At 52.9% G+C, this 52,791-nt stretch overlaps 1 protein-coding gene across 1 annotated transcript; it reads left to right on the plus strand.

Moving 5' to 3' along the window:
• Positions 1 to 8,133: 8,133 nt before the first annotated feature.
• Positions 8,134 to 50,261, plus strand: kn (EBF transcription factor knot). Its single transcript, XM_029112947.1, is given in 16 exon segments — positions 8,134 to 8,267; positions 11,529 to 11,585; positions 12,278 to 12,431; positions 14,169 to 14,232; positions 16,882 to 16,937; positions 22,544 to 22,617; positions 22,697 to 22,765; positions 42,839 to 42,920; positions 44,003 to 44,213; positions 46,199 to 46,267; positions 47,506 to 47,775; positions 47,866 to 48,123; positions 48,237 to 48,404; positions 48,539 to 48,609; positions 48,611 to 48,644; positions 50,182 to 50,261. Coding segments are annotated over 16 exon segments (1,851 nt in total).
• The last annotated feature ends 2,530 nt before the right edge of the window (positions 50,262 to 52,791 follow it).

Genomic DNA, 52,791 nt, shown 5'->3' on the forward strand with positions numbered 1-52,791 from the left:
CCTGGCCGTCATGCGACGAGAGCGAGGCTTGTCCTCGCTCTCGAACCTGGGTAAATACGAGAAATTCCGGCTGTGATGAGCACCGGTGAGCCGACTTTCCTGCTGAATCTGCTCGATGGCCGAAGCATTGCGCTGTCGACACTGCCGTTGCTGCTGCTGTTGGTGCTTCTGTCGGAGCAACACTACGAAAAAAGAGCGGCGAGTCTTGAGTGCTTTGTGGCGCCCGAGCCGTTCATCAAAGTCTCGACCAAAGAATAAATCTCGTCAATTACGTGCAGTAAATCTGTCCAGCTAGTTTTTTAGCTCTCGCCACAGGCAACAAGACCACTAACACTCAACGCTGACAAGTCCGTTGATGTCGTAGACTGGCACTGGGCTCGTCGCTGGTTTTCATCAGACGCTCGAATATGATGCCGACGATTGTATGATAATAATTGACTCTCGCTCTCATCTTTGGATTCCACCCCGGCGACTCAAAATTGAGACGTTCCCGCAAAAATCGAGACAAAAGGGAGACTTCGATTGCGTTCTATCCTGTAGCCTACTATGAAGTGGCACCTTCTCCTTTCGGGTTCTGCTAAGACAGACAGGCGGATGGGTCGTAGTCCCCATGACGGAAGTGTGCGAAGATCGTCCCAAGGTGAGAAAATTCTTTCGCGAACACAATAAACCATAAATCTTCGGTTGACTAATATGTCTAGTGATTCGCACTCCGAAAGTGCCGAGAGCGGCGAGCAGCAAGCCACATTGTATACATGTCAGTCAGTGTGCTTGGGAAGGATCTTAGCCTTATAACGGAAGCCGTTTCGCGTCCTCGGGGACCAGACGACGGGGTTAAATATGGAACTACGTCGTCTTCGCTACGATGACAGACAGCTTCGTTACGAATTCATATTTTCTTTTTGTGCCGGGGCTTAGGAACTCCACTTCAGGGTTAGTTAGTTAGCGACCGACCGACCGACCGGGGTAAGAAATGGTCAGATCTCAGTCAGTCGAACAGTCAGTCGGACATGGTTCAGAGTCATGGAGGAGTTGAAGCTCGAGGGGAGTCACGGAACCGGGAGCGAGGGGAATTCTCCAGTGGCGCTGGTCATCCGGGGAACTTCGCTGAACAACTCGGTCGTACCGAATCCCTATTTTTGCCCCGTCGCGAACGAAGGGGTGCGAATTGAACATGGGAAAATAGAATCGATCCTCTTGCCGGACTCTCGGTCGAGTCTCGACTCTGGCTCGGACTCCAGTTCTTGTAGAAATATTTGGGCGCATGAAAGTAGTGATAGCAAGGACCGCTTGTGGACGATGCATGTCCTTTCTCTGACGCTGTTGCCTCGGACGAGAAGGAGCGGGATATCGACCAGGCGTACCTGTCACCTGAGAGTGGTGAGAATTTCTTGAAATCGCGGCAAAAACAGGAGACTGCCCCTCGAGATTACCCCCAGATACCCGCTCGGCTCCCGGCAGTCCGACTGCCGTTGGTCCGTCTCTTTTTTTTCGAGGGTTACAGTCGCAAATTCTCATTTCGGCCAAGCTGTCAAAACTGACCTCCTTTGATGGGGACGCCTCCCGAGCTCCGGGCTAGCTATGCAGATCCCGAGGGTGCGATAGATTCGCTGGTCAGAGAAGAGGGCGTTTAAAATTTAACTGTAAACTCGCATGACCTACCTCTGATCGTGTTCTCGACACTCCAACCTCTGGCGCGACTTACTCTGCTGTGAATTCGTACTCGACTCTTTCCTCTGCTCATTGGAAGATATGGACATGGACAGCTTCCAGGGAGAAATTTTATGATTCATGGGAATAAATGGGAGAATAACTTTCGGACCGCTGAGCTCGAGCGATTCAACATGTGTTTTCGCGTTCCATTTCGCGATTCATGATCACAAAACATAGAATGGAATACTTCGGTAATTAATTCACAGGTGCCTGTTCCGGAGATGAGCCCTAGAGAATTCTTCATTTCGAGCTTTATCGACTTCGACAGAGGGAGTGTTTTGGAGAACAATTTTGGGGAATTCTCTCGGAGGTGTTTCACTGAGAAGCGTGGAGAGAGAACCCGCATCTGGCCGAGCTTCGAACGATTGGGATGTAACTAGAACCACAAGTAATTTGCACTAGGGTGAGACTCCGAGTTGTCTTCGAATCAACTTTTCTCACAGTTGCTTGCTTGTACTGCGAAGCATGCTCCGTCGGGACTAGAGTCCGTGGATTTCTCCGTCTGACAGTGCGATGCTATCGTCTTCGAGCTATGAATGAGATGCTAATTAGCGTTGATCCCGAATCGGTTGGGGCATTTTCTGTACCCAGTTCTTGCAGAGCCTCGGATCGATCAACGGAGCGCCGAGCGGACGACGCGGTCGAATTTCCCCTCCAAAAATTCACCATTCCGTAGCCAATGACGTCACGTTGTCTATGCAGTCAAGCTACTCGTTCATTCATGAACTTGTTGAACGAACTCCGAAACCGCGGAGAATGGAAGGTGTGCTTCATCTTGAAACGCAAAGCAACGGCCGCGGATTCCGCTCCTCTTCATTTTAAGTTCGATCACTCTGGGGAACGTGTCAAAATTGCTCAATCTTCTCTTTTTTTTCGCCCGGCTTCTCGCGGCCACACCCGTACCGCAGCCGTATATTCACCCACCTCAACGATAGCTCCGAAAGCCGAACGAAAAACTCGAATAGATGGAAAAGGTAGGGCGGCATGGAGGATGCCGTATATGGCTTCGAGTTCCCAGCCGTGAGGAGCATCGCAAGGGAACGCTCCATCAGCCGGCTGATTCAAATCTTGTTTAGATCCCGCAACACTGTCAACACTTTTCGTCAAATTTACGAAAGAGAGAATTTTGGATTCAGCGGAACTCATCCTGAATGAACCGGGCGGAGGGTCGACTCGCGGAAATCCATTTCACCCAGCCAGTCGAGTACCACGGTGTCGCATACAAAGCAGGCTTCAGTGATTGCTCCACAGCACAACGGAAACTCAGATCGTTACAAACAATTTGCGCGTCGAATGACGGCTCTAATTTCGAGCTCGAAGTAATTGCGGGGAGGGAGCGAGAAATCTGCGCCTCGATCAAGCATTCGCTTCAATCGAGGCCGGGACAGAACTTCCCGGCGAGGACGTCGTGGCCAATTGCGGAACATCGCCCTGATCTCATTTCCTCGAAGGAGAAGGAAGCCGTCGCGAGAGCTCTCCACTGGAAATTCCCGATCCATGGGCTGACCCGTCATTTGGAACAACCGCCAGAGAGAGGAGCTCGGAGTAGGTACCTAGTATGATGGCGACCTATAGATATCGGTTCCTCGGATTACTTGGCTGCCAAAAGCCACGAAGATCTGAGATTTTCGACTCCGAGAACTCAAATAAGAGATTTGCAGAGAGTGAGGGCAGCTCAGTGGGAAAGTTCGAGTTGTGAAGTTTAGTCTGTCCAGCTCTCAATTCTGATCTCACACACAACTTCAAGCCTTGACTCTCTATTTTAGCTTCGCTCTATCTCCCTCATCGCGTCCCGTCCGACGGGCAGTTGAGTCAATCCGCTTTGGAGTTCATTTGACACCGACTGGATAACGGCTGTAGCGACAGAGTAACTTTTGCTCTTTTCGAGCGTCCTGTCGGAGTTTACGATCCCAGCCGTGTCCGAGTCGCTCGAAGTTGGCGAAGTCTAGATCGAAACTCGCGAACTTGTTGGTTCCCTAGAGTCCACTTCGGAGACTCTCCATGGAGAGGCCAGCAGCCTCATCTGTCCCGGTCTCGATATGCAGCGCGTATAGGGTGCGCGGCTCCTGCAATTAAATGCCCGGAATGAACAGAGTCTCTCAAATGGAATCCAAAATCTTGAGACCTGTAACGAATCGAGTTGGCTGGGAGGCTTCACTCGAGAGAGTTACTATCTTCGACCGGCATGTTTGTAGATTTCAGTACACCGCTCTTCGCTCTTAGAGTTAGGCTTCAGCTCCCGGGAGCGAGCTCGGGTCGGGACCCGACAATATGCTAGAAGTCGAAAGAGCCTGATCAATATAGTTTCGTTCCGGAACTAGATAGAGTACATCGATCACGGGAATTAAAATCATTGGCATTTGAGTCAGGTTCACCAACGGTGGAGCAAAGGCGTGAGTTTCCTCGAGGCTCCGCGACGAGCTCCTCATACGATATGCAGATTGCTCGACCTGTCGACGACGTCACGATCATCACAGACATTTATGAAGTCAACCGATTTATGGAAATGAGGATGGACGTTTTAATGATGACGACCCATGCGCTGACAGGCCGCCCATGGTATGAGCGGCTCCCAGCGCTAATGTTATTACAGCGAGCGGCGAACATTGGAGGCACGGGTTGAAGAGACGGGCTATGCATAACGTGTCAGCCCATCCGAAAAGAACCCCAGTTATGGATTGACCAATCTATCGGCTGCTGTTTCTCTCAGCTGAAGATGAACCGTCGAAATCGCATTGGTACGAAAAAACAATTGTACGCATCGTTTGACAAGACCGAGGTTTCTCCGCACTATCGGTGAGGATCGAGCTTATTTGCGCCTGAGTCCGATATTTCGTTCCAGCTTCGTATGATCTCGATCATTAGTTCGAGCAGAGGCACGGGAGCCACTCGAACAAACATGCACGAGCTTCAACAGAAATATGGCGTGAAATTCGAGGGAGCCCTCGCTCAGCAACAATTTGGGTCGTCTGAGATTAGTTACGCTTGCAGGACGGATCATTTGCGTCTCTTCATTGTATCGGAGCCCGGAAACGCGGGCCGTAATTGGCCAGATTCTCGATACACACAGTGGACGAATTCGATTCGAGCGAGGCATCCGTTTCGAAACGCGAAGACTTATTCCCAGTTCGAGTCGACAGCTGACGCTATCCCGCGACAACTACTTAAGAAACATTTAGACATTTACGGCCATGTCTGACTCATGGAAGCATGGAAGCGCCAGAGGATAACGGATGTTCCTGGCGAACGAAAGAGTGGTAACGATGGGACGTCCACCTCTGCGCGACCCGCACACTGTGGACAAGGCCTAATTCCGACTTGTACTACCGCGACTGCCCCAGGATATCCACTTGAGAATTGCGAGGAAGGGGCTTGCGCTAGGTACAGAACCTCGTCCCAATCCGGTCCAGGAAGGCGAGTTCGTTAGATTCTCGAGGTTCTAGACATACATACGTGCAATGACCACCATTTACCTCTGGGTCGGTTATCGAAAACGGTTGCGATAATTTTCAATGAATCAATGAGCCGGCGCCGGGGGGGAATCCCGATAGAACGTTTGGCGCTCGTGCGAAGCCCTACATAATGCGACATCGAGTGTTTTGAGAGGGATTTCTCGTGCACAGAAGCAACCAGTCAGTAGGCCCAGACACCCGCACCGACAGACAAACAGAGGTAGGTAGTTCTGTGAACCTGTGTGCGATGTTGGACTGAGGAGGTGAGCTTGTTCCCTTTCCCCTGTTGAACGCGGGAAGACCTTCTGCATTGTGAACTCAGTCATACTTTTGGGCTCCGTCGCGAACTCTGAGAAGTACCTGATCGCCTCAAGACAGCTTTGGATACGAGAAATCTTTTTTTTGTGTTTACGTGACATCGGGCTGCTAGCATCGCATCATCGAGGTAGACCAGCCGTGCGAAGCCTGCCTGGGGATTGCAGTGAGTGTTCCGAGGTGCAAGGGGAATACAGTGCCGTTCGTGCAAACGCAGCCGTTTTGATAGTAGACGTAGTGTTTCTCACGAGTGAGAGTATCGGGGACCGTCTTCGGGAAACTGGAATGTCACGGAAAAACGTGACGTTGGCTGTTTGCAGATGAGCGCCTCTGATGATATCTCCACCGACATCTCCACGGACTGTTCTGATCAATCATCCCCTGGTGGTTTCATGCGGCCTGTCTACGGCGCAATGTACGCGGACTGTGCTGGATATCCACATGGGAGCCTGTACAGCCCGTATCCACTCCCGTTGCCGCATCTCAGAGGACATCAACTCAGAGGACTCTTTCGTGACGAGGTTTCATCGAATCTCTCTCAAACGAGCGATAACTTTTCCGAAGGGTAAGTCAATTCGATGATAATTTCTCCGAGACACGACCTGGTTCGGAAAAACTTAAGACATGACGTGACCGTTGCAAGACATGGGATCGATCACCTCTATGGAGATCTCTTGCAATGCTGACGCTTTCGAGCTTCGCTCCTAGAGAAGCATCAGACAAACAAGCGCGGAAGGTGTCCTCGGCCATCTGCAAGTTCCTCTCTCGGATCGACATGAATAATTCGAGCTCGAGGAGTAGCGTGCCATTCAATTCCGTCACGGATCCACATTTGGCGAGCTCTCTGGATCTGAGGTAGATTGGCGAGCATCTTCTCAAGAGGATCACGGAAGAAATTCATGACACGATCCGGAGCCACTTGACGCTCCGCGGACCTTCACGCCCGGGGACCTTCACGCCCGGGGACCTTCGACGTCCCTCACGTCGGACCAGTAATGGCAGGCGTCATAACCTAATCTGGTCGCAATGCTACTCCGGAGCTCTTCTCGCGCAATGCTTCTTTGAGGCACGGAAAAACGGGACTTGCTTCAATACCATTTCCCACACCTGAACTCGTCTGTGGTTACGGTGACCCTGTCGTCAGTCGTAATCGGATGTGAAATGTGAATGATTCCCCTCGTTTCCGCTGTCGATTGTCAACTTTCGGATCGAGTTCATTGTCCTCCTCCGTAGAGGCTGGACCGGACTCAGGGTCTGGAATCGATTCCGAGATCCGAATGCGCGGTGACAAGCGCCAATTATAGCGTCTGGAGAAATGTCCACAATCATATCACCTACTTATCATGTACTGCCCTGGATTGTCGACGCGTATTTCGGTTATTTCGAAGATCTCAACCGGGACCCGAGCCGCTAGACGGTGGACGTCCGAACTCAAACTGGGCGCATCTCGACCAAGGTTCCAAAAGGCTCCACCAGTAGGAGCCGCCAGTCGCGCACTCGGAATTGAAGTGTCTGAGCGCATGCGCGTTCGAGTTCGTTCGGCCATTGGCGGACGGCGAGGAGCTCCGCCTCGTTTATTGAAGACCTCACTTGAGGATGATTATAGAGGAGGAGCTTTATCCCTCGGGACATGTCGGCTCTCCGTTCTGTCGGGCAGGATCGCACACAAGTGAGTTGGCCTCTGTGGGACTGGCGGCTCCTCGAGGAGTTCGAGCTGTTCAGCCTCCCTGACTCCCCAGTGCCCACCGGTGCTAACACGACCAAAGCCTCTAAACAGAACTCGAGTCGAATCAACAGTTACTCGTTAGAAACGCCCCAAATCAGTTGCTGGCTTTTACGCGATTTCCGTCAACAGACAGAAGCATTAGTGAGCCACGCGGTGCGACAAACGTTGTCTCCGTCATCTCTCGTGCCGAAGCTGAATTTCGTCGTCGCCGTAGACGTCATTGCTATTCTGATGCCCGTTTCCCTCGTGTCCATTAGAAAAGAATTGTCCTTCGTCCTCGCGAAGAAAAACTTCGTTCGCCGTAGCCGCTGCAGCTCCTGCCACGCGCCGCTGACAGATTGACAAACCGCTCGAGAACCCGTGGTCTGAATCTCCGACTGCCGAAACACTACGGGGCAACTTCGTGGTGATTTTCGTCTGGAAGCGACGTCCGGAGTACGGGCGGTGCATCGTTCCTAGTCTCAGTCAGTGTGAATCCAAAACAAACGACTTCGTCTCGCCTTTGACACTGATGTCAGCTGATCCGATCGATCGCTGACCGATTGAAAGTGCGACCAGCACAACGGAGATAGCGTTTTATTTCGAATCCGCGAGAGAGCTTTTTCAAGAGTCGGAGAGCGCGCGCGCGAGCAGAAACTAGTCGGTCCGTCCGAAGCTCCCAGAAGTACTTGACTTGAAATCAAGAAGTAAGTCTGTCGAACTGAACGTGCCGAGCGAATCTTCGACGACAAGTGCGAGATTGTGGCGGGCAACTGCCGCCGCCTGACCGATTGTGACCGCCGGGGCTGAAGCAACCGGGTGTTCTCGGAAGCATTCCGAAAACCCTCCTGAACTGGTGTCTTGTGTAATAGTGTCGGTGTCGGCGGCCAGTGTGACTCTGGGGAAGTAGTTCGCACCAAAGACGGAAACAGCCGCATCAGCCAGGAGATGATGTTCGGTTTGCACCAAGATCCTGGCCTACAGCCTCGCGGGCCTATGGCCTCACTCAAAGAGGAACCTCTGGCCACGGCTCAACTCGGAAGAGGCTGGCCAATGCAACCCACCATGCTCGACCAAAGCAGGTAAGCGCGTGGAGTTTACGTCGTGAAGTAGGAACAGGTCGCTTAGTGACGAGGAAATGGGGGAAAGCCACGGATCGGTCCGTCGGTCATAGCGAGGTCGGCGAACGTAAACGAAGCCATGTGACCGTCCTCGAACCAAAACATACGCAGCATACTCTCCTCCTTGCCAAACGTATTCTGTCGTCGTACTCGCTGGTCCGCGCTGGCTCTCTAAGCAGACGCCTCCACCATGGACACTCGTTCGGTGGGCCGAGTGACAACACGATGTTATGTCCGAAAGTCGGACTCGTCGAATCATGCAGGCCGCATGAATACGAGGATAGATTATTATTTTCTTGCCGGAAACCTCACGGAGATGAATGGAAGGAAAATATCTTCAGTTCGCGGATCTCGATATCTTGGGGCGTTTCGTGATTATTGAGATAATCTCCGTCTATCCCTGCAGTGTCGTTTTCGCGAATTCACGTATTGGCTCGGTCTGAGACACTGCTTGCACAATCAGCCCGAACTCTTTATTGTAAGAGAATCGAATATTTTGGTATGTGACTTTACGCGGCATTTGTTCAAGGGAACGCGAGTCTCTCCGAAATTGTCGTGGTCCCTCGAACCTTCAAATTCACGGATGTTGCGATTTCGCTGTAGAATACTCTTTGACGCAAGTCTCACCCTGGACCCAGGAGCCTAGTCGGAGTAAACGAGTTGTTGGTTCAGAAACACCAGAGGGGAGAACGGAAAAGTGAGATCGGGGGCATTGGTAGGGGGAGTACATTCCGAGAGGGAGTGCTAAATGGGTGTGTGAATGCGAGACGCCCTTGGTGGACTTCACTTCATTAAGTCCATTACGCGCCCCGACTCGTTTGCAGTGAGAGGGATTCGGATAATTCGATTTCTTGTCCAGACGAGCGCGACAGCAGCCAAGGAGGGAGATCTAAACCGATGTTGGTGGAAAAAAAAGCTTCTAAGCTCGACATCTCATGCTCACTCCAAGCTCTCGAAAAGTAGACGAGCCCAGTAGAAGTTCGAGTTCTTTCGAAAATCCGGTCCTCGAAACGCCTCGACAGCGCGTCCCACGTTTTGCCTTGGGGAGAGCTGGGGGCCAGCATATTGCGACCGAACGCCGTTGTCATGGAGAAACTCCTAGCTCTTTTGAAGTACGGGAAAGCCGAAAATAGCTCCGGAAATCTCGGCACTCGTAGTCTGATCGGAGGGAATCCCATGCCCATCTCAACGGTAGAGAAGAGATGAATCGCGACAACATGTTGTCTTCGCTCTGGCCGCCGGACTGTTTCCCACGCCGACGAGGCATTCATGCAGAAGACAACCTCAGGGTGGCTGTCCTCAAAGTCGTGTTGCGGAATTCGGAGTCTCGCTCCCGAACGCATCCTCACCTCCGCTCTACGATTCGATGGATGCGCGCAGGCATGTGTTTGTGTCTATCTATGTATGACTTCGTTGTTCTCTTAACAACGCAGCTTTCCTGACCAATCGGTCTCTCGGGACAACTACGGAGGTCGATTCGAAGTCACCTGGAGATTTCTGGAGGCCTTTGTGGGTGGGGCGTCATAGCCCTATCGCATGGGCGACCTCACTCAAACATAACCGACTCACTCCGCTTCTGAGCGTCTCTCATAAGCAGGAGAAGTCCGAGAAGGAGAGAGCGATCCGATCTTTGCTGATGGGATCACCCACCTCATTCTCTTCTGGGACATCGCATGCATACGCAAGATGCACTCTTGTCCGTGAGCTTGGTTCTGCGCTCGAAATTTTTAAAGTCGAAGAACGCGTCCAGAAGTCCGATTCCTTGTTTTATTCCGTGCCCTGCCGGAAACGAGGTGTCAGAGCCTTCGAAGTCTCGCGACAAAGACAGGAGAAAAAATCTTATGAGGGATCACAGTCACACAGGAGGTGATTCCGCTGCAGAAAAGTTTGATCGACTGCGGAAAAAAGCAACTCCGAAAAAGAACGCTCCTTCGCCGTTTCTGAGTGCTGACGTCTGAAACTGCGCGACATCCCGACTCATCCGTCAGAGACTGAGTTTGCAGGCCTGCAGAACTGCTAGCTGCTAGCCAAGTGGACGACCAGTCAGTCAGTCAGTCAATACAAATAGTGGCCACTTCGCGAGCTTCGCGAAGGGGAGATCTGTTCGAAACGAAATTGGACACGATGCCGAGTGTGTGTTCTACACGGTATGTGCATTTGTGACATCATCACGTTGAACAAGACACAGCCGCCACCGAAGTCGCCGTCGTCGTTCCTACAGGCGCCGTCCGAACTCGGAGATTTGACGCCGGCCTGAAGTCCACCTAAACCACTCTGGCTCGCTCCATGACAGCTCTGAAGACTTTCCGACGGTAACTCTATCGAGGGAACTCCGGGAGAAATCACGGAGGAATTCACTGAGCGTTATAATTTCCGTGAGGCAAGACCGAAGGGCGGCCGTGATAATTCTCGTCCAGGCCGCTCGATAATGGCTGTCGACAGCTATACCGGATGGTTTCTCCATGAAGCGGCCGGTAATTCTGTCCATTGTGCGATTCGTTCTTCTGTCCGGAGCCGTTTCCGATGACGCGGGGACGCATCGAGTCACAAGAGAGAATCCCGACCGAGATCATCTTGACGCGCACCTTGAGCTCCGTGTTTCACCCGCCATTTCGCCTTCGCGAGCTGCTCGCTTGCCCTGCTGAGAGTATCCTAGGGAAGCTAAGAAGAATAAGGGCGCGGGGCAAGAGGGCAGCAGGAAGGGAAGCTAGCATGAATATGCATGGCCCCCATAAACACCGCCGCGCAAGACCGTGCTGCTGGTGTTGAGCTTGTGAGCACACAAACCTCGAATATATAGGGAAACAGAAAGAGAAGATACAGTATAGCCAACTCGCCTCATCGGTCGCCAACCCGTTGCATACAGCGTATCCTCGCGAAAGACTCCACTCTCTAATATGTATAGTCCCAATATTTGACCTCACAAACAAACATTGCGTAAGCCAATAAAGACAGGACGATCATTCTCATTCGTCGTCATTCGGCGTTCTCCTGCAAATTGTGATATCATGCACAATAATCGCTCAGCCGAATGAATACAAACGAGAGGAGCTCGAATAATGAAGAAAATCGGGGATTTTCTTGCATTCTCACGGACGTTCCGTAGTGATTCCGTTGCGTCGACGGCGTCGGTGATAGTCATGGGTAAAGGAACAATTTAAGTAGGAGGATTCGCAGGAATCGCGAGGACCCTCATTTGATTTGTATTTTTTCTCGTTGCAGGAACATGGAAACAGTTTGCACCGAATACTTGGTGCCAAGCCAGAGAATGCTTTTCAGGTGAGTTTCGTCGCTCCCCGCGAACGCTCCCCTCGCCACCATCCGTCCGCTCCGCCTGCCCCGACCGGGGTACCGGGTCGGCCTGCTTGCTCATGTGTCGTTTCGTTTCTCGTACCTAGCTTCCCGCGGCTGGCCGAGGCGTCAGGTCCCGCTCGGTTTCCTTTCTTAGGAAGAGACACCTCGGACCATTCTGAGCAGTTGTTCGTTCTTTGCTCTGTTCTTGCTCTTCTTCCGGCCAATCTCTTTCCCCCACAGCTCCGCGTCGTGTGTAGTAGTCCATTCTTCCTCTCTCGGGGGCTAAGCTGGCATTAAGGAGCATTACCCAAATCCTTGTCAACAGGTCGCGAACATAGCTGTCCGCCGGACATAACCGGACAATGTCTTCACTTGTGATTTTGTGTCTGTTGTTGAAAGCTTGTCCTTCTCTCCAAGCGTTCCGTTCGATCCCGTTCGCTATTTCCCCCCCGGTTTCCATGGCTAGCACCTTCTCTTTTCGACGGCCTCATTTCTGTTCTCTTGCCTCGTTAGTCAGGGCTTAGACCGCCGCCGCCGCGCCAACGGCGTCGGTGCGATGGCCGAAGCAAGTCCTCATGCTTTCTCCTCAGATATCTGAGCCCACAGTGAGCGAGTGTGAGTCGCGACTATAGATCGAAACAGAGAATAAAGCTAAATATTTCTACATACAGTTCCAGCGCGGGTTTGGGCCGGGCGCACTTCGAGAAGCAGCCCCCGTCGAATCTTCGCAAGTCGAACTTCTTCCATTTCGTCATCGCCCTTTACGACAAAGCTGGTCAACCGGTTGAAGTTGAGCGGACGACATTCATCGGCTTCGTCGAGAAACAACACGTGAGTGGAGAAAAAGTTTTATGGATAATTTTCTCAAAAATCTGAGAAAAACCCCAAATTAAGAACTTGATTATCTAATGGGTGAGCAGCGGTTGACAAAACCGAGCTCGAGTCTATCGCGTTCCATTTATGGGCGTTCATGGTCGTCGGCGAATACCCACACACATATAATTATCGGCTGAGCACATCGCCCGAGGGGAGCGCGGGGCAGAGTCTGCTGGCGGACTAGCTAGCTGGCAAAACAGCCAGCCAGCCGACCGGCCAGTGAGCCGGTTCAGCTAGCTTGACTTTCGGACCGCTGAGATGGCATGCCTGTTGGTAGCGTGACCCATCGAGTCACGCGTCTAGAGAGTGCAAATTGAGATGGATACTTCTGAGGTCACGAGCCCCATTCATAACCATCTGGTCGTTCTCAGAGCATATCACACCTTGAGTCGAATTCGGCCGGATATTGCTCCAGGATAACATACCGAGGAATCGGGAGCGATAGCCGGCCCTCGAGCGAGTCGATGTGACCTCGAGTTCCTGTTTGGATTTTATATGAATTCCGCGCAAGAATCCCATTCGGCGAGGGGATTCGAGGAGCTCTAGCCACGTCGTCGCGGCGATTGGCGCTCACATTTCGGGGGGGGGACGGTCCTTCTTTTTTATTATTTGCACACAAACAATCAGTCGACTGCGGTTCGGAAATTTCCCGTGAGAGATCATTCGAAGGCCGTCGCCTGCGACTAAATTAGATTATTCCGCTGCCCAGTCCCAGTAAGGGCAATCCACCTCCTACCTCATCGTATGGAGATTACTTCTCTGTGTGCACTGATGCTCTGGGGCAACAACCTGCTCCCGAAGCAGGTTAGATGACTGTTTGACGCGACCACATGCACGCTCCCGACACACGGAACGACGGACCCATTCGGGGAACTGGTCAACCAAATGACACGCACCGCAATCATGGGAACTGGCTCGGCCGCCTTTCACATCAGAGGATCATAAGTGAATTTTCGAAACAATGACACCCTGTGACGTGAAACTACGTGGATTTTCCTAAAATGATTCGATTCTCATAACATCCATCATCATCGTCATCAGCACCATCATCGGTCCATGATGAGTCATGCTGCCTTCGTTCGGGTGGTCTGTTCCTCCTTTCGATCTGGTATCGACACGGATCGAGACCTTTTCCTGGAGATGAGATGAGCCGCGTTTTCGCGGAATTAAACTTTTTAAAGGGCCGGTCGAATCGTTCACTTTATCGGAGAGTCACAATCAGAGTTGACTTCGTTGGCCACCTGTCGGACCGCGAGCCGTTCTGCATCGGTGCTTCGATACTCTGCATGTACGAACAGATGAGTGCTTCGGTTCTCAGTCGTCGGTCCACCCCACCGACGAGTGGGTGTTCGCGGATGAGTTCGTGTCGTAGTCAACGATGATTGCGCTGTGTACCTTTGTAAGGTCAATTCGTGAACGTGGTCAAGCTTCGTGATCGCCGGTGAGCAGGTTGCGTCACCGTGGTACAAGAGCTGTCGGCTGTGAATAACAGATGCCAGGACAAAAGCGTTCGCATGCATAATTGGAATCCAATGTAGACACCCGTACGTCGGCCGAATGGGGTAAACGTGTCGCGATGTCAAGAATCAATGACACCGTGAGGAGACGGAAAACATGAGTGCCTTCCCGAACGATTTCCTTCCGGCTCTCGCGCACCATTGCTCTGACGGAGAGTTCTTCTGATCATTACAGGAACCTGATGGACAAAAAACCAACAACGGAATCCAATACCAACTGCAGTTGCTTTACGCGAACGGTGAGTTGAGATTTTGATTTCTAATTTGTAATATAGCTAACGCGAGCCTGCCACTGCTCTCCGACGATCGGAACGTCGCGCAGACGAGAATGATAGCGGTGACGATGCACGGCCGGTCAGGGGGAAAATTACGGAATGAGCGGGTCTCGCTCCAGCCAATAAATAAACGAATAAATGGTCAGAGTGAACTGTGGAGCGCTGCCGGGCCATTACGCGCAGTACGAGGGGCGGCTGTCGAGGGGAACGAAGACAGCGGATCAGAGAAGAGGACAACGATGGCGACGGACGGACAAACGTACCGAGTGGACGGACGGACAGATGGGCCGCTCGTTGACTGTAACAGGAAGAGTTTGCACTGCTGCCACTGGTGCAGTCGGCTGTTGGCTGCGAAGGAAGCGAGGAGGAGAATGGCTCGTAAAGTATTCGCGGAATGAATGAATAATACATCAACATTTTATTTATATTGGCTCATGAATGGAATAGGAAGAACAACGGAGCGGGTCTGCCGTCTCCTCTTCCTCTTTTTCTTGACGTACTCGTTCACCACAGAATGGTTTCGACTCTTCGGCCACATGGTGCCCGTCTGAGGCGATTCAACCAAAAAAAATTCTTGGGGATGACCCGGTCGAACCGTTGGAAAATCCACGGGGAATGTCAACTACAAGAGAATTCGCGGTGAATCCATCTCGGATACCCATCTCTTAATCTGGGCTCGCGCTTTTCCCAGGAGTGAGAAGTCTCCGCGGCCGCGCCGCCGTAAAATTTGAGCCGACAAACGATTATTCTCCGACGCGAAATATTCTATGATTATTCGCCGAAGATTGAACCTGCGAACTGCTGCCGGGCTGTATATTGTACAGCGGGGCAATCCATCACATTGATATTCAGGAACCATATGCGTATAATGACGCGCGGAAGAGCTGCCGCAATTACTCAGTGGACCGATCGGCGGGTCGCTCGGTCGGCCAGCCATCCACGACACCAACCTGCCGGCAGACTACGGTGCGGCTCGCGTTTACCTTACGCCTCCGGGGCCCTGCTGTCGACGCCCTGGAGTGTGACCTGCACATAAATTGCACATTTGAGCTTTAATGTCACCGCCGGCCGTCATTTACAGCTAACTCATCTCATGCTGTCGTCGGCTCTGGCGCCAGTTTAGTTTATCCGGTCTCCACCATCTCGGGATGAATGAGCCGATCCGAAAAAATCGGAGCGAGCCGGGATCGACGACAGCGCGGTTGCGGCGTCCAGGCGCTTCGAGCTCGGGCTTGGAATTCAGCAGGATCCCGGTACTCCTGTCGATCCGGAGCGCCGTCTCATTCGGCGTTACTGGTACACACGATCTCGTAATCTTCGGATTATAGCTACAGTGGAGCTATTATGTGGCGTGGACATGCATCTGAATACGTACGCGGTTCCTCTGGGAGGGAGAATCGGGTCTTAGCAGCCACCCAGCTGAGCGGGAGGGGAAGCGGAATTCTCACAGCAGATGCGGGAGCTCCAGCGACCGCGCAGGGTGAGGAAGGCACCAATGCTGCTGCTGCTGCCGCTGCCGCCGTCGTCGCGAGAGCCATCTTCCAAATCCGCGGCGAGAAAATTTGCATAAACCCTTTGGCCTACCTAACCTGTCGAGCTGGCTTTCTCCCCGTTAGAGGAAACTTTAGATTTCCGCTAAATTGCTCCCGGGGACAACCCCGCTGCTGTCTGGGAACAGATTTGTTCTGTAATTATTTTTGCCACTTGGATTAGGAAAGATTCCTGATTGGCTCCGAGCTGCGCGCGCTCCGAGCATGAATCACTGCAGGGATTCGGGCGACGCACGTCGTCCCGTCCGGTCGAGCGCGTAAACAAAGCCGTCCCAGCGAGAGGTTCCTTCCTTGCGCGACGGCGGCCGTTGTGCCGCAACATGGAATAGCGTTCCTTCCGCAAAATGCGAGTGACCAACGACGCACGCAGACTTTTGAAACTCTTAACAGGGTGTGGTGGTGCTTGCGCCGCTGTGTGTCCGGGCTGGCTTGTTGCTCGAGGCGATTGTGAGCGTGGGACAGATGGTTGCCCCGGGCGAGAGTAGAAAAACCAACTCCACAACCAAAGAGAGCATGCGATCACTGGCTGGACGGCTCAGTCGCTGGCTCGCTCGCTCCCATATAGCACCCCTTCGGCGCAAGACTCTAGCCTGCGGTAAGGTTGTTCAGAGGAGCGAGGTGGATGATTCGAGTCTGATCTTCCAGTCCGGTCCTAGCGCTCTCTTAATAATGCTCTTGCCGAACTGGACACGATTTCAAAGCTTCTTCCAAAGGCAGAGTTTAGGCACTGCGGGGCGGGCTCCACATCGATGGTGTTTGCCAACGATCTACTGGTCGAAAGACTGCGTTTCCCTGACTGGACAAATTCGTCCCGCGGCAGAAAGCCCACGAGAAATTCGCCTACGAAGGAATTTGGAGGCGAGGACGAGAAAGACTCCTCGCTCGCGAGAAGGATTGAGAACTACCTATCTCGTTTTGCTTGCGCGCAGTTCAGAAAGACCGAATGGTCTGTCCACCAGCTGATATTCTCGATATGCTCCAATTTACGGAGTACATCTCAGACTTCAAAGCGGCGCTGGAGATTTTTCGAAAACGACTCACAATTAGAATGACTTCGTTTCAGGCGCCCGGCTAACGCAGGATCTCTTCGTCAGACTTATTGACTCCGTCACAAAACAGGTAAGTTACTCGACAAGGCCTTGCGATCGGTGTTTGAGTCAAGTCTCACACCGGTTACGCCCCTTCCGCGGGCGGAACGAATTTCTATTTGTAGCCGCCTATAATGTCTTTCGAATGGGAGTGAAAGGATGTATCCGAGACAATGAGCTCTGAATCGTCGCTGTATCGGTGTGTCCCTCGCACTCGCCAGTAATATGAAATCATTTGTTGCCGGCGAGCATTTCGTGTTTTTTCATTCCGTATTTGTGCTCTCCGGCCGCTCGCTCGCTTGCTTGCTTGCTTGCTCGCTCGGTCACCGGGCTTGCGAGAGAGACTGGTACAAAGTTGAAATCATTTCTCATGAGAGTCGGTTGCGAGTTTTGACATCAGCCGTTGGGTCCCGTTACAAAAATTCATCCGAGCTGTCATTGCATCGAAGTTACATTCACGATCCATTCCAAACGATGTAACAATACTTGCAATTACAAATGACACTACGCTCTCTCGCCGAATCCGGGATGGGAGGTATGTTTTTTTTTACGAGTCGACCTGAGGACGACGACGACGACGAGGAGTGTATATAGGCTGCCGTGTGCTCACATAGATAGATGCTCGCTCGCCCGCTCGCCTGCCGGAGCGAGTGAGTGCATACCAGCAGCCAGTCTGGCTCTCCACTGCAGTATTGGCCTCCCGGTGTGGTCTCTCAGAGTGTCGAAGTCATCACCCCTTAATGAGGACTCCCCGGCACTTGAGTTAGTTAGCCATGGCTTGACACTCGCTCCGCATCTCACTCTCTCTTCCTTTCTCGCTCGAATGCTCGCTCGCTCGAGTCGTTTTCCGTCTATGTGTCTCTACTCGAACACTTACTGGAAGGGAATTTGGGGAGAATTTTATTCGGAGCAGAACTCGGTTGACGAGACGCCCTATGTGGGGTGGATCCCCTTGAGCTACTCGAGAGCTTCTTCCTGTTGATTCCTGTAAGCATGACAGATGAGGTGCGTTGGAGAATCTGTACTCCTCCGATTGAGTGCTATGCGCCCCTGCGGCCCTCAGAATTCGAGAATACGCTGGATATCCGGAAAAGGGGGAAATAGAGTTATTCCCGTAAGAAACGGGGGACTCGCTACCGCGATCTCCGACTTGAGCATGATCGCACCCTATCGAGGGGTCTCATTCATTTTCTGGAGGGATTCGCCCCACGTCCCTTTCAATAAGTGAAGTCATCCGAGCAGATTGCTGCCCCGCTGCAATGGAACCGCGTGGAAGAGGTGAAATCATACATTGTTGCGAAGGGGTCGTCGGGCGCGAATCGAATGCAATGTCCACAGTGAACCACGACATCGACGAGCACTCCTTTATGAGCTAATCAGGCATGAAATACAACAGGCAAGCTCGCTCTGCAATTCGGTTCGGTGCTCGAGTATCGCTCCCCAGTGGAGGGGACCTTCGAGCGCGACGAGATACGCCGGAGATACCTCGTCAGGGAGATTTTTCGGGCTGTTCTGACGTTTCCTAGAGTGGGCGCAAAAGCTTCCGAGTCGCTCCGGGTTTCCCGGACGCCCCGTACACGAAAGGGATGATGTGTCCAGCCGAGGATTTGACCGAGTGACTGTAGGCCGGGCGAAGCTTCTCTTGAGCTCGTGCCGCCCGTCCGAGGAGGGAAACGCGAGGACAAGGAGGCGGTTGCGCTCATGGCTGCCCGGTTAAGGTACTTACCGCGCGGCCAGAACCGGCAATCGTCGATTGGAGGGTTCGAGCACGATGAGGTGGGGAACGAAAGACAGGGTGTTGTCCTCTTTTCGGAAGTTGCCTTTATGATCCTAGGTGAACAACAGCTTCGAGCGCAACGCCCTCGACATCGGACAAATTTACTGCTTTTTGCTGTTTCGTCGCTTGCGTACTTTATCTCCGATGGCCTCTCAGGCTCCCGGCTGATCTATCTGTTCTGCTCCTTTTTCTCGGACCTCGGATGGGCATCAAACATTTTTTCCGCGAGTCACAATGATTTTTTATACAATTGTTTTTTAGTCTCTCGGCCCTTTGGGTCAGCCCACACTCCACGCTCCGTGAATGGACATAAATATTTATTCGAAAGGATATCGAGAGGAGCGATGGAGTTTTATTCAGTGCGGAGCGACATCCTGGAACGACGAGACGAGGAAGCCCGAGCCCCTCGGGAGGGGCGTTCCCTGTCGACCATGGGACATCGAATGAGCTTTTACTACGGGATCCTCGTCATTGACATTGATTCAGGAGTGAACCCGTTCGGTCGGAGGGTGTTTCCTTGAATTAAGAGCGTTTGTTGTCGCTAAAAAGAAGAGAACGAGAACCACATTACCGCCACTTTTGTCGACTCTCCATCTCTCCGTGTATGGATAGATGGACGCGAGTGTGTGCGCGAGATTCTCCATGAGTTTGCAAGTGAGGGTTCATGGACTTACGAGTGTCACCCTTCGGGTCGCACCTGCAAGCGACTGACTGAGTGTCTCTGTAGCCTTCGTACAACATACACCCCGTGTCGGTGTCTAACAAGCCTGGTCGAGGGTCTCCTCGACACTCTCACAAATCCAGAGCCTGCCGACCGACCGACCGACTGACTGGGTGACTGTCTGTACTGCAAGCGCTGGTAGTCTATTCTGTTGTAGTTGTTGTTGTTGTTGCCGCTGGTGTAGTTCGATGTGGGCGGTGTGGGCAATGTAGGTGCCGCTCGGCGGGGAGCGGAACCAAATGAACATTTGATAGCCGTATCCACCTTTCTTGCGAGGGGACAGCTTTCAAGCTGAGATTGGATTTCGATGGTCATATTCTTCTGAAGTGCTTGCTGCGACCGAGGAGGCATCGGGAGTCGATCGACTGTCCGAGGGAGGGGCACGTCTCCGTGTTGCTCTGCGTCTTTTTATTTTTCCTCTCGGCGCGGACCGCATTAGTCGTCCGGAGTTCAGAGCCTCCGGACGACCCGGGCCGGTATCTGAACCGCGCGGATTTCGGCCGCGCAAGAGGTCAATTTCTCGCAGTGAAAAAGCATGACCGCTTGAGCCACTCCATTCGACGTCTGCTTTCGAAGCTCGGGAGCGATCCTGTCAGATTTAAGCGGCGAGGAAACCGGTTCATTTTGCAGTAGGCGTGGTCCTAGGCATCTTTTGTCTCATCGCAAACATCACTGGACTCGCTGCTTATTCTGACGACCCCAGTGTTGTAGGTGTCCGCGGTCGTTCGCTCGCTCGCGTACTCGCTCATTCGGCCAGTCGATCGGTCGGAAACATAAAGCTTGTCAGCTCAAGAGCGGACTCATTCCAACTCGCTGGATCGTAGCGGCGGCGGTGGCGACGACGACGACAACGCAGAAGCTGGAGCAGATGGTGTGCACGCGAACAGCACTCCGAATCGTGCAGTTGTAAATTTGTCCCATTTTCAGAGCTTGTCAATGCACTGGTGCAATTGAAAATTGCAGCTCGTCTGCGCGATATCGAGTTCGACTTTATTTGACGAGAGGAACCGCCGCGCCGCTGCTAACCCTCTTGGAGCTGTGTCAATCGGAGCTCTGATTCGATGCTCCGAGAGATCCGGTAAAGAGCAAACCGACGAACGAAACGATCGCCAGGAGTTCATAAAGTAGTGGCGCACAATGCGGTGTTGATTTTTGATTAGCTCATTCTGAACAAAACAACAACGACGACGATGACATGCGAGGCCGCCCGTTGATCGGATGAGAATGGCGATAGACTTCTATGAGCCTATCGGCCTGCTCCTTCCGATATTCATGGAGTCTGAAAGCCGATTGACAGGGACGCCAGACGTAATTGACGGAGCATAGAATTTCCGGAATTCCGATGTTTTTGGCAAGGAAGTGCACGGGCGAGGAGGTACTCCAGGAGTGGTCGACTCGACCGCTCGAAGAATTCCAATTCAGGAATGGCGAATTCGCTCGGTGTCCGAGGGTGATTTTTTCTAACTAGTGACCGGCGTTTGCGTTCTCGCAATGCTCACCTAAGTGGGCTCGATCTCGACCTCTGAGTCACATTGAGCCCCTACCGGAGGAGAATAAGTAGAGCCGCCGGACGGACCGACAGATTGCAGGGGCATCGAGGAGCCAGGGCAATCGGGGGACAGATTTCAGCTTCATCTATCCATCGTGTGGTGCCGGTGGTCGGATCGGTGGTCGGGTCGTTGTGTCGTTCTTCCTCGTTTATCATCGATCTCCTCCGTCTTCTTCGTTGGTCGCAGGATCGGCAGCAACCAATCCACTTGAAGCTCATTTCAGATGAAAAACAGCGAGAGCGCCAGCAAAATAAGATGACAATACATTGCCAAATGATTTTCGACATGTTCTCTATTGTGATAAATGATTGATTCTCTCTCATCAAGACGGTCCTTCCCTTGGTCCTGGTTCTTTCCCGTTTCGATTGTTCCTTCGTTGGCGAACCTTCCGGTGGAAGAAGTTCTCTTGAGGGAGCTCACCGCTAGGTTCCTGTCGCAGAACGGTAACTCCAGACGCCTTTTGACACTATGTACATCCAGGAATCATGACACGGTCAATCATATAAACGAACACAAGCCTAAACCGGTCCATTGGCTAGTTGGCACCGATTCGCGGGAAATCACCACATCACGGGATGCAGGTCTCAGAAATCGACCGATAAGATGGTCCAGCGTCTCGCCGTTCGGGTATTAAGTCCGGATAGGGCTCCATATTCGTTCGATTCATGTGAAGACTTCTCTTCTCGCGAGATTTTTGGCAAGGATTCCTCCACGGGCTTTTACGAGGGTCTCGCAAGTTTCACCGCCGAACTTTCCGCGGAAAATGCCGAATCTCGACTGCTGACGAATGGAGCAGCTCCCATCGAACCTTTGCTCGATCGTCTGCGGTGATATCTTCGAAAACGTTCACGATAGCAACACCTCTCGGGGGAGCCGATTCGTCAAGGATACCCTCAATCCGAGTCGGAGGAGCTCAATCCTAATAGGAGTCGGTTATATTCGAGATCGCCAGAGCCCAGAGAACTAATGGGTCACGACATGCTCGCGGACCATGAAGACGATGGTTATTGACCCAATGTCCGAAACATTCACTTCGACTAGCCGGTCTTGGAAACCCTCCGAGTCAGCATTTCTTTTCGGCGTGTGATTCGCGTTCGGCTGCTTTTTCGAAAGCTTTCATGCTCCGAGAACCCAGTCGTTCCAATCAATGCTCTTCGACGTCACTCGGAATATTTGTCCGGCTCTCTAATGGTCAGCTGATGCTGTGGTGAGCCTGTTGGTTCAGGGAGAACACCCACCGTATACCCACCCCGCTCCACCTAGGTCGTCTGCAAATGGACCCGCTCAAGTATAATCAGATATTTGCTCACTGCTGCTTCTTCCTCTTCATGTTCGTTTTGAGCGCTCCGTATTAAGACCAATTGATACCGACCGTTCTTGAGACGGGGAACGGACTCGGGTCTTCCTCGGCGACTGACATTCACAAGCAGTCGCACAAAAAAAATCGAGGCATTCACGGCCGATTGAGCGATAAAAATCAAAGATCCATCTGGAGCCTCGGCAGAGTTCGTTGGAAAATATTTGTTTTCGCTACCGGAATCTAAGACTCGAAGTTCGGAGTTCGCTTCATATTCGCTCTTTTTTCGCAGGCGATTGTGTACGAGGGTCAGGACAAGAACCCTGAGATGTGTCGGGTGCTACTGACGCACGAAATTATGTGCAGGTGAGTGGAGTCGGAACTTAAAACCTTGAGGAAGCACATTTGATCACTTGTTGCTACATTCAGCAATCGATTCTTTCAGTCGGTGTTGTGATAAAAAGAGCTGCGGCAACAGAAATGAAACCCCTTCGGACCCCGTGATCATTGACAGGTGAGTTGCGGATTCTGTATGTTTTGCAAGGTCGTCATATTCATCTCGAGACCCGTTGCTTCACTGGTTTCGTCTCGAAACGAATCCATACTTTCATTCATGTATTCTTCGCTATGTCGGAGAACTTCCCGAGAAATCCGAGAATGGGACGAAGAGTGCGCTTCGTGGGAGAGACCATGTCTTCTCCATCCACGAAACCATCCACATTAGCTCTCGAAAAGGTGGTCGGACGAGGTTTCTTCCAACGAAATCGTCTGAATTTACCCGCCGTCGTTGTTTGCCCGATTCTCTGGATGCTTGTCCCGAAGAGGCTGCCAGCAAACCCACGACTCGGCCGGCCCTCACGGATGCTCAGCAATTGAGATAAATAAGCTTCGAGCTGCGAGTTTATTTAGGCGTAAATATCTCATTCGGAGGCCTGGTCGTTCCTCCAGAAAACTAGTGACATAGGTGAGGCTCGAGAGCGACCGGCCGGTAGGTCGGCGGAGTGCCGTGTGAGCGGCTTCCTCGAGGGTTGCTTCCATATGGACATAAGGACACGTGAGCGGGTGGGCACGTGCGAGGCGGGCGCCCACGACTAGCTGACATTCTATCAGTCCGACGAATGATCAGCTATCGGACTCGAGTGAGCCATTGCGTAGGTGTTTGTCCGACGACGCGGCAGAAGATGCCGCGCACCGATTCCTGGCCCGACCTGGGGACGTTGTCCTCGTTGTTGTCCTTGATGTTGTTGTTGTTGCTGCTGCTGCTGCTCCTTCCCCTCTCGTGCTCGCTGTTGTCTCGAGACAGGACAACGCTTTACCGCTTTCGGTGGGGGAGGGAATGAGTTTGTAACATCTCGAATCGGAGTTCCCGCCGCAACTCTGTCGTAGCTCCTTCCTGTTTGCGGAAATCCCGATTTGAATATGTGACCCAGCCGCGTGGCAGATTGAACTTTTCCTTTCCGGTAGCGCTCGTCGAGCCGAGCGCAGTGACTGCCGCTACTCGAGAGGTTGGAACCCTGGCATGGGATCAGTCGAGTGTAGCTATCAGCTTTGAGCAGCTTCTTTAGCTGCCGTGGAACAATCCTCTGGCTGCTAACAGACGGGGTTATCTATAGATAGGTCAAAAGCCTGCAGAGCGATCTGTCTGCGTGGCCGTCTGCGTGAATCGAGCGTACCCGAACGAAGCGAAACGATGTTCATTTTACAACGACCGGGGAAACGACGGCCCGAGCCTCGCACGGCTTGGAACTCGAGCTGCCCGGAATCGATCTGTTCGCGTTTCGGGGAGTTTGGAGAGACGAACGAACTTGAAACCATCTGCCGTCGTCCTGAACTCGTCAACTTACGGATTGAACGAGCTTGCCACCATTTGGCGGTCACGTGCCCGGCATATCCTCTTCCTCCTCCTACGCATCCACCACCTGTGACGATGCACGGTCCTCGCGATTGTTCGTCAGATTATTTCGTCTCGAGTGAACCCTCGGAGAGTCGAAATTATATTTTTTGAGCTCGGGAAAAATCTGGGACAGACCATGAACGGACTTTTTCCCGATCGATACCTTCCGCTCAGACTCTCGAGGCTGCGCGTCGATCGTTGTCCTGTTCAGAAAACTGGTCGTCGAGATTCAAAGCTCCTGGAGTTTCCGGTCGAGCCTGTTGGCGGACAGTGACGAGAGCTCGAAGGCGATGATGATGTCGATGTTGACTATGAGGCTATGTTGTGCGTTGGAACCTACGACCAATAGAGGGAAGCTTTGCTCTCGGAATTAGCCTCTTTGCCGGTCCGATCTGTAGCATATGGTCTGTCTGGTGGCGGAAGAGAAGGCCGGGAGCAAAGCATGGATGGATGCAAGTGCGTGAGCAAGGGGACAAGGCACTACGGGGATGGATCAAACGAGGGAGTCGGAGGGGACCAAATGAACAGGTGGCTAACTGGATGACTGTCACCCACCACCTCAAAAGCCTCCCTTCTCTGAGCCAACAGGGAGCGTAATTGTATTGTATTCATAGAAGCCTCAGGAGCACCCATCGCTGCACCACGGCCTCAGCGGCAGCTAGCAAGCGCAACTGACTGAGCCCGAGCCGGCAGTCAGGCAGTCAGTCGGTCGGTCGGTCGGACAGCTAGTGAGCAGCCTTCAGTTTTTTTTGTTCGAGGGAGCGACATGGGTACAAGGGGAAACCTCCATCCGACCAATTTTCATCTTTGCGGTCCATGGAAACAGATTGCTATTAATTGGATTGAGAGCCGTATGGCGATTCCGATACGGATACGATTTGGCACCTCGTTGGCACTCAAATTGAAAGCACATCAACGGGTAAACAAGCCCTCTGGCTCTATGGGCAGAAATTCGAAAAAGGAATTCATGCCGGGTTCACGCGAGAAGTCGTGTCGGAAGTTGGATATAGGTAGGTACCTCATAGACCGCCTCGGCGAAACCAGGGGAATCTCAACATCGTCTTCTCACAGTTGAGGAATCTGCAGTGGGGAACGGAGTCAACGATCCTTGACGACGTTAACATTAGGGGCCAGCTCATCGAAGCTCACTCACACTTTAATACAAAGTCACAGACATACCCTCGCGCAATACTGGCGCTGGACGTCAGTCATCCAGAAACTCGGGCTTTTTCGAACATCTCGCGGACGAATTCTCGTCCGACGCTCGTTTTGGAGCTCGAAACCGAGTGTCGATAGCTTCTTTCACCGGAATCATGTTGACTGACAACTAAGAGCCGAGTCAAGTTAGCACCTTATTATTCAGAGGAGAGTCTCTCAAGCGAACGGTCCGGTATGGAACGCCGAGTGTCGCCAGAAAAACGGCTCGGATGGAGCCTCGTGCCAAGCATGAGCCCTGCCACACGGCAAAAACGCGGCTGTATGAATTCTCGGATAGGCTGTTTAGCGGGTAATAAAGCCATTTACTTCGTCCCTCCATTCGTATTCCCTCGGCCCTCTCGTGTTCCCCCTATTTCTTTCACTTCGATTTCCACACCCGAGTGAGAAGCGACGGATCATTCTCGTTAAAGGGCCTTATAAGCATATCGAGACCTCGTGCTATCCATGTCATGTGGTCGCCTAAATACACTCGACGTTTTCGAGTAGCTGCTACTTCAGCTGTTGGAGTATCACTCGTTCCTATGAGCGACTATTTAACCGTTACGAAAGCCTCGTCGCGCCCGTAGCAAATGCTTCACGGTACACTCGTAGTACGAGTGGTACGAGCCGCGACCACCTCGAGGGTACTCGAGTAGCGCAGCATTGAGTGGCTTGATTGCTGAACGGAGTCGTTCAAGATTTGATTTTTTCTCTCTTCCGTTCCATGATATTCTGTCACAGGAGAGCGCTCCGAATCTTGCAACAAATGTGAAAGTGAGACGAGAGGCGCCTCATTCAACGATCTTGTTCGCCGCGTCGTTCTCCTGACAGAGACCACTGGAACGGTGGTGGACATAAGACCAATACTCTCGACATTCGATAGGATCACACCGATAGTTATCATTCTATTACTGACCTGAGGATTCCCACTTCTCACCACGTTGTCCCATCAAAACGGAATATGAGCATGATATCTCTGAGTCTTCTTCGCCGATGGTCGAGTTGCCCACCCCTACTCGTCAAGGGACGGAACAGGTGCTCCTCCACGTTTATAAAGGATTGAAGGTTGGCATCCATCCCCATCGGAGAAAAATGGGCCTGAGCGCGTCCTGATGATGTTCTAACACCGTTCCAAACCCTTAAGCCCTTCGGCCTATTGGCTTAGTCCTAACTGCCGGGGAATCGGCCGACCTACCCACTGCCCGTGTGGGAAAGCTGGAACCTCGGCGAAGCGGCTTCTGAAAAACTAAGCCGCGCGTAGGTCCGTTTTCCCTCCTGACGGGAGTTACTCTCATGTCTGAACATGAGATCGTCGTGCATGGTGTCATGGAAATACATTCATGTTTATCCGTGCATCCTTGTCGATTCGAGTTTCCCGAAATGGATCTGATGTTTGATCTCGGAGTTCCTCGTTTCGAACGCGTCGAATCACCTCCGGTCGGCGCTACTCCGGTCGAGACAAGGTCCTCGTGCTAGCTCCCCGGACAGAACCTCGCGGGAACTCTGAGGGGAACCGCGAGGAATTTCGTGGGCGCCAAATAGTTCAAGTCCTTGTACAAAAAAATCGGAGAAAATCATTTCCGGAGGCTTCCCTCCGATGACGGCTCTCACGACGGCCTTCTCTGATTTCATTCAGGAAGCCGTGGTCACGGGATTTTTCGAGCGACGCGACGCGGAACACGATACGGCGACTGACCTCTTTGGTGGCGGTGTGGAATTTCTTTGGAAAAATCGAATCAAGCCGCCTTTCAATCGCAGCCGGACGCTAAGTGTTCCGTGCCGTTGTCCGTTCTGTCACGTTGCGCTGGAGATTCTTCCCCGTCTCCCGGCGGGAAGCTATTGGCTGTGTGCGCATCTGCTGCTTGTTGGCTGCGTTTGCTATTATTGCGAGAGCATCACGATGGGAGTTGCAGTTTCGGCGAGGCGTGAGAGGCGAATGGCGGAAGTACAAGTGTAGCTGTCCATCAAGTAAACTTCTCGGGTTACTTTCCATCCGAGCCGCGCGTTCGCCACCTCCATGGCCAACGGCCTCAAGGATCTCAGGTTTCTTGGAGGGAGCAGCCACGCCGCTGGGAGCTTGCCCCGACTGGCCGTCGTGGTGACCGCCACAGTGAATATGCTCGCCCACTTCATCTTCATCGTGTTCATCATCGTCTCGAAGATGATTGCTCAGACAAGCGTCGACCACAAAATCGAACCCACCAACGTTCCTAAGCCGTTCGTCCGTCCGTCCGCCGTCCGGCGTCTAGTTTCCAACAGTACTGAGCGAGCGAGACGGGCTCCCGTAGATCGCAATCTTTGCCGGTGACACTGCAAGAAGAGGATCGAGGGTGGGATGAAGTGAGATGAGACAAAGAAGAAGGGCGAGAAGACCGGAACGACTCGTCAACTGTTCTAGGAATCGAAATTAGCTCCTCCGCTATTAAGCAACAGCGGGAAGAACAAAATCCGGCTGCCCTCTTCTCCGGGACGGGTCGCTTGCTGTTTCGTCAAAGTGTACGACTTCGCAGGCGTGTGTTTTGTCGGAGGGTGGGACTTTTTGGGAGAAAATCCAACTCCATGCTTCTCGTTCACAGACTGATGGAAGTGAGTGAGCAAGCAAGCGGGTGGCCTGGCCGACGGACGGGCAAGCGAACGAGTGAGCGGGTGGCTGGGCGAGTAGACGGACGGGCGACCGGGCGAGAAAAGAACCGTCGCAGTCGAGCGTAGAGTGACAAGTCGACTTCTCCACGACGCTCATCCCCTACGCTGGTCCTGCTCAGTGAGCCTTCTTCCCCCCCCTCCCGCTTCCCCCGGTTTTCGAAGCCCCTCACGACTGGTCCCTCAGAACTGGTTGAACTCCGTACCTCGAGACCAACCGTCTCCTGACTTTACGAACGATGTTCTTCCGAGCGAGCAGTCGGTGGTAACGCGTCCTCGGCTCCGAAACTCTTCCGGAAAGGCTCCGAGCGACTGTATCGGCATCGTTTTGTTTTTGAGCGAGCTCGAGAATCGCTTCCGGTCGACGCGACGTCAAAACGCGCTGTCATTATGATCTTCCTGAGAATACGGGGAGAGCGTATGCTCCCTTCAGGTGTCGTAGAATGCGGTTCGTGCGGGAGGCAAGCTGGAAGGAGAAGGAAATGGTGGTTAGGACAACGAGAGGCGGCAGCGGTCTAAAAAAGATAAGATAGACAGAAGAAGGTGAAGTTCTCTCCGCGAGCGACGGCAGTGTCTGCCCTATAGTCGGCTAGCCGATGGTAAGTTAGTTGGCAAGTCCAGCTGGCTGGCTGGTGCTGCTGCTGCGGTATAAAAGCGCTTATCTTGGGTACACAGAAGAGGCCAAATAATGCTTGCTGATATCTGACCGAAAGGGAGACCATCGAGGCGCAGGCAAGCGGCCGGTCGAGTCGTGCCCAGCATTTCATCACAACTCCCCCTCTGCCATCTATGGCAGCCGAGCGGCGGACTGTCTAGCCAGCCAGCCTGCCGGCCAGCTTGCCCGTCGGAAGACCCCTCGAGCACCGCTCCCCCCCCCCAACTGGCAAGCATCTCCTCTTTTTCCACCCTGTCCTTCTCATCTCCGAGTGGCACCTACCACCATTCACGCACACAGTCACTATGTCGACCGCGGTTCGTGTAAGTGGCCCTGACCACCTTGTTCGAAGCGTCCGGGCGCGGGGGGGAATTTGTCCAATGCTTGAGAGAAGTGTCACCTTCTTTTTTCCAAATTTCTTCTGGCGGATTTGAGTGATCTTGAACGATCCACGAACGATCTTGAACGACCGGTCGATCCGATTCGACCAGATTTCGCAGGACGATGAGTCCGCTCCCCAGGCGCTGAGAATGGGCCATAGACTGCAGGACACACGAAACTGATTCCATCAGAGCGTTGTTTGCTCCTCTGGCGCTGAACACGATTTTGGACGACTCTCCAAGAGTGGATTCTATCGGACTCCAGTTTCAAATAGGAGAGACTCGGAGCAACCCACCTCTTGGAGCGCTGTCCTCCGATGGAAATCGTTGAGACGGGATTTCGAGATGTGATGAGTCTCTCCGGTCCGATTCAGTATCGCAACCGAGAGCAATTATTGGCATCAGGCATGGTGTGATCGTCGGGAATATTGTACGGACGCGGATCGATCCTTGGTTTCAATCCCCCTCCAGCTCCATTCTGATCTAGTCTCGAGCTCCCTGAGGCGTACGGAGTGGACTCGACCGCGAGACTCGAAGCAGAATAACGCGGTGTTGAGGCTTCCGCTTGTTCAACAGATTCATAGATAACGAAACGCATTTGCTGCTATCGTGTATGTCCGATGGAACTTACGCGGAATCACAACGAGACCTCGGCTCACGCTTGCTCCTGAATTGACGCTCATCCCTACTCTCTCCGATATTGGGCGATCCCACACTCTGGAGCTTATACTCCCTTTCGTCCGTCGATTTGGGTGATGAGGTCGACGAGATAAATAATCGCCGCATCCAGATCCATCCACCGCTAAGGATCATTGGTCAACACCGAGGGATGCCACGACAATCTCATGCCTTTAGCTCTGACATTTGAAATTTCCTCCATACCTCCGTCTGTCGTCAATTTCCTCGTGAGCGACCCCGGCCGACGTTCGACTCGTGTCGCCTACTTCGCTGGGTGACCGATCCTTAAGGCGCTCGTGCTCTCTGTGCGGGACTTGTTTCTGTGGGAGGAATGAAGAAGTCTTGTCCCCTATTTGGTCGCACGAGCGAACGAGGCTCGATGTCGAGCCGTCAGGTTCGTCCACCGACGGCCTCGGGTCTTTTTCGCTTCTTGGTGGCATTCTTCTTCTTCCTCTTAGCAAAGCAATCCCGGAATGCGTTTCTTGGTCTTCAGTAGCGACTCTAGGCACTCATCCGATAGTCAGTCAGGATAGTTGGCAGCATCTTGAGAAGCACCCCTAGCCGCAAGAGGAGCCGCGTCCGGTCCTCCATGGTCGGGAAAAAAGCCAAACGCTGACCGACGATGAATGGCAGCTTGAAGCCTCGCGCATGCTCGCCGAGAGTCAAGCGTAGATACTTGCTCGCGTGCCTGCACCTGTGAGCGCTTAATCCGCGACATAGTAGCGGAGCAGTCCTACAAAATCCAGTCAATCCCGGGAATCAGTTACAGAGAGGAGAGACAATGTTCGGTGCCCAGATGTTTCCCTCCAATGACGGAACTCGCTCGCTTGCTTACTCTCGGTTTTACTGTCCTCGAAGATTCCACATCGACAGCTGCCCTCCTGTATTTCCTGATCCTTTCGGTTTACTCTGGGAAGCCGGCCGCGGCGATCTCCTACCAAGAAGAATCGTCGCCAGGTTCCGGACGTTGCGACACCGGCGCCGTCACGAATTTTCCGTCCACGAGACGCAAATGAGAGTCTGGACCGTGGCGGTTCGATTCGGAAGGAAAAGGAGAAACACTTATGATTCCCAGTCGGGCTGAGCTGCATCTTGCGGTCGGACTATTGAGAGCGACTCTACCCGCTGATCCGAATTTCAACTAGCGGTAGCGGCTTTACACCTCACGCCTGAGGGAAGCCCAGCCCACGTCCACACGAACCCGCAAGCAGCCGAGCTCAAGCCAGTCTTGTGAAGCCCAAAGCCAGATTGGAGCCCAACCCACGCGATAATTCTCTCGTCGGCGGCGGCGGCGGCGGCTCAACTAAGAAGTGGTAGTGGTCCTTCCGCGTCGCTACCCCCTCGACAGATAACTCAACAGCTTTTGCGTGGGAACTGATCGCGATTCGCGATAACGATAGCGGACCCAATCGGACATGTGATACTGAGGAAGATAACCGGATGACGGGCTCGGGAGGGCGGGCGTGAAGCGTGCGTGCGTCCGTCCATCCTCCGGTTCTGAATCCACTCGGAACATTGTCCTCTGTGACATCCTATGATCCGGCGATGACATCTCGCTCGTGCTCAAAATCCGGGTTTTTTCATTTTCGAAGCCCAAGAGCGATTGTGAAGACTTAGCCTCGATGAAGGCCCGAGCCCCGATGAGCGAAGGGTGTGGATAGCGGCGTGTGCTCAGAAGCGAATCGGGCATACGAGTCACAGAGTGACGATTTCTGGAGCTGCCCGGGCCAAAGGGATGACTAACTGACTGATCGACCAAACCTCCAGCCGACCTCCAGAATACGACGCTACCATCGCCGATCGATTCCCTGAACCTTCCCGAGCTTTCTCCTCAACCGTCGACGGCCTCGATAAGCTTGAGATCGGGCTGGTTCTTCACCGCGGAGCGACGCGACGCGAAAAGTCAGAATGAAATTCCCGGATGCGTTTTTCGTATTTATATTTGTAGGCACAGCGAGAGACACCGAAGAAGCTGTAGCTGCCAACGACCATGCTGGGTGTTTTGTGGGTGTCGGTGGACCCAGGAGATCACGTCGTCGTTTCGTTGTTCGCCGCCAGGCCACAGGCCAACGGTGGGGACTCCGAGGGCTTTCGGTCGGTCCCTATGGAGACCACGCAGCACTCACTCCGCGTAGGCAGTGAGCCTTCAACGAGACTTCTATTGACGAAACCAATTTCAATTTGGATTCCACCAGATCCGCTCGCTCGGAACTTTAACTTGGACAGATGTATTTAGGTATGAGAGAATATTTTCGAATCTCCCGCGGATCCGCTGCGCTGGATTTCATTGCATTCGCGTTTTTTTTCTTGTGAGATCTGCCGCTGACTCTCAAGTTCGGCCGGGATGGATTGTGACTTTTTCGGTAAATGATATCGTCGTGGATTCGGATGTGATCAGGAGGGATTCATACGAGCAGAATTCTCGTGTCACTGACAGAAGCACTACCATGGGACGAAGAGAGTCCGCCAAGTACTTGGAATGGACGGTCGGACTGTCATCTATCTGTCATCGTTCGATCAACCAAACGGTCAACGATCAAATAGCCAATCCGACCCGTATCCCTCGTGGAACATCGGGGAAAGTAACGTAATCACGATTCCTCGCGGTCTGCGGGAGCAACCTGGATTGTACATATATTTTTTCTCGCAATGACGTGTCCGTTCTCATCTGACCGATTGCTGCTGAGAGGAATTCTTCCAGTCTGGTCGACTTGATTCTGATCAACTAGATACCGCCGCTGGGCTGCATATTTGACTTTCCGGAAATGTTTGATCGCGACGATGACCTCGTGGAATCAGAGGAAACGGAGTCCATAGGAACAGGAGCTCCTCCAAAATTAGCGAGACGTTGAGTTTTGTGTTTCCCATGATAAGACTGTCTGGGGGTTTTCGGAGTGACCATGGCTTCGTTGAAGATTTGTCGAAGCCGAGGATCGGAGAAGCTAAATGGAGACGAATGGGCGCCACTGCTGGCGAGATGTGGGCTTCATTGAATGTCGAAAAGACGAAAGGAAGAAAAAAGGAGCGAGGAAACAGCTACAATTTACATTTCCAATATACTACAACACATCGACACCGAGAGAAAGACAGAGCGACCAACCAACCAATCGACCGAGCGCTCCCCAGCAGGTAGCGAAACACGGTCCGATCGTTGTTGTTCTTTCGTTGCCCTGCGCTCGCAATCGACAGCCGACTCAGGTTCATCCGAGCCGCGGTATCTTCCATTCTGTAGGGGAAGGGGGCGTTCGCGAGAGAAGCTTCCGCGGAACAGGATCGTAGGACTGCTATCACTTACTCTTGAAAATCGCGCTGCGACGCACGTCCCTGCTTTGTCGAGCAGGAATCATTGAGCATGACATCCACATGATGTCTCGACAAGGAAGAGGCGTGAGTTGTCGCCGATATCCCCCTTTGTTCCTCACTGCATTAGAATGGAGCTCCTGAGGTTGCCGACGACGAGTGATCAGCAGCGGAGTCATCCATCGCAATTATCTTATTTCTTCTCGCCTCGTTCCCCGCCGCCTCTCCTTAACCCTCTTCCCGTCGCGGCGCCTCGGGCTTTAAAGTTCGCGGGCAGGATTCACTTGACACCATCGTCGAAGAGTGCCTGCGGAGATCGGGACAGGCCTAGCGGAACGCAGAGCGAGAAAAACCGAGAGAGACGGCGGGTCTTTTGCATCACAATGTAGTTCGCAAGCTTGAACATGCATACAAACTCCCTATATCTTCTTCTCTCTCGATCGACGTCCGCTTTCGCGGTAGTTAACAACGGCGGAGAAATCTCACGCCTCCGGCACGCCCGTTCGACGGGGGCGAGGACAGCAGGATGCCCCAAGTGGAGCTGCCCGGACTTTTATCCGATTCGGTGTAATCAATGGAAAATTGCTTGCGACATTTTCGATCTTTGCAATTTGAGCGAAAATCTTCGTCTCTCAGGATGCTCTCGCGCGGCGAGAACCTCTGCGGAGAATCATCTGTGGGTTCCTGCGAATCTTCCGTCCCCGGTGAGCATGGAAGAGTAAACCTATCGTGAAATGGAGGGATGGACCGACGGTCGAAAGAATCGATATATAGACAAGCGGACAGACACAAAGTGCGGTATTCCGCGTTTTTTCTTTGTTTTCGTTCGCTCGACTCGCCTCCAACATTTCTCCCTCTGTAGGCTTGGGTAGGTTTCTCGTACCGGCAGCCAGGCGGTCGGCTTGGAAAAAACGGCCACAACGATGCCGCCGTCACCACCGAGGAAGTGAGCGGGAGGAGTTGTAAAAGCAATTTGTCCCGGGAGAACGGGAAAGGAAACAGACGAACTCAGAGAAGACGACGCCGGCTAAAGGCGTCCGTGCATAGGCTCAGCGGGGAAGCTGTATTACGTATCCCATGGTCACACAGACAGCTTCCCCTGAGGAAGAGCCCGAAGTTTCAAACTTGGAGATCGTCGGTTTCGTACAAAACAATCGCTCAGCCTCATGAACGTCGTACGCTTGGCGAACATGTATGCTTGCCAGCTTGGTGTATTTGCGCTCACAATCTCGTCACTCGATCAAGTGTCCCCCTAAGATACGACTTACATATCTTTGATCGTTTCCAACCATCTAATGAAGGCCCTGCTCGGGGTCTCTGGGACCAGTGTGCGATCGTCGGCGTCGCGGCTAAAAAAGAGTCAGATTGAATTTCTTCTTGCAGCACTCGTTGCTGATCGTTCGTCTTCGGCTCCTCGATGCGGGTGTTCCCCACAAAAAAAATCCTCGGATTTTCGGATTTATTCAGCTAATTAATACTGCTTTGAGCTCACTGAGACCGTGTTCTGCTCGGACCGAAGCCGAATCGGAATATCTGGGGCTTATACCTCACGGAGGGAGTTTTTCTCTACCGAAACATGGAAGGCAGACTTTCCGGAGGGGAATTTCTCCAGACCGCTTGGAAATATGGGTCGGTGGTGCGACAAGCGATGCCCCTTCAAAACATATCAGAGTCGTCTGCCCGACTCATCAATCACCGTAATAAAGTCTCTTGTAGGCGTCCATTAAAGTTTGCTCGCGATTTTTCCCAAGCGCCGGTCGCTGACGTCCGACTCGTTGTCTGACTAAGCGAGCATGGAATACCTCCTCTGCAGACACTCGGGGAAGCCGGTGGTCTGGGTGGCCCACTGGACGGTCGTTGGTCCCCTGGTGGCCGAGCCGGTCGTGGCGGTGGTGGTGGCAGGCAAAGGCAGCGACGACGCGGCGGCCGCTTCGAGTCCCTCGGGGCTCCTCTTTCGCCCCTCGAGACCAACCGAGGCTCCCTTGAGGGCCCTGATTGGCCGCCCGGGTCTGTCCTGCGCCTGGACGTCCGATCAACGGCCGCTGCAGCCTCGTTTCTGCAGAGTCGTCTCTCGACTGCTTGCTCGCCTGCCTGCCTGCTTGCCCGCTTGGTGTCCTGACTCCTCTGATGGCATGCACCTATCCGACGAGCAAACCCACCAACGAACTAAGCAAGCTTTCTCACAGGCGAACTCGCTGTAGAAGCCGTGATAGCAGCGACTCGCGGGGAGGCAGATAGCGAAGGAAGAATATTGCAATATCGATTGCATTGTGTTCTGTCCATCTACCAGTCGACGGCTTCTCCACACGTCGATGCCAAGAGAAAAAAGAAAAGAGGAACCCGAGGGGCGTCCTGTCCCCGCGCGAAAAATATCCATATGACTATTTTGTTAGGAGCAGATTTTCGGACGAATTATCCCGTACAGGCAAATCCGGTCGCGGGATCTCGAAGCGATCCGCAACTGCTCATCCTGGAGCCCACGCCCGGATTCGCTGCTCCGCTCCGTTCGAGAAAATACTCAGCCTGGACTCGAATGTATGAATTGTCTGCGATGCCGGTGCGATTTTTGCCGCGATTGGCATTGTCGATCATTCCGCATCCATAAAGAATTATTCTCGGGGTTCCCTCGAGGGACGTTCGCCTATTCCCCAGAGGCCGCCCTCGGAGGGCGAGGGAGGAGAACACTCCCCAGGGAGGGAGTCGACTAGCTGGCGAGTTTTTCTCCTGGCCAATCACTGTTCTCCTTGACAGTTCTCCGGGCAGCAGTAGCGATGCGGGCATCATCTCCTCTCGCTTTCTCTCTCAGTCGTTCAGCCGCGCTCTCTCGTCCTGCCGGTCAGATACCAGTAATGGGGATTCTCCACGTGCTCACTCTGAATCGTGGTGCATTCAGATCATCGTTCTCATCATCATCGAATGAAAGGCGCACGCGCACACGTACGCATGCGTGCATAGTAGACTACCACGTGGTCCAGTTTGTTTAGGTCGGGAACGACTCTCTCCACTCGGGACATCAACAGCACATTCCGTCGTCCCTCGTGCGTTGGGAGTTCTCCAGCCTGCGTTCCCAGACCGTTCGCGTCATCGGAGCCCATGTAGATCGATTCCGAACCCACCTGAATATTCTCGCTCGCTCGGGAGATACGTCAGCTCGTCGCGGCTAATTCCGGACTAGACTGTCGTTTTCGGATTAGTCGCCGGAAATCGTCGTCTGACCGAAGTCCCTAGAGTCTATCTGGCAGTGCCTGGAGGAGCGGTCTCGTCCGATGGCCGAGAAGAAGCTGAAACGTTGTCCCAAGCTCTAGCCCCGGGAGCCCCGCTCCGTACCCGCTCGTCGGAGTCCGAACCCCCTCGGAACGGGCAACCGGGGTCTTGGGGGTTCGTGCATCATTCACCAGATGGCGCAAAGACACTGAGAACTTGTCCCCACCAAGCCCCACGACATTGCTCACTCTCACCAGCCCTAGAATTTTTCCCGCGGAGAGAGGTCGTGGCAGCGTCGAAATGAGAAGAAGACCGGAACAGACCTACGAATGACGTGCCATCAGATCGGTCGAATCTGCAAGGTATTCCAAGAGACTGAGTGAGCCCAGATCCAGATTCCATGATCAGGGATAATGCCGGGAAGACATAACTATTGTCACCCACGGACAATGCACCACGCTCGAAACGAAGTCCCCTACTCCGGAGTGAAAACGGTGTCGAATAAATGAAGGCAGGCTCCGGGAAGACGAACTGTAAATCAACTCACGCTCGACGGCAGTCGGGCCAGAGCTCCGGAGGTGGCAAAGGGGCGGTCGGTGCCGCACCCGCTCAGCTGGTCCCCCAGACAGCCTACCAGTTCCTTGTGCCAAATCAGTTGTGTGATGAGCCGCTCCTCAAGCGGAACCATGAACGATGCCCCTCTTTCTGTGAGCTCTTCAGCGAAATAAAAATAGGGAAAGGAGCACCGTGCGCCGCTGCACAGCTTTGCGAGCGTCTCCGAGCGGCGTATCCGTCGTCTTTCGCCCCCTCCCCGTCCCTAGCTCTCCGTTCCAGAGATCCTCGGACGAGCTCTGAAATGCCCCCCCGTCCCCTCGCTCGGACTACTTGCTATTCCCGTCGCGGAACGAAATCCGCGGGAGTCCAAAATACAACCACTATCACTCGTCGTTCCGTCGGACAGCAGCTCACCAAATCCACACACAAAAGATACGACGATGAACGTGCAGCACTTTGCTTTGATTCGTTATGATAGAATCAAGCATCAAGACTCCCGGATGCCCGACGGAAAATACGCCCGGAACGCCAGCACCAGGGAGAGATGGAGGTTCGGGGGAACGCTCCTCCCCTCCGAGATTCTTCCCTCTCTGATTTTACGGGGGAACAAGACATTCCTGTTCGGCTCCCCAGCCCCAGCGAGTTCCTGCTCCTAGCCGTGGGGGAAATCTTCATAATTCGAAGGGAGATTCGATGACAGACGATCCATACGATTCGATGCTGGAATCTCGAAACATCATTGCGTGTTTATTGCCGTGTCTGAGGTTTAGTTCGGAGAGAGCATCATAATCAGGCTCGGTGAAGAGAAGGATCCAGGATCGCTCGGCTGGCTGGCTGGTTGGTCGGTCGGTCGGTAGGGTGGCGGCCGGACGAGCGGGCGGACGAAAGGGGGAGCAGACAGAGGCTGGAGGAAGAACGCTGCTGGGGAGTGGAAAACGGGAGACCAGGGGGAAGCTTTGCGGGAGGAAGGGGGCGAAGGTATGATATCGCCGCACACTGCCAGCAGGCTGGCCGTCCAGCCAGCCACCGACCGGCAAGGAGAAGGCAGCGTTTTAGCCAATAACTCTTCTTGATCTGCAGCAATGTGTTACCATATATAGCGAGTGAGACGGTCATAAAACAGGCTAGCAATTGCCCTCGTGAGACCAATATCCTTAGAGGTTCCCTTTGCTCCGCTGGGCCCTCTCCTCTGAGCTTGCTGGCTGGCTGGCTGGTTGGTTGGTTGGCTGGCGTGCTGCTTGGGGAGCAGACGAGCAAGGAAGCCGGCCTTCCGGCTCGTCTGGTAGTCAGTGAACCCCCTTCGCCTGAAGTTCCCTAGCCGAAGAGGGAAGAGCGATCACTCGTCATACGAGAGAGCCGTCCTCCTCTCGTGGCCTTGTGACCCGCTTTCCGCTTCTTCGGCTAACCGACAGCTGATCGATGCAGATCTCGGCCAGACGCTCGATTGACGGATCGGGTTGCCGATCGATTGACTGATTGCGAGAGAATTACGTTTGCATCCTTCGCGAATGCCCTGTACTCCCGCAACGCCAGCGCTCTCGAGACGACAACGATTTCGATGCGTTACGTCATGGGAACTGTGTCGATTTCCTGATTTTTCGAGGAAAAATTCGTTTCTCCGTAGTCGACGACCTTAACACGTCTGCGTGAGAAAGCGACTGGCTTAGCCGGGGAGCGCGAGATTCCTCCAGACTCCGATCCGTGCGAAATATTCCCTCTCGGTCGTTTGTTCTCCAACATTGAGTATCGACTCTCTTGAAGTAAAATCGATCCTGACGTTCGAGCACTTGAGCAGTTCAACGTCTCCCGGGACAGTCAATCAGGAAGCATAAACTTGTTTGTACGACATGTTCTGAGCTCTTGCAGGACTCCGAACTCACAAGCGAACACGTGGTCTCCACCGTCGTACGAGACCGCGAACGATCGCGGCATGATATCTGTTCGCTAAGGCTCGGCTAGACAGGAGAGAGAGGAGAAGGAAGCAAATTTCGCTCAGGAACGTATTCAGAAGACCGTATGAATTTTTAAACGCGAGTCGGGTGGTCACCACACAGGAAAATCGTCGATATCCGGTCTGGGGAGAGAGCCTAGCAGTAGAAGGAAAAGTCTGACTCGGCAGGGGGATGAATGGAAACTGCGGAGCTCGAATGTCGAAGGGTCAAACTTCATACTATCCGCGACGCTCGATGCTCTGAACGCAGTCGCGCGATCCCGGAGTCGAATGTTGGTGATGCGCCGCTTGAGAAAAAAGTTCTCGCGGCTTGAACCTATCCAGCTCGGCTCGAACGGTCCCATTCGCCTGCCTCCAAGGGCAAATAGTGTTAATTCGGATACGAGAAAGCCTCCGCTTAGAGTTAAGTCGCATCGTACAACACTCTTTGCACTTCCACCCGATTCACGTTGTTGGCGGTAGTGGCGTAGCTTCGGAGCTATAAAAACCACCGTCGACAAACACGGCCTCATTTGCGAGACTCTTCAACCAAACCAGCCCACTGAACAGGCCGCCGAGCGAGCGAGCTCCCAAGTACTCGTAGTCGATAGCGAAGAATCTATTCTCAATGCCATGCACACCCTCTCCCGCAAATACTCGAACTCACGCGCGCGCTACTCGTTGTGACGAACGAGAGTCCTAAATAACAGACGCTAACTAGGATCGAACGTTCCACGGAGAAAGTTCCAACAGAACTTCGGAGTTCGGTCAACACCACGTCGAAGCACAGGAATTCCCACAGAAATCGAAACGTCGAAGGAATGCGGGAGGATCGATAGTGATACTAATCTGAGTTCCACCACAGTTATCGTTGATTGCGTCGCGAAGAACTAGCAAGGGCAGCAAATACTGAAGGAAGAAGAAACTCTCATCATTCTGTCCCCTCGCCAGCCGCAGAAGAGCTCGCGTTGAGGGTTTGTGAGGCTCCCTAATTTTTTCGTCACGCGACAGATCCACTGAGGGAACGTCTGGACAGAGGAAGAGATCATACGAGCACTGACTCACGGGGATCTCTATGTTGGAGCCGGTGGCGACGGGAGGTAGCGTGGTACAAGAGAGAAATCCGAAATCCAATTTGTAAGATATCCTAGCACTCTTCTCGGGCCTGGGTTGCTTGTTGGTAATGTCAACAGTAGCGGCCGCAGCAGATGCGGTGAGTGGAGCCTCTCCATTTTTTCCCGCTGGCATCGTGTACACTGTGGATTGCTCACTGACAACGTTTATTAACTTGTCTCAAGCGAAGTCCAATCGGTGACTTGCCGGCAACGCGGAGGTCTCATTCCTTTTCCATGGAGATCATTCAGAGTTTTCTTTCTCTTGATTTGTATTTCGTCTCTCCGCGCCGATGGCATCTTTACCCGCGCTCCGGACGGTGGAGCCGAGGGTCAGCTGCCCAGCGCTCGCGTGGTATTCCGTTTCGTGCAACATAATCAGCATCTCGCAGAGACGTGTATAATGCCTTCGACTTGGCCCGGTGCTTTGTTGCCACATTGCTCGCTGACGTTCGGTCGGTCGACCGGCTGGCCAGCCGGCCGGCCACCGTATTGCGCCGGTCATTGAGGGCAAGCAGCAGCTACATAAATCAGCGTGAAGAAAGCACGCTTGCTCATTGCCAGACGGCGCTTTCTTTGCGGAGCTTGCTCACCGTACATGCGCTCGAATACATGCGTACGGACTCGGTCGGCTCGACCGGCTCCGAACGTGCCAGTGGATATCATTCGGTGCCGTCACTATCTGTGCCCAATCGTCTTCCTCGCCGGCCTGCTCTCCGCTCCTCTCATCCATACGAGCAGATCCACGATCACAAGGCTACGGCACAGTCTGCAGTCCAACGAACGGTGGACAGAGAGACGAGCGCAAGAGAATGTTTTAATTACCCGCTGCGCACATCGAGCCCTTATTTCTACAATTGCTGATACCGTTTTGTTGTAGCATCACATTGAACGCTGGAGTTGGAATTCAGCTCACGTGAGCGTCGGTTCCGACCTAGCGACGACGACGAAACAAAGTCTGTTGCTGTCATCCCGTCGGTACTGTTCGCCAGCATCCGATGCTCAAATGAGAATCCGTCGCTCCGAACCGGCGAGAAACTCAAGCCCTCCAAGGCTCGGAAACCCCGAATTGCCCCGACGGAAGGGGTCATGTGTCCCATCGGAGGCCCATCGGAAGAGTTCTCGGTCAGCACTGACCGGGCATACACTCACGGAGGAGTGTTCCTCCCTTTTGGGTAATCCGTTTCTTTCGTCGAGCGTCCCAGCATACAATTGGAAAACCGTGTTGTGTCTCGTCGGCCTGGCTCGTGCCTCTCTGTCATCGATGGCAGGCTCCCGCTGCTTATTTTCCTCTTCCCCAGTCTGTCATAGCGGCTGACGATGCTGTAAGCCAATTCAGCATGCGTAAAGCCAATTCTTCAACGCTCCCCCGGTTTCTATCACTCTCGGTCGGAATCTTGCGAGCCCAGTGGTGACGATGGGAGTACTTGGTCAGCTGTTTCCCCTGTCGATGCGGGGCGACGCGAGATAAATTGCGTCTTCCGGAAAGCAAAAATACCGAGGCTTCTCGCGTGTTCTGTTGTCTTGCTACTCGAATTCGAAATCTCTCTGCTTGTCGGGTTCTCGTTCGTTTCCATCTATGTGTCGTTCGTCAGCGTAAAGTTTTTGTCGCTGACTTGGATGCCGCCTCGAAATAGCGAAGAGATTTTTGGATATTTACCGAGCCTCTGTCTGGCTGAAACTGTATGACACTAGCTCTCACTCTGCTGCTGTGGCTGACGACGAGGATGATGATGGCGACGACAACGATGACGACGATGGCGGGATCGACGAGTCTTCCCAAATCCCTGCCAAAGGGAACGAGATGAGCTTTTTGAGAAAGACTTACTCATTCCCTCTTTTTAGTTCCTTCTATCCAAATTCGAAGAGAGGAATCGGAGGGTGACAGGGAGAGCGGAAACAGAATCTGTGGATGAGCCGTCGAGCCAGCGCTCACAGAGAGGGACGAACATCGTACACTACGACGGAGACAGAAGTGACCGAGTCCGACTTTTCTCCCCATTTTTTCCTGATCGGAACGCGAATGAGCCCTGCGTGATATTCTTCCACTGCTTGCCTCCGAACCTACGGATAATTCCTCGTGGGTGGAATTATCGATGATGATAATGAGTATCCGTAGCATACCTACAGGGAATTTCTTATGGGGCGCCTGTCCACGGCTCATCCAGCGACGGCTACCAACCGCCGACGTCAGCGGCTTATAAGAGGCATTTCCTCCGAAAGTGGCTCGCTGGCAGGACATTCAGATGCGGCTCCCGAAATCTTTCGTAGACCCGAGTTCGAGCCGTACTGGAGAAATCCGGGGAGGATTTGCGGAGGGAAGAACTGTTGCACAGAATATTTCGAATGGCAACAGATCGAGAAAAGCCAGTGTCTGTATTTTTTTTCGGTCATAAAGGCTTGCTGGTACGTGATCCCCGTTCGCTGACTGACTAGCTGGCGAGCCGCGTCGCCACCGCTCTCTTAAGGCAGCGTACGACCGAACGGGTAACTGAATAACTCCAGTCGTGGAGAGCGACCGACCGAGCCGGCAGACGAGTGCACGCGCGTTGAGTGTAGAGAGTCGGCGAAATTCGAGATCAAAATTGGTTTTCAATAAAATAACCCCTTCCATACGTGGCTGAATAGTAGCGATCACGTTGCGCGGAGAGCAGCACCGCTGTCTCTTCCTTCGTCGAACTCCAGCTCCGGCGAAGATCTTGCCTTTCGGCGGGATATCCGGCTAGCAGCGAGAGCCGGAGAGGGGGAGACTTGTGCATTTTGTACATTGTGAGACAAGCCTACCATAAACATATCTAGCTGACGTACATACATACGAACACTCATCCATCCAGCTAGCCTGCCGCCCACTCACACGCTCTCACATTCGGTCAGTAGCGCGACTAGCGAGCCATCATAAAGCAATCGGTTCTATCGACTCAATCCGAGTCTAGTATTTCCTCCCAGGACATGTGAACGAGCAGTTGTAATAATCGGTGATTGTTTGCGTAGGCCGCGAATGTCGGCAAGAGTCAGACTAAAGGTTCGTCCTCCTTGTTCCAGGTTCTTCCTGAAGTTCTTCCTGAAGTGCAACCAAAACTGCCTCAAGAATGCGGGAAACCCACGAGACATGCGGAGGTTCCAGGTGAGCTATCGTCCCAGATCGAAGCATGTCTCAAAATTCCGAAACGCGACGATGCCCTTTCCGAGCGCGGCGTCGGCGTCAGCACGGCGAAAGTGCTAAGTTATGAGCTGAGTGAGTTCGGAGTAGATTTATAAGGCTTGTCGACAATCTCACGTCTGCCTGACCGATGGGTGAGCAACATTGAAGAGCCAGCGGGGAGATTTGCGGGGCAACCCTCACCCCTCCCGGTAACCAGGGTCATAAAGCACTTGACGACTTCACCGCTACCATTTCGCCGCTGCCTGTTGTAGCTACTGGATGCTGGTACAATGTTGGCAATTTTTAGCGCCAACTACACAGCGGCGACGAACCAATCGGGTCGGACCCATAAACTCATAGAGACGATAGTCGTTCGGCTTTCTTGCGCCGATTTCAATAGCATATGTCGTAGCTGCCGCTGCTTATCGCGGAGCTGCGATCCAAAATGGCGCAAGGTTCACCTGCGGATAAAATACGACCTGATGGTCTACCCACTTCCCCCCCCCGCCTGACGAGCGAGCAAGGGGATGAAACAGAGCAAGGAAGAGAGATGAAGAGGACTTGTGTGCCAAGGAGCTTCTCCCCTCGAGGGTCTGTTTGAGGACGACGAAGAGGACAAACAGGATGAAAAATAGGAAGAGAGAAATGACGATGAGACAAGAGAATGAAGCCTGCGGGAGAAGGGAGCTCCGGCGGCTTCGGTCCGGCTGGTATCGATGGCAAGCGCGCGCTTCTCGCTGCCCTTCCCCGTCTCCTCCGAACGTTTCTCCTCGATACGATCTCCTGCGATCGAGGGGGAAAAGTTGTTGAATTTTTTGAAAAATGAAAAGTAGAAAAGTGGGCAGGATCTACTCGCCGAGCACCAACTCGACCCCCCGGCGCTGGATTGCAGCAGAAAAAAAAGAAAACGATGAATCTACTTGTTGAAACCAACTCAGCGAGCCACCTCCACTCGACTTACAACGTCATTTGCAATGTCCAGCAAATCGATTCCTCATAAGGAGAGAGCGCCCGGAGCTACCCCGACTGGATGGAATTAATGGAGGAGATTCTTCTTCTTTCAGGTGGTGATTTCCAGCCAGGTGAACGTGGAGGGGCCTCTGTTGGCCGTCTCCGATAATATGTTCGTCCACAACAACTCCAAGCACGGTCGGCGAGCGAAGAGACTCGACGCGAGTGAAGGCGACACCATAGGTGAGCTGCATTCCATTGGCGATCCCCACTCTAGAGGCCCCACTCCCATAACCACCCACTCCGCAACCAGTCTAGGACTAGGTGTGTACCCTTCGTGATTATGCATTCCCCTATATGGTAATCCTAGATTCAATCTATTACGTACGAATCTTTCCGCAATCCCGTAAAATTCCTCGCTTGTTCCGGTATTCCGGTGTACTCGAGCTCCCAAAAGATTCAATAGGTATCCGATCGAGCGATGCTCCTGAGACGTCCTCGGCTCTCGGATCGTTTTGGATCAAGGAGAACTACTGATGTCACGACTGATGTCCAGGTCATAAACGCATAAAGTGAACTGGAGCTTCATCCGTGCGGCATGGCTTTAGTTGCTCAATGCAACCTGCTGATGGCTGCGGTGCGCCGAGCTCCGAGGGTACTATCTACCTACCTACATCTGTTTACTCATGTAATCCAACCCGCACTTCGGGTCCTAAGCTTTTTAGCAAACATAACAAGCACACCATACCCGCCAATATTGGCCCAACGATGCAACAACGAACAGTGAACATCTATCTGTTCAACTCCCCAGCGTGGCTTTGGCTTGCTTTTCGAAGACTCGGGAACCCACCTGACAACCGATATGCGCAATCAGGATAGAGATGATGATGATGCGGCTTCAAGCAGATCAGGACACGCGCGTGAGCGGAACGTAGCATGAAGAGCAGTGGTTCGGATTGTTGCTCGTTGTCAAGGGTCACAACGCGGGGGATTCCTCCCGAATAGTGAAGTCAACTGACGGAGTGAGCACCGACTCCACCAGGATAACTAATGTGTCAATCTCTGAGTAAAGTCGCTGGAGCACTCAAGCATGTCATAGCCGTTGGTGTGGTCATTTGTTCGACCGAACTCGCTCCGCACAGACGGCCAGTCGGACAGATACCTATATAGAGGGAAGAAGTCTTTGGAAATGAGTGTTTCAAGTAGCTGCTGCGTCTCGACCCTTGTATCGGTTCGATTCGATTCGACAGATCCCCTCGACTTACGAAACTTTACGATTGACCAGGTGGATCAGTCTTTTCTCCAAGCGAGCGAGCTAGCGAGCGCGTGAGTGCCGAAGCGTCCGAGTGCTTCGCTCTAAGAGCAGCGCTCGAGAATCAGGGAACTGCATCTGGGACTTAACGAGTTGCTCCGATTGTGAGAGCTGGAACAGATGATGGTCGAGCATCGTTGGGTCTCGTGTTCATACACTGACCACGTTCGATGTCCACCCACTGTAGCTGGAATTACCCTTTCCGTTATTGGAGCGCTCTTCCCCCTTTCCTGGGAGTTCTCTCGCATTTAATTATCCCTCCGCAGTCGTGATTGCTCTTGTTTCTCTGTCGCAGCTCTGAGGGAGCTACAACTTTTACAACTAAAATGAAAAGGCACCAGGCGATCGAACTCCGGCTCTGATCACTGTCAGTCAGAACGCGAAGCTTGTCGATTGGCTCGGCCAGACGGTCGGTAGCCCGGTCTAGCTGTCGATCTGTCCTGGTCGAGCGGTCCGAGCGGTAAATCCTATTGTAGAAGAGGCAGCTTCGTTTGGAGGGCAGCTAACGGGCCCAGCAGCTAAGCGGCAAACGAAGAAGCTCGCCGCCCGGGCTCAGAGCGAAGCTAGTAAGGTCTGACTGTGAATCATCTCGCCTGGGGTCACCTTGGTCCGTCTATGCGAGTGTTTGCTCCCTAGCTTGTCGCTCCGTGCACCATCCCGCTACTCGTCCATCAATCTATCCATTTCTCCTGTTCCTTCGGCCCAGTAGCCATCACGCTTGAGACTTGATTCTGTCATTTATTTACGCATTGCTTATACTTCCCAGCTTACGTATGTACATTCTCGCGTATGATATGTACTGAGGGCTCGGAGCCGACGCTGTCAAGCCGACCGCTTGTTTCTAGCTCCGGCATTCGTTCAAGAATGCTATGACACAGAAGTGTTCGTCGACTGTATCGACCAGAGGTCCCGCTGGAACCTCCAGTCGGATATCACAGCTCCGATCGCTCTCTCTTTCTTTGAATTTGAGGTTAAAAATCGCATGTTTTCTTTACAGTCGACGTGAAGAGAGCTCGTTTCAATGAGGATCTCATTTTGAATAATCCGGCATCGCATTTTACCGATGGTGAGTGATCTATTGAAATTCTCCGGTAGGTAGATTCTCTACGTAGATCCTCGAAAAGCCTCTGTGGCCACTGAACGCTCTACGCGATCTCTGAACGATGACCACCGAGAGTCCGATGCTCGCAGATCGGCTTCGGTCTCTCGATCCGGCGCGGTGTATCATACATGATAATTATTCTTGGAATCGGAACAAAGAGGAGGAGTGAACGTACCTACCTTCGCAAATACATCCATCCGAATCTGACCGAGTGCTGTGTCTGCGGGAAGAAAGAGCAACGTTGCACTCCAAAAAGGTTCCATGTTTGATGTCGGATGGGTCGGTCGTTGGAACCGTTGCATGTTGAGAGATTGCATCGCACGCGACCTTCCATAGGCTTCTGCTGCTGCACATTTCTCTCTCTCTCTCTCCCCATCTAAGTGATCCCTTATCTACGATTTCTTTGAAACCCGATTCGGCATCGGACTGGCAGGCTTCGACCGGTCGAGCGGCAGCGGAGCCGGTGAAGAGTGGCACGAAGGCTGGTTCCGAAGTCACGTGACTCCTCGTCATTATCAAATGAGATTTTATCGTTGCTGCCTCTCCTTGCGACAAGATGACAGAGTTCAAACTCGACCGACTATCGACAAGGGACCCTGGTACAACAAGCGGTTGTGGGGGAGGAACGTAACGCTAGTATGCTAGAGGAGCATTAAAACACACACTTTTACACTCGCAGAATCTTCGTCGAGTAATTGTTCAAGTGGCCTCTGACCTCGGTCGCGTAGATCCTACACAATATCGCAAGCAATCGTACCTGAAATTCACGACGAAACTTTGGCATGCTTTCCCTCTGCAGGAGGGTGATAAGTTCATTTCGATCAGACTCGTACAAATGGGGAAGGGGGAAGGGGCGGGGCGGTAGGGACACCATGATTTCTGACACTTGGGAGGAGGAGCGGCTCAGTCCTAATGAACGCTCCAGTAGGGAGTGTTCGAGCGCCGATTACGCTCCACGCTGCTCCAGATTCCTCAAGTCCTGGGAAACAAATCGCAGAGGAGGGATGACGTTCTTCGATGTATCTCAATCGCTACTGTTTCCAATGTCCTGATCTGGGAAAGCGTAATGAACAGCGCCCGGCTCTCGAGATCTTCATGCATGATACGAGGGTTGTTTCGCATGTTGGAATTCTTGGAACTCCTTGGAAACTGATATTGATCCATGACGCAGGCTTAAGAGGGACTCTTTTCTCTGTTTGCAGTAACATTTAGTTCGACGCCGGTTATCAAGGCGATTAGTCCGTCGGAGGGGTGGACCACAGGGGGCACCTCTGTGATCATCATAGGGGACAACTTCTTCGAGGGTCTTCAGGTGGTCTTTGGAACGATGCTTGTGTGGAGCGAGATGATCACCCCGCACGCGATCCGAGTGCAAACTCCCCCTCGCCATATCCAAGGCGTTGTCGAAGTGACGCTCTCGTACAAGTCAAAACAGTTTTGTAAAAACGCTCCCGGACGCTTTGTTTATGTTTGTGAGTATCAATCGGAATTCCCTGGAATCTTCAATGATATATCCTGATGACGGCGGAACTGAATTATCGACTGATCTCTTGCATTTTCAGCCTTGAGCGATCCGAACCTCGACTACGGTTTCTTACGGCTAGCGAAACTAATCCCCCGCCATCTAGGAGATCCGGAGAAACTCACAAAAGAGACGATATTAAAACGGGCCGCCGATTTAGCTGAAATGCTGTATGCGATGCCGCGTAACAACCAATTGGCAGGGTTACCTTCACCCCGATCGCCTAACAACATGTCTGGATTCAATGCTTATTCTGGACAATTATCCATCAACGTCGAACAGAACGGACAGGAGTACGGTGCGTACTGAGCAAGAGAAACCTCGACTCTATAAGTGAGCATCCACTGTTCAACAGCGAAGAGATACCGACAGTCTCAACAGTGAGCATCAATTTCTCTATCGGAATTCCAGGCGGAAGGCCACCCTCGGAAGGTGTCTCTCCGCGGGGAGGTGGATACGGCTCGAATGCGTCAACCCCCCATAGTACTTCAACGAACAACAACGCCAACAATTCCTCGTCGGCAGGATCACAACCACAAGCGAGCACCGGATACAGCAGTATGGGAGCACAGTCCACCGGTAAGAAGATGCCAAAGCTCGCATGCGGGATGTCCGTCCAGATCTCGGGCTGCTCGAGATGACTTTCTTTGGGATGAGAAATCATATTCAGGATTCCCGGAGAGATCAAGAAAAATGACGGGTCCATGTCCCAGGTACGCCAACTCCCGGTTACGGCAGTCCAACGCCCACGATGAACGGAAACACGTCGGGAGGATCAGTAACCCCCGACCGGATCGTCGTCTCAGCAGATATTCAACGGTGAGTCGGGGGCTACCAGATTCCGGAAGCTCGAATACGAATTCCATCTACTCCCGCTTTTCCACACCGCTGCGGCGATGTCGCTAATGCCGTTGGATACTGTCGCAGCGGTTGCAGAGTCAGTCGGGTGGGTCTCGGGCTCAGCTGCTCCTCACAGTCATTCCTACTACGAGGGACGACTACAACTCAGGATGGCTTCGGATTCCCTCTGCAAATCCCAGCTCTCCACAATAGGCGTCCGTGGGTTGCTCCGTGCCATTCTGCCTCCCACCCAGTCTCTCAGTCTGTCCATCTGTCTGTCCGTGCGTCTCGTCGTCGGTCAGTCAGTCAGCGAGCTCGTCGTCTCAGAGCTCGAGTCGGTCGCTCAGCCAGTTCCTCTCTTTTTCCCTTGTTCGAATAACAATTCCTATAACCGTAAAGTTAAAGCATACACCCGGCATCGAGATCCTCCGGCTACCGCCGTCTGAATGGTCCTCTGACGGCTGCGCGTTTTATAGAACTCCACTGTTCTTCCTCATTTCGTTCCGCCGTCTTGCGCTAGCGAACCCACCAACAGACCGAGCGACCGGGGAAGGCGACTAGACCCAGCTACCTTCCACCGATCCGGCGGTCCGGGCAGCCAGCGCACAGGAGGGTCAAACTACAGGACGTGATTACCTCACGACCAGTCTGCGAGTGGCCTGTACGTCGCGCGCTCGTTTGTTCTCTGCTACAACTTATCCTGTTTTCTTTTCCGTCGCTCTGTCCTTCTCCCCCCACCCCCGCGCGGGGTATGCCTCGGATTTTATTCCTGCCACGGCTCAGGACTCGATCGGGTCGGCATCTACCTTATTCCGGGGTACGGAAACGAGCTATTCCGATAGCGATCGTTTCTGGCTCTTCGACGTCCCGGATAGAGCGGAAAGGAACGATTGGAGCTTTCGTTTTTCTGCGGCATGAGGGTTCCGACACTGCGGGGAAAATCAAAATTCCCGGTCTCCGGCATGGTCCACATACTCCTCTTATACCAGGGAATCTCTCTGTCGTTAACCCTGGGCTCCGATTCTCACGTGAGAAATGGAGACGACGCCGACAGTCGAAGAGACATGCTGACGGTGTTCGGGGCAGGATCCCCGGGTTTCCGGAAAACCTGATTATCTCGAGCTTCTCGCGCCGCATCATTGTAACCTTCTTCCCACGTAGAATCGATCGAGCAGGAAAGCGATCGATGGATCTCCGAACAAATCCCGGTCTAATTCCCCACAAGTGGCTATAACAACCACCAAATAAAATCCGCGTTGAGGCCCGTCTGCGGGCCTAGTCGATGTCGTCCTGATCCTACCTCTCGCCTTCTATTCTCGCCTCCTCGTACAGCTTCTCCATTTCGTCCCGTCAGAGTTTATACCCGCTTGGCCCTTCGATTTACGACACAAGACTCGAAGATACATTTTTCGAAGCCTCCCGCGAGGATTTCCGTCGCGGCAGGACACGGAATAGTTGATACCATTCGCTCGCTGGTATTTTGTATCTAACCGTTTTTCCTTTCTCCGTGTTACAGGTCTAAGAGGCCTTCCCCACCCGAGTCACTACACTCCTTTCACGCCTATGACGCCCGTTACTCCAATAGCGCCCGCGTAATCTTAGACGGTCGTGATTGATTTCCAACCGAGACATACCCGTTCCAAAGTTGCTCGTTGCTTCTGGCTACAAGAGTGAAGAGCTCGTGAGTTCGTGAGCTTGTCCGCTGACGTCATCGTCGCTGCCGCCACCGCTGAGTGCAGGTCTGGCTGGTCCATTCCATTTCTACCGGAAAAATGAGGGACATCGACTTCTCGCCCTCGATGACTCGACCATGAGAAAGCTGAAGACTCTCCGAATCTCCAGACGGATTATCTGCTGATGATAAGTCCGGATACGGAGTACGCCCAAACAAGCGGTCAAGCCTGCAAGGTGCCGTAGCGAGCATCCACCGTCATTGATAGCTCACAACGTAGAAAGGAAAAAGCAACAGATCCGTTCGAAGTTCTCCCAATCCTCGGTGTCCCAACACTGTACAGTTAGCTAACCACACACATCAAAGCAATTGTCCAAAAGCTCAAAATGGACGAACATTTGTAAAGCCGCAGAGCGACGAACACGAGACGCCGCATTGTACAGTGTAAATGAAGTCGCCACTTTTATGTTACAACTGTCGTCGATCGACTGATTTTCTATGTACATAAGAGCTAACCTCCGCGCCCTTGCATCCGTAGTCCCACTCTGTCCGTGGTCGAGAGGCGTCCCAACAATCCGTTAAGGACGCCGAGCTTATTTCGTGGTGGGAAAGCGTCCCGAACGAGCAATCAAGCATCAACACGAAACCTTGGCCGTGATCCCAAAGGTTTGTCGCAGACAATTTCCAACTTCGAAGCGGATGAACCAGAGCGCACTCGCGTTTTTTGTCGCAACTTCTTGAACTCGGGCAGCCTCCTAGCTACGTTGAACTCTAGCCTGAAATCGATGGGCCGAAGAAATGATTCAACGACGATTCGAAAACCCCACGAAGCATGACAAGCTGAAAGCTCAGCGACCGATTAGCGAAGCGATTATTATCATCATGCAAGCAACAGACAATTAGACTATAATAATGTATGAAATGAGGATGTGACGATTAATAGAGCGACGCTCCTTTAGTGAGACCTCACTGATTTTGATAAGCGAATCGATTAAGTGCGCGACATACATAAGGCAAACCACCACTCTCGATAGCCATGGTTTGGACCCACCTACATATCTCTCGTCTTGTTGCCCAGTTAGATGAAACTTACCTGATGATGATGAAACATAATTTATTGACACGACACACCCAGGTGAGATTTCACTTCGATGACGATCATACGCGTTACGTCCAGGCACAATATTTTCATTTGAAAACTGATGCGTCCGAGAGAGGGAAAGAAGTAATAAAAGAATTGGTCGGAAGCTGGACGCTCATGCAAGCGCGGGTGAGACGCAATGTTGGATCTCACAAGATTACACAAGTACTCAGGAATCGCGGGAGGAGAGCGGTCATGGAGTCGGCGGGTAGAAGAATTATATTATATCACCACAGACGCGACCCCAATGTAGAAGGATGTAAAAGCTAGAAGTCTGTGAATGTGAAATCTCGCTGGATGCCTCAAGAAGTTCGATCCCGATGACAGTATGTGTAAAAGTATGACAGGAAGGAACGACTAGATTTCAATTTTATTTGCTTTGACTCCATCTGTATTTTGTGTGCAATAAGTGCCGTCAATAAACAACATTCTCGTACGGATAAGGGAACAAAGGCTTATTGTTTGTACTCAATGCTCGAATTCCGAAAAGGACGCCAGGCTTCCGGAGCAGTCGCCGGGAATAGCTCGCGATCGGGATGGGGAGCTCGAGAACTCACACCCGAAAACCCGACATCCCGCCCGGCTACCAGCAACAGGAAACCGTATCACACCGCTCACCGTAGGAGACTCAGGGTGTTAGATTCACATGATTCGCTTTCACTATCACTTCATTGGGTTCATCGAGTGTGAAGAATTGAGGCGAAGCACCCCGTCGCTGCACTCTCGATAGAGGCGCAGAGTATCGGTGGTTGCAGGATGAGCTATTAATGTATGCAAGCAGAAAATGAAGATTGATGAGCTCCTGAGAAGTCGAGGAGTCTACACAGGAGCCGGGAGAAGATACACCACACCTCGGACAGAGATGCGGCGCACCGAGATGGACAGATAGCGGTCAACAGGAGATAGTCGACAGCTTCCGACCGACCCACACAATGGCGAGCGGGGCTCCAATTCGGCTCACTTCACGGTGCTCTCGATCCCCGACTGGGCGATCTGATCTTCGGAGCATTCCAGTTGCAGAGTGCGCGAGCAATTGCTTTCCGAGAATTCTGGGACCGGAAAGTACTCTTGCATCATTCCTCTCCAATGAGAAGGGTCGGGTGTTCTCAATGCGTGAAATCTCACAAGGACTCCGTTTCTCGCGAGCGATTGAGCGCTCGTCGGGCGGATGAGGTCAGAGTCTTATCGGGACAGACCGGCGCGAACCTGCTCTAAAGCTTGACGAGCTGTCGGGAGTCGAAGCTCTGCGAGGAGTGCTTGCATTGTTTATTCGGAGTTCAAAATTAAGACGCACCCCCTCGTGCGAGGCGCCG

This window comes from Galendromus occidentalis, unplaced genomic scaffold (assembly GCF_000255335.2).
Source record: "Galendromus occidentalis unplaced genomic scaffold, Mocc_1.1 scf7180000075780, whole genome shotgun sequence".
In the NCBI taxonomy this organism is placed as follows: Eukaryota; Metazoa; Arthropoda; class Arachnida; order Mesostigmata; family Phytoseiidae; genus Galendromus; species Galendromus occidentalis.